The sequence below is a fragment of the Silurus meridionalis genome, chromosome 11, assembly GCF_014805685.1.
Source record: "Silurus meridionalis isolate SWU-2019-XX chromosome 11, ASM1480568v1, whole genome shotgun sequence".
NCBI classification, from domain to species: domain Eukaryota; kingdom Metazoa; phylum Chordata; class Actinopteri; order Siluriformes; family Siluridae; genus Silurus; species Silurus meridionalis.
This window is the reverse complement of record NC_060894.1, coordinates 22,620,164-22,692,252: the sequence shown is the minus strand read 5'-3', so window position 1 is coordinate 22,692,252 and position 72,089 is coordinate 22,620,164. Positions and strand designations below refer to the sequence as shown.

The 72,089-nt window shown below is 41.8% G+C and overlaps 2 protein-coding genes and 1 long non-coding RNA gene across 4 annotated transcripts in view; 1 reads left to right on the top strand and 2 right to left on the bottom strand.

Annotated features, from left to right (window-relative positions):
- The first annotated feature begins 12,127 nt into the window (after positions 1–12,127).
- On the top strand, positions 12,128–12,830 carry LOC124393924. The gene is made up of 2 exons (XR_006927407.1): positions 12,128–12,296; positions 12,433–12,830. It is a non-coding gene; the product is annotated as an uncharacterized LOC124393924 (long non-coding RNA).
- A 21,773-nt stretch (positions 12,831–34,603) lies between these two features.
- On the bottom strand, positions 34,604–49,135 carry wnt11 (wingless-type MMTV integration site family, member 11). 2 transcript variants are annotated; one of them, XM_046860376.1, is made up of 6 exons: positions 48,662–49,135; positions 43,609–43,809; positions 41,451–41,677; positions 39,414–39,694; positions 38,457–38,749; positions 34,604–34,971 (listed from the first exon to the last, which is right to left on the bottom strand). In XM_046860376.1, exons 2-6 carry the CDS (start codon positions 43,695–43,697, stop codon positions 34,797–34,799), a joined length of 1,065 nt encoding a protein of 354 aa, XP_046716332.1. In that variant the 5' UTR covers positions 43,698–43,809; positions 48,662–49,135; the 3' UTR covers positions 34,604–34,796. The 2 variants fall into 2 exon arrangements, with proteins under 2 accessions (XP_046716332.1, XP_046716333.1); XM_046860377.1 differs by having other exon boundaries at positions 43,609–43,806.
- Positions 49,136–69,546: 20,411 nt separating this feature from the next.
- si:dkey-250d21.1 overlaps positions 69,547–72,089 on the bottom strand; it is a 9,714-nt gene continuing 7,171 nt past the window's right edge. The window contains exons 7-10 of the mRNA XM_046861322.1: positions 71,559–72,089; positions 71,435–71,480; positions 71,261–71,344; positions 69,547–70,419 (exon numbers count right to left, since the gene is read on the bottom strand). The exon at positions 71,559–72,089 is cut by the window's right edge and continues 1,238 nt beyond it. Coding sequence (XP_046717278.1) covers positions 69,770–70,419; positions 71,261–71,344; positions 71,435–71,480; positions 71,559–72,089 — 1,311 coding nt within the window. The 3' untranslated portion in view covers positions 69,547–69,769. The remainder of the gene's footprint in view (positions 70,420–71,260; positions 71,345–71,434; positions 71,481–71,558) is intronic.

Sequence of the window (72,089 nt, the reverse complement as noted above, 5' to 3'; positions counted from 1 at the left end):
AGGGACGTGTGGGACATATGGGACGTGTGGGACGTGTGGGACGTGTGAGTGCTGACGTGGTGAAGGAGTCTTCAGTGTCTGTGCGTCATAACAGTCGTAGGTAAAGCTGTAACAGAGACACGTTTTAGTTTCACTCGCTGTTTTGGGAATCTTTGGGAACAAAATCAGACATTTCACTGCACAGTAAATTGAACTTTTTTTAAAAACAAGCCAATCAGATGTCACTAAAACCCCTCCCTGATATAAGTGACGTAGCGACATTGTTTTTATTCCGGGTTAATCACTGTGGGTATCTCATGACATATTTGAACCTTTTATTTGTAAGTATGAGTTGGAGAACATGCAGAAGGATCCGGAATAACAGTTTGAATATTGTTTTTTGTCTTTCTGCTTCACGCTGGATCTGAGCGCTGTTATCAGGAGAGAAGGCGTCAGGCGGCCCAGACAGGAAGTGCACTTGATGAGGGTTTTAGCCATTAGCTCACAGTTACTAAGTAACCCACACACTCGAGTGTGACACAGCCAGAAAAGCCCCAGGGGTCTGTCTTAATCCCAACTCTCATCTATATAGTGAACAGAGTGTGTGGTTTGGGACACGCCCACTGTGAACTAATGATGTGCACTATATAGTAAATATCGTGTTTGGTTTGGACACACCCCCAGAATACGGTTTTAAATTTCTATCCCTAATGATGAAGGATATGAAGTTAAAAAAAACTAAAACAAATCCATTTTTTTAAAGTGTATTAAATCTGATATCCGTCACAAAATGCTTCGGAATTGCTGTTTTGGAAACCCGATGCTCTGCTTTTCCCCCTCATCAAAGAGCTCCATGGTTCAGTCCACATTCCTACTTGGCTCATTTCTTTCTGCATTTTTTAGTAAATGATTAACAGGATGTGGACGTGGATATGAACGTGAAGGTGGACATGCACAGATCTGTGAGGAATAAACCTCTTTATGTCTCTAATTGTCCCCGAGTTCTCTCCTGCCCTCATCTTCCTGTCCCCTTGTCTCTACATCTCCTCATCCCTTCATCTCCTCATCCCAATGCCCTTCATCTCCTCATCCTCACCTTCGTTCGTTTTTTAGTTCCCTTACCCCATTGTCCTTTTCTTCCTTTGCCCTATTGTCTTCTTGTCCCCTTCTGTCAAGCTCCACTTGAGTCCTTAAATATTCATCATCTTGTCCTCTCATCACTTTCTCTCCATGTCCTCTCCTTGTCTTCATGCTGCTTCATTCTGCAGCAAATTAGGTTTAGACTTAAAAAGGATTGAAAAATAAAAGCAGCTCTTGTTCTCCAGTGAAATGTGGAGCGCTGTAGCATTCTCTCTCTCTCTCTCTCTCTCTCTCTCTCTCTCTCTCTCTCTCTCTTTCTCTCTCTCTCTCTCTCTCTCACTCTCTCTCTCTCTCTCTCTCTCTCTCTCTCTCTCGCTCTCTTTCTCTCTCTCTCTCACTCTCTCTCTCTCTCTCTCTCTCTCTCTCTCTCTCTCTCTCTCTCTCTCTCCTCTCTCTCTCTCGCTCTCTCTCTCTCTCTCTCTCTCTCTCTCCTCTCTCTCTCTCTCTCTCTCTCTCTCTCTCTCTCTCTCTCTCTCTCTCTCTCTCTCTCTCTCTCTCTCTCTCCTCTCTCTCTCTCTCTCTCTCTCTCTCTCTCTCTCTCTCTCTCTCTCTCTCTCTCTCTCTCTCTCTCTCTCTCTCTCTCTCTCTCTCTCTCTCTCTCTCTCTCTCTCTCTCTCTCTCTCTCTCTCTCTCTCTCTCTCTCTCTCTCTCTCTCTCTCTCTCTCTCTCTCTCTCTCTCTCTCTCTCTCTCTCCTCTCTCTCTCTCTCTCTCTCGTGTTTTTGCCAGTGATAGCTGACTTCAGGACATGTTTAAGGGTTTGATGTCGTCAGAATCTTCGCCAAAAAGAATTCTTAATTCTTAATTTTTTTGACGTGAAATAAAATAGAGAGCGATTTGCCCATGTGAGGAATGATAGCTAAAGAAATCAACCTTGTGTGCAAAATCTGTGACTAAACGTAACAATGTCAGAACCGCTCGAATGGATGGAGGAGGAATGTGCACCAATTCTGGGAAGGAGCTTATAAATGTCATTAGAGGCCGGACCACTCAGACATGAGACAGATATATACAGTACCAGTCAAACATCTAGACATCTAGTCTCTTCTGAACAGTGGATGCTAAATTATGTCTGCTACTTGAACTCAGAAGTATATATATGGTATATATACTATATACTGGTAAATATATAGTATATAAATGGGCAATTTTTGAGGCTGGTAATTCTAATAAACATATCCTTTGCAGCAGAGGTAGCTCTTGGTCTTCCTTTCCTGGGACAGTCCTCATGAGAGCCTTCATCATAGCATTTGATGGTTTTTGGAGACTTTACACATTTAAAGTTCTTTAGATTGATTCACACTGACCTCATTTTCTTGAAGTATTGATGGATCTTTTCTCTCTCCTTAACTGAGTGCTATAATTATGGATCTGTACAGTAGTTGTAGAAGCACTAAGAGGATTATAGACTCTGTACTCACACTTTCCTCTGCACAACCACCTGATGCTGTAAAGCACATTAAGAAGGTGAGAAATGTCACAAATGAACTCTTGATAAGACACAAGTGTGACCTGAAACCCATTCCAGGTGACACCTCGTATATCTGATGAGAGAACGCTGTGAGTTTGTGAGATGGAGTCAAAGCTTCATGGAGATACTACAATCTAAAACATAAACCAGATTCTGGGTTCTTTAACACATTTTTTTTTTTACTACAGAATTTTATACATGCTGTTTCTTTGTTTGTATGTTTTTTAAGGAAATCAGCAGGTAGGTTGTTCCAAACGTCTTGGAGAACTAACGAAAGATCCTTTTTGGATGAGTTTGGTTACTTCTCACCCAGTTTGAAGCTCCTGCACAGCTGTTTCTGTTTCAGGTAATGACTGTGTTTCACCCTACAGATGAAATTGATGATCATTAGGACCTGCTTTGTAGAATTATTTAATCATACACATGATTCTGATGCTACAAAATCTCTGACTTTGTGCACAATGTGAGCAAACGTAAGAAATGAAAGACAAATATTTGGTCACACCTAATATAGATCTGGCTATGATTTCTCTTCTCTACTTTCCATTTTGTTAATAAAAATTACAACCACTTAAAACTTATCTACTAATCCAGAACTCGAAATGCTAAAATATATCAAAAAACGACAGGCAGCCACTCGAGTTCTCCTCTGCATATGTTACATTTCTTTTGAGGAGTTTATTAAATACTGATGGAAGAAGCCTCCACTGTCAGCACTTTGTACCAGAGGTAAAGCTGTAACTTCTGTAAATGAGGGATCAGGAGTTTATAGCTGCTGTAACGTAAGTCAGAACAGGAAGTGACTGTAATGTAACTATAAACTGATAAAAAGTAAGTGTGTGGTTCTTCACTGTGGTGTTTCAGGACAATAATAACAGTTACTCTATAATGTAGTATTTGGTATTTTACAGTCTAATCAAATCTCCCTAAAGAACCTCAGTCTCCAGGAGAGAGATCTTCTAGCTGGACGAGTCTGTAGGAACCAAATCAGACATTTTCCTGTTCTCCACAGAATACCTCTTTTATCCTTTCATCATTTCTTTTAAGATGGAGTGATCCTGCGTGTGTGTTCAGTGCTCTGTATCAGTAAGATCTCTGCTCACTCAGACCCTGAGGTCTCAGCACGACTCGAGTCATCACAGCTGATTTAATGCTCCTGGATCTACAGGAGTCTGCTGCAGATTAGCTTTGAGAAGATAACCCTGATGTTCAGACCTCCACAGGCCTTTAACCCTCACGCTGACCTGCACTAAACACCAGAGCTCAACCACTAAGGCCTCCAGAGATCCACTGTTCTGCCCCAGGGTGCTGCAGGTCAACCAGGAGTCCCACTGAGCTGTACATTCTGAGAGGAACAAACCAGGGTTCCTGTGGATCGGAAATGGGTCTCGATTCCTAAATGGGTTTTGTTGGGAAAAGAAAGAGCTTCTGGGATAAACTAAAGAACCAAAGAACAGTTCTAGAGTGCAGGGTTCTTCTCTCTCTGCTGCTGATGAATTCATGATTAATTAAATATTTGAATTATATTTGTTGGTCACTTTGGAAAGTTGGTTCCACTGCATATTTTTAGAAAATAGATTTAAATCTGTTCCCTCTGGTGGAAAAGACCGCTCCAAGCAGGAGTTCTGTAGGAGTTCTGAAGGCGTTCCTGCTAGGTATGTTCTCCAAGGGTTTACATGTAGGTTCTAGATTACTATTGGCTCTCTAGAACCTCTCAGTTATATATAGACTTTCTCAAGGTTCTGTGTAAAACCCAATAACAGAGGAGTTCATCATGAAGATCAGAAAGATTTCAAGCTAAGAATAGGGCAGTAAACGATCTTCAGAAGATCTGCAGTAGAAGCTGAATGCATTTCTCCTCACAGTGGGAACGATACATTGGTGTTCCCTCTCGTCCCGGGTGCCAACACACAGGGGTTATAGGGGTCACCTTGATGTCTGTGACCTCTGACCCCAGGCTCTGATGGTGGGCGGGTTCTCTTTCTGCTCCTGGGAGTTTTCTCTGACCTGAAGGTGAAGGTGAAAAGTGCAGATCAACCCAAAATCAAAGTATTTTTTTTTCCTTATTAGCTGGAATGTCTACGAGTTTGAAGGTTATTCTTGTTCAAGAACTGCACGTGTTCCTGCGGAGCAGGAAACTGCTGAAGAACCGCTGAAGAACCCGCTGAGAAACCACACAGGAGCGAAGAACATCAGACTTAAAACACAGAGCCTGGTCTCTGTTACAATACATTACAGTTTTTCTCAACTGCTTTGAAGCATTTCTCGAATCATCCTTAATATTTGCACATCAGTAAAGTACATTTCTCAAAACTACGCGTACAAACAGCACAACACACTGGATTACTTGCAAAAGCCTGAACTTTTCCCCAAATCCTCAGTTCATCTCTCAAAAGTAAGTGTTTGTGTTAATAAACATCTCATCAGAATGAAAAGTCCTTTTGTCATTGTACACAAACACGATCATCACAATGTTTAGTCGTGTTCTCAGTGTGATTCTGCACAGTTTCAGGATTTCTTGATATAAACTATGGTTTTGGTTACAATGACTGAAAATTTGACTTCCTTCTGTTTGGCATCTATAAACTTCAGCAGCACAAATTCTTTTATTTGGCTGCATATTTGAGACGAACAGGATCCACACTTTTACTGTACTGTACAAGTGTTGATTTGTGTCTTGGTTGTTCATCCATTTTCAGACATTGTAATTCTGTGTTTTTTCTGAATTCACTCTCCAATTAAAGTTTTATGAGATTCACCTTTGACCTGTTTTAGAGAACTGGTTGATGATTGGTTGATCTGATGTCGTTCACTCGCCTTCATCAATGACATTCAACATTCATCTGCACAATTCATCAATTTAACACATTTACAAAAAAAGTTTAATAGAAATTTTAGATGACGGATTCTGACGACTGGTTTAATCATTTTGCATTCAATGACGTACACAGTGAACTGATGCTGAGATGTTTTGGGGGTTAAAACTATTCAGGTGAAATCAGTAGAATATATTCTGATCAACATGAACATAAACAACTGATACTGTAGGAAACAGCAGACACTTGAACACAATCTATTACATTAATTACAAAAGCGTTCGCAATTTGATCAAAGCGACGAGAAAATGTTCTTCTGATGAGCACAAGTGATTAAAATGCTGCAAAGCAACTGAGAAAAACTGTAATAACCTGCAGCTAATGAACAGATCTTTAGTTTAATTTGTAAATAACTTAAATAATTTCTGCTGATTTCTTTTTTAAATCGTCCTCATTAATTAAATAAATGAGTTTAAAGGAGAATTTATTTGAAATTGAAATCGAACGTTTTCTGTATTAGAGATTTTCTGTTTGTGAATTTATGTTTATACTTAATACGCTTGCATGTGTGTGTGTGTGTGTGTGTGTGTGCACGTGTGTGTGTGTGGGGGGGTGGATTACATTACACAGCCATGTTCTGTGTTTGGCAACAACAGTCAGATAGACAGATAAAAAGACAGATAGATAGATGGACAGACAAACAGATAAAAGGGCAGACAGTAGACAGATTGTCAGACAGGGCAGACATACAGACAGATAAGAGAACAGAGAGATAGACAGACAGATAAAAGGACAGAGTGACAGATAAAAAAAACACAGACAGACAGCACTAGATAGATAGATAGATAGATAGATAGATAGATAGATAGATAGATAGATAGATAGATAGATAGATAGATAGATAGATAGATAGATAGATAGACTGGATACACACACACACACACACACACACACACACACACACACACACACAGATGAACAGATTGACATGTAAAATGAATAGATCTACAGTTAGACAGAGTTTATTTTTGAGAGTAAAGTTAGACTTTATGATTGGACTTTATGATTGGACTTTATGATTAGACTTTATAACAGTGCTGGTGATTTATTAGGGTGTAATGAGACGCGGCTCGTGTCCGTGAGCGGTTACACTCATGAGGAAAACAGAAGTGGTGTTTCAGGGGATTTATGTAGGATCAGAGCTCGCATTATTCCTTTATTCCTTTGGAAAGTCTTTTATAAATCTCTCTCTCTGTGTTTTTTTCATGTGAGCGCTCGCAGGTTCTCAGGAACAGAACACACAGAGAGCATGTGACACTAATCCTGCTCCTGAAAGTGTTTATTCACATTCCAGCACCATTTTACATTTCTGTACATTAATAAACAACTTTCTGTGTCCACGTCCTGTTATTTTAAACAGGAGAGGGAGGAGTACTGACGTCTTCACAACATGCTGCAAGTACAACATGATTTGTGTGTGTGTGTGTGTGTGTGTGTGTGTGTGTGTGTGTGTGTATGTCAAATTATATATTAGATAAGTGTTTAGGGGTGTGGTACCTCACGACTGATTGCTGATTTACCTAATGACCAATCACTGATCTCTGTTGCATCTAACAACCAATTAGCAGAATAGACTTTATTTGTCTCATATACATTACAGCATAGTGACATTATAAATCCCCTGCGTGCTCGTAAGTTGGGGTCAGAGCACAGCTGTGATATGGCGCCCCTGGAGCACAGAGGTTTAAGGGCCTTGCCCTAGGGCCCAAGAGTGGTAGCTTGGCGATTCCAGAGCTTAAACCCCTGATCTTCCGATCAGCAACCCACCACCTTAACCACTGAGCTCCTACTACTCCATCACTGACCTCCATTATACCTGATGACCAATCACTGATCTCCAACTGCACCAATAATTAAACTAAATTCCCCCAGATTTGAAAGAAGAGCCTTTGGCGTGAACATTTCCTCCCTTTCCTTTGTCTTCAACAACACACACACACACACACACACACACACACACACACACACACACACACTGAAAAGGATTTAGAGTGTGTGTGTGTGTGTGTGTGTGTGTCAGCTGTGTTTCAGTGCGGTGTTGTGTTTAGGAGCAACGTTAACACAGGAGGACTGATGGAGAGCAGAACGTCTCTGTAAGCTCCAGGTCTCTTTAAGAAGGACTGAACACGCTTAAATCCTCCATCTCGCAAAAATACTTCAGCATCAGTTCTAACATCTGTTTCTCAAACCTCTCCTCAGCTCTAAGTGCTCTCAGGAGACCTGCACGTACAGACGACGGATATTTACCTGACTTTTATATTATCGTATTTCCCTTTTATTTTCTCTTCCTGATATTTCCTGTGACAGCAGCAGAAGTACGAGCGGGAAAAAAAACTGCATGCTGTAGTGCACCATGATGATGAATTTTTTATCCAGATGTGCGGCGGACATGTGTTACACGCCTGTATGTGATTCAGTGTAAAGTCGTATATTGTGCAAATCGAGAAGGAGGTGCAACAGGCTGACACTACATACTTCACACACACACACACACACACACACACACACACACACACACACACACACACACACACACTGTATTTTGTCTCTCTCAGGACGCTGAAGAATGTCAGACTCGGATTTTTAAAAGAACAGCCATGCATAAATGCTTTTCTTGTCTCTGTTGTGAGAGAGACACAGAAAGAAAGAGAGAGACAGGGAGAGAGGGAGTGAGACAGACAGAGATAATCAGGGAGAAAGAAACAGAGAGAGAGAGAGATAGAGAGAGAGAGAGAGAGAGAGAGAGAGAGAGAGATAGAGAGATTATTTGAAGGATCTAACCTTCTCTTTCTCGTCAGAATAACAGATTGCTCACTTTGTCTTAAACACTGTTATATTCCAGATTAAAGACGTCCAAATTCCAAAGCCAATCCACACAGAACGCTGCTTCCTCAGTGTGTGGAATGTACCACTGTAAAATAGAAATAAATATTATGGGTTTAATTTCAGTATAATTTCAGTATAATTTCAGTTTAATTTGCTGTGGAAATGCTGAGAATCTACAGCAGTCTGTGTTCAGTCTCGCTCTATTCCACATCACTTTCTTTTCCTTCAAAGTGCTGACACTGGAGACTCCTTCCTTCACCTCATTTTTATCTCCTCTGTTGATTATCAGTGGTACACGTTCCTATGAATGAGGAGTTACTATGAAAACGATAAGGTATCAGAACGTAAACATTTATTTCAACCTGTATTTTTCTGCCGTAGCTGCTTTTATAGAGACCAATCACAGTTCAGAATTTATCAAAGCTATAGAGGAAAAACGTTAGACGTTAAACTGGAGTTCAGTCAGTTAATGTTCATTCAAAACTATCTCGGGGACAGTAATAACAGTGGGAGAGCCCAGGATTGGCCCCTGAAGTTTAACCCTGATGAGGTCCTCTAATGCTGTAAGCCACTGGAGCAAAACCTTTCGTTCACTCTGGGTGGGAGGGGCATATTTTCTCTCCCCTGTCAATCACAGTAACACTAACCAATCACACCTGTCTGAATGTTTGTATTTGTGGAAGAGTACAGATAGCATGTTTATCTTAGCATGTTACGCCACTATAAGCTTGACATGTCTCAGAGGATAGGAGCATGTCATGCTGTTTTCATGAACTCCTCTGCTTTTTGACTAATATCGTTGGCTGATATTCGAGGGTGAGCGTATCGGCCGTCTGGACGTCTCACAGCAGGCATGTGCAATCTAATCTGCAGAAACACTGCTGAGACATGAGTATGAGTTGTTTGAAGACCATGAAGGATTAATTATGCAAGTGGAATCAGGTGCTTGGTGGAATGAAATCCTCCAACCCCAGAGTTCGGAATTCACATATGGTTAATAAGTAGAGCGGGAAGATTTTTTTAGTAGTAATGATGTCACAAAAAAGTTATTTCCAGATGCGTGCTGTCGCCTGTAATCTGCTACACCAGTTTCAAAACCTTTTGTGTAAATCTGTGGTGCTCCTGCACTCTGTCCTCCTGATCCCTCTGTCCGTATCTATTTCTGTCCCTCTGTCCTTTTGTTTGTCTCCGTTCTTTAGATCCCTCTGTCCTTCTGGTTACACTGTCATTCTTATCCTTTTGTCCCTCTATTCTTCTGTACTGTGAAATGCATTATGGGTAGTGGGCGGGGTCAGTGTATGATGTAATTGCCCCAGACTGTTGTGCAGCTTCAGAGTCATAATATCCCACAGAGACAAAGTGTCAATCGAGCTCTTCACCTCCATACTGAAACATCTACAGCCTTAAAACACCATATATATATATATATATATATATATATATATATATATATATATATATATATATATATATATATACATGTGTGTGTGTGTGTGTGTGTGTGTGTGTGTGTAGAAGCTTTTCTCAGGACTCACCATTGCTGAAACAACTACAAATATTTGCTTTATAAGAATAACAGCAGTGCAGTGGAGCCAAGATAGTGTGGAACACACAGGCATTTGGAAGAGCGAGAGAGAGAGAGAGAGAGAGAGAGAGAATGAGTGAGAGAGAGAGAGAGAGAGAGAGAGAGAGAGAGAGAGAGAGAGAGAGAGAGAGAAACAATGAAGTGGTGTAAATATTTGTGAAGTCTTTGTTCACCATCATTCTTTCAGATTTCTATGTAGTGCACATGACTTGATAGTTGCCTGTGTTTCTGCTGGAACCTTTGAGGACCTTTCTTCTGGATGAGTTCCTTCACCCAGGGCTCCAGCACACGCTCCAGGAACCATGAGAGTTACGGAACATGGGAGAAAGATGTGGAGCAGATGATGTGAGTGTGGATGGAGGTGGAGATTGAAGCTTTGGTCTTCTGTATTGTTGTAGTTTCTTGCTGAGATATGTGTGTGTGTGTGTGTGTGTGTGTGTGTGTGTGTGTGTGTGTGTGTGTGTGATTGACTAATTTCAGGAGCTAACTCTATGTTAACTCACAGTGACAAAGAGAGTGGAGGAAGCACTGAAAACCTCTTTCAAAACTGTTAGTGATTGAAAGTCGGCGTGTCCAGAAATGCCACAATGTTAAGAAATGTTTAAGTGAAATTCCTGGTCCTGGTGCAGAGGTGAGCAACGCGAGTGAAGATAAAGTTGAAGATGTGAGATTGTGTGATGCTACTCCTGATTCCTGATGGAAACCTACATAAAATTAACTCAACTCATCTCAGAAACATAAAATGTAACTATAAAAAACAACAACATTTCATCTCACCAGGAACACACACACTGGAGTAACACAGTAACGTTGTAACAGAGTAATGGAGTAACAGTGTAATAAAGTTATGGGCCTGATGGACACCAGGTGATGAAGGTCTGAGCACTACATTATTGAGATGTTGATTTAGATGTAAAGTCGTGTAGAGTATCAGGGTTAATAACTGCAGTGAGCAGACAGACAGTGAGCCGCCTGTGTCTGTGTCTATCTCACACACACACACACACACACACACACACACACATCTAAATCATCCTAAACCTTCCATAAGTGCCACATCGGTTCTTCTTTTAAACTCGTTTGTAGATTCACGCTGTTCCAGGATACACCGTCATCCTTTCTGTCATAAATACAGTGTGTGTGTATGTGTGTGTGTGTGTGTGTGTGTGTGTGTGTGTGTGTGTGTGTGAGAGAGCTCCAAACTTATCTAGGCTTCAGCTGCAGGGGTCGTGACCTCAGTGTTCAAATAAATAGAGCAAAACTGTGAGGGAGGAAACCATCAGTCAGAACAACGTGGAGTGGAGGTGAGACAGCACAGTGTGTGAGGCAGACTTACTGTAGGTGTGTGTGTGTGTGTGTGTGTGTGTGTGTGTGTGTGTGTGTGTATACACATCCTCCTCTTGGCCCCATGATGAGTGCTGCTCCACATTAGAGGACAGATAAATCTGTGCTACACTCCTCCTTTTCTCTCTCACTTTCTCTCTCTCTCGTTTAGACACACACACACACACACACACACACACACACACACACACACACACACACACACACACACACACACACACACACACATACATATATTTATATATTCGGACATATGTATCAGAGTGTATTTATATAAACCTGTGAGGTGCAGCTGCATGTCTATGTGAGATGCTGTTATAGAGAATTAATCAACACCTTCTGACCAATCAGAATCCAGAAATCAGCAGTGCAGACTACTGAGTGGAGTAAAGTCTGAGGAGGAAATCAAACCTGCAGGAAATGATGAATATCTCTTGATTTGGAAGAGTTTGTTTTGGTGTGGAGTTGTGAGATGTGAGATGCTATGAAGAGTGGGGAGATGTTTGTAAGAAGATGTGAGAAGCTGTGAGATGTGAGATGCTGTGATGAGGTATTCAGTATAATAATGAGTTATAAGATGTGAGATGCTATGAAGATTGGGGAGATGTTTGTAAGAAGATGTGAGAAGCTGTGAGATGTGAGATGCTGTGATGAGGTATTCAGTATAATAATGAGTTATAAGATGTGAGATGCTATGAAGATTGGGGAGATGTTTGTAAGAAGATGTGAGAAGCTGTGAGATGTGAGATGCTATGAAGAGTGGGGAGATGTTTGTAAGAAGATGTGAGAAGCTGTGAGATGTGAGATGCTATGAAGATTGGGGAGATGTTTGTAAGAAGATGTGAGAAGCTGTGAGATGTGAGATGCTATGAAGTGGTGTAAATATTTGTGAAGTCTTTGTTCACCATCATTCTTTCAGATTTCTATGTAGTGCACATGACTTGATAGTTGCCTGTGTTTCTGCTGGAACCTTTGAGGACCTTTCTTCTGGATGAGTTCCTTCACCCAGGGCTCCAGCACACGCTCCAGGAACCATGAGAGTTACGGAACATGGGAGAAAGATGTGGAGCAGATGATGTGAGTGTGGATGGAGGTGGAGATTGAAGCTTTGGTCTTCTGTATTGTTGTAGTTTCTTGCTGAGATATGTGTGTGTGTGTGTGTGTGTGTGTGTGTGTGTGTGTGTGTGTGTGTGTGTTGATTGACTAATTTCAGGAGCTAACTCTATGTTAACTCACAGTGACAAAGAGAGTGGAGGAAGCACTGAAAACCTCTTTCAAAACTGTTAGTGATTGAAAGTCGGCGTGTCCAGAAATGCCACAATGTTAAGAAATGTTTAAGTGAAATTCCTGGTCCTGGTGCAGAGGTGAGCAACGTGAGTGAAGATAAAGTTGAAGATGTGAGATTGTGTGATGCTACTCCTGATTCCTGATGGAAACCTACATAAAATTAACTCAACTCATCTCAGAAACATAAAATGTAACTATAAATCGAAAAAAACAACAACATTTCATCTCACCAGGAACACACACACTGGAGTAACACAGTAACGTTGTAACAGAATAATGGAGTAACAGTGTAATAAAGTTATGGGCCTGATGGACACCAGGTGATGAAGGTCTGAGCACTACATTATTGAGATGTTGATTTAGATGTAAAGTCGTGTAGAGTATCAGGGTTAATAACTGCAGTGAGCAGACAGACAGTGAGCCGTCTGTGTCTGTGTCTATCTCACACACACACACACACACACACACACACACACACACATCTAAATCATCCTAAACCTTCCATAAGTGCCACATCGGTTCTTCTTTTAAACTCGTTTGTAGATTCACGCTGTTCCAGGATACACCGTCATCCTTTCTGTCATAAATACAGTGTGTGTGTGTGTGTGTGTGTGTGTGTGTGTGTGTGTGTGTGTGTGTGTGTGTGTGTGTGTGTGTGTGTGTGAGAGCTCCAAACTTATCTAGGCTTCAGCTGCAGGGGTCGTGACCTCAGTGTTCAAATAAATAGAGCAAAACTGTGAGGAGGAAACCATCAGTCAGAACAACGTGGAGTGGAGGTGAGACAGCACAGTGTGTGAGGCAGCCTTCTGTAGGTGTGTGTGTGTGTGTGTGTGTGTGTGTGTGTGTGTGTGTGTGTGTGTATACACATCCTCCTCTTGGCCCCATGATGAGTGCTGCTCCACATTAGAGGACAGATAAATCTGTGCTACACTCCTCCTTTTCTCTCTCACTTTCTCTCTCTCGTTTGACACACACACACACACACATACATATATTTATATATTCGGACATATGTATCAGAGTGTATTTATATAAACCTGTGAGGTGCAGCTGCATGTCTATGTGAGATGCTGTTATAGAGAATTAATCAACACCTTCTGACCAATCAGAATCCAGAAATCAGCAGTGCAGACTACTGAGTGGAGTAAAGTCTGAGGAGGAAATCAAACCTGCAGGAAATGATGAATATCTCTTGATTTGGAAGAGTTTGTTTTGGTGTGGAGTTGTGAGATGATGTGAGATGTTGTGAATAGTTGTGAAATATTGTAAGAAGTTGTGAGAAGTGAAAAATTCTAATATGTGAGATGCTATGAAGATTGGGGAGATGTTTGTAAGAAGATGTGAGAAGCTGTGAGATGTGAGATGCTGTGATGAGGTATTCAGTATAATAATGAGTTATAAGATGTGAGATGCTATGAAGAGTGGGGAGATGTTTGTAAGAAGATGTGAGAAGCTGTGAGATGTGAGATGCTGTGATGAGGTATTCAGTATAATAATGAGTTATAAGATGTGAGATGCTATGAAGAGTGGGGAGATGTTTGTAAGAAGATGTGAGAAGCTGTGAGATGTGAGATGCTGTGATGAGGTATTCAGTATAATAAGGAGTTATGAGATGTGAAAGGTTATAAGATGCTGTGAGGAGTTGGGAGATGTTGTGAGAAGTTTTGAAATCTTTTGAGGAGTTGTGAGATGTGAGAAGTTCTAAGATGTTGTGAGAAGTTTTGAAATCTTTTGAGGAGTTGTGAGATGTGAGATGCTATGAAGATTGGGGAGATGTTTGTAAGAAGATGTGAGAAGCTGTGAGATGTGAGATGCTATGAAGATTGGGGAGATGTTTGTAAGAAGATGTGAGAAGCTGTGAGATGTGAGATGCTGTGATGAGGTATTCAGTATAATAAGGAGTTATGAGATGTGAAAGGTTATAAGATGCTGTGAGGAGTTGGGAGATGTTGTGAGAAGTTTTGAAATCTTTTGAGGAGTTGTGAGATGTGAGATGCTATGAAGAGTGGGGAGATGTTTGTAAGAAGATGTGAGAAGCTGTGAGATGTGAGATGCTGTGATGAGGTATTCAGTATAATAAGGAGTTATGAGATGTGAAAAGTTATAAGATGCTGTGAGGAGTTGGGAGATGTTGTGAGAAGTTTTGAAATCTTTTGAGGAGTTGTGAGATGTGAGAAGTTCTAAGATGTTGTGAGATGATGTGAGATGTTGTGAATAGTTGTGAAATATTGTAAGAAGTTGTGAGAAGTGAAAATTCTAATATGTGAGATGCTGTTATAGAGAATTAATCAACACCTTCTGACCAATCAGAATCCAGAACTCAGCAGTGCAGACTACTGAGTGGAGTAAAGTCTGAGGAGGAAATCAAACCTGCAGGAAATGATGAATATCTCTTGATTTGGAAGAGTTTGTTTTGGTGTGGAGTTGTGAGATGTGAGATGCTATGAAGAGTGGGGAGATGTTTGTAAGAAGATGTGAGAAGCTGTGAGATGTGAGAAGTTCTAAGATGTTGTGAGAAGTTTTGAAATCTTTTGAGGAGTTGTGAGATGTGAGAAGTTCTAAGATGTTGTGAGAAGTTTTGAAATCTTTTGAGGAGTTGTGAGATGTGAGAAGTTCTAAGATGTTGTGAGATGATGTGAGATGTTGTGAATAGTTGTGAAATATTGTAAGAAGTTGTGAGAAGTGAAAATTCTAATATGTGAGATGCTGTGATGAGGTATTCAGTATAATAAGGAGTTATGAGATGTGAAAAGTTATAAGATGCTGTGAGGAGTTGGGAGATGTTGTGAGAAGTTTTGAAATCTTTTGAGGAGTTGTGAGATGTGAGATGCTGTTATAGAGAATTAATCAACACCTTCTGACCAATCAGAATCCAGAACTCAGCAGTGCAGACTACTGAGTGGAGTAAAGTCTGAGGAGGAAATCAAACCTGCAGGAAATGATGAATATCTCTTGATTTGGAAGAGTTTGTTTTGGTGTGGAGTTGTGAGATGTGAGAAGTTCTAAGATGTTGTGAGAAGTTTTGAAATCTTTTGAGGAGTTGTGAGATGTGAGATGCTGTTATAGAGAATTAATCAACACCTTCTGACCAATCAGAATCCAGAAATCAGCAGTGCAGACTACTGAGTGGAGTAAAGTCTGAGGAGGAAATCAAACCTGCAGGAAATGATGAATATCTCTTGATTTGGAAGAGTTTGTTTTGGTGTGGAGTTGTGAGATGTGAGAAGTTCTAAGATGTTGTGAGAAGTTTTGAAATCTTTTGAGGAGTTGTGAGATGTGAGATGCTGTTATAGAGAATTAATCAACACCTTCTGACCAATCAGAATCCAGAACTCAGCAGTGCAGACTACTGAGTGGAGTAAAGTCTGAGGAGGAAATCAAACCTGCAGGAAATGATGAATATCTCTTGATTTGGAAGAGTTTGTTTTGGTGTGGAGTTGTGAGATGTGAGATGCTGTGATGAGGTATTCAGTATAATAATGAGTTATAAGATGTGAGATGCTGTGATGAGGTATTCAGTATAATAATGAGTTATAAGATGTGAGATGCTGTTATAGAGAATTAATCAACACCTTCTGACCAATCAGAATCCAGAACTCAGCAGTGCAGACTACTGAGTGGAGTAAAGTCTGAGGAGGAAATCAAACCTGCAGGAAATGATGAATATCTCTTGATTTGGAAGAGTTTGTTTTGGTGTGGAGTTGTGAGATGTGAGATGCTGTTATAGAGAATTAATCAACACCTTCTGACCTCTGACAGAACATGTGGGCTACATGAAGTGCGCAGTTGTGGGACAACAAACGTCTAAAAGACTCGTGCAGCTGAACACCATGTTTCACATTGAAATCTCAATTCACGTTTTACACGTTTTACACGTTAGACATGTAATGGGGTCCTTCATTTATGGTTGTACATGGCTGAAAAAATACAAATTGTGAAAAATCTGAAATATGATCTTGGTTAAATCAATCATAGTTCATGTTTATAATCTGTCTCAGTCTCTCTCCATCTGTCTCACTTTGTCTCTTCATATGTCTCACTTCTGTCTTTATCTGTCCCACTCACTCTCTCCATCTCTCTCACTCTCTCTCTCTATCTGCTTTACTCTTTCTCTCCATCTGCCTCACTCTTTCTCTCTATCTTGTCTCACTCTCTCTTCATTTTTACTCTCTCTTCTGTCTTACTGTCAGAATTGGTCTTACTCCCTCTCTATCTGTATCATGCTGTTTCTCCTTTGCTTCACTCTCTATCCACCTGTCTCACTCTCTCCCCATCTGCCCCCTTTCCCTCTCCATCTGTATTACTCTTTTTCTGTCTTTTCTTCTGTCTCACTGTCTTGCCATTGGTCACACTCCTCTCTATCCCTCCCTCACTCTCTTTTCTCCTGTCTCACTCTGTCTCCATCTGTCTCACTCTCTATCATCGGTCTCACTCTGTATATGTCTCAATCCTCTCTATATGTCTCATTCTCTTTTTATCTGTCTCACTCTGTCTCTCAATATGTCTCTCGCTCCATCTGGCTCACTCTCAATCTGTCTCACTCTCTCTCCATCTGTCTCACTCTCTCTGCATCTTTCTCACTTTGTCTCTCACTGTCTCTCCATCTTTCTCACTGTCTCTCTATCTGTCTCACTGTCTCTCTATCTGTCTCATTCACTCTTTGTCTGTCTCTGTTTATTCTTCTGTCTCCCTTTGTCTCTCCTTCTGTCTTCTGTTCCAAAGCTTTAATAACTTCAGTGTTTACTGCATGACACTGAACTGGAAGAAAGAAAAAGTAGCTTGAGAGAGAGAGAGCGAGAGAGAGAGAGAGAGAGAGAGAGAGAGAGAGAGAGAGAGAGAGAGAGACCAGGTTGCTCAATGTAAACCATGTCTCCGTCTCATACTGTATCCCGAGGCCGCAGAATTCTGTCTCTTTGGAATTTGTGTGTGCACGCTTTGCTTTGATTGATTGTTTGTTTGCTTTTGTGATTGTGTTTTTGATAGCGTGTGTAAGCGACCACTTCCCCTCACCCCTCACTCCCCCCAAACCGCACACAAACGGCAGCTTTGTGAGGACAAGTTTTCCTACAGCTGGGGTTCAGAGACATCCGAGCCCAAGAGCATCTCTCATAAACACAGCGGCGAGCGATCAGAGTCTCTGTACCGCCTTTGTTGTGCTTTAATTAAAATCTGCATGGAGACAGAGACGCCGTTTCAGGGCCTGACCGCAAGAAAAAAACCCATAATACCCTGTAATGACCTTCAAAACCGCATCCAGATATCATCAGGGCTTCTGTCATCATCATCATCATCATCATCAGAGCAGTTCAGTAAACCATTGCTGTATAAGCATCAAATTATTTACACACTCTATACAGGGATTCAGGGATTCTGGTGACCTTCTTTTGCACCCCTCAAGGTCATAGTGAGTTCCACGTCTTGTCTGACGCTAACTCAAAACATCCACACACCGAGACTGTTATATAAACACTCAAAAACACTGGAACATTATTTACAATTTACACTGTTAGTTATCTTCAACAATGCTCTGTAACCTCCACCCCAGCTTCTAGATCCCAACCATATGACCACACCCCATTTGGGCGTGGTTTTGTAAAAAAAGCCTTTGTTGTATCTCATTAAACACTGTGCAGTTAAGCTCCGCCCATTTACATTTGAACATGCTGGAATGGAATCACAGTAAATGATGCGGATAGATAGATAGATAGATAGATAGATAGATAGATAGATAGATAGATAGATAGATAGATAGATAGATAGATAGATAGATAGATAGATAGATAGATAGATAGATAGACCTTAAACGCTCTTAAATGCCTACTCTGTGTGTGTGTGTGTGTGTGTGTGTGTGTGTGTGTGTGTGTGTGAGTGTGTGAGTGAGAGAGAGAGAGAGAGAGAGAGAGAGAGAGAAAGCACTCACTCCTAACTGATTTTTCCGACACATGCTTGGCTCAGGGTTTTGTAAAGTACACCAGGTTTATGCGACAGAGGTGAGGATTGATCGTGTCAACTCGATCACCTGATCTCCATCAGCATGTTTAGAGGACGTGGAAAAAGAAGTGCAGCAAATCAGGAAATCCCTCGGATGAATCGAAGGCCTGAGACAGACGTTGGCGCGGCTCATTTCTGTAACCCTCACACACCCCTACATGTGAGTCGGAATGGAACGGTCCATCCAGGGGTGAAGTGAGGTGGCTGGTTTCACCCGCAGCGCTAATCGTCCCTTGGCAGGCTGCTCTGAAAGAAAATAAGGCAATATATACGGCTAATTATGTATTACACCACAATCCCGTGAAACCCGATGCTAACATTTTCATTGTTAGTGTCCGGAGTGATGAGTTATAACACCACACAACCCAGATAGGGAAGAAAAAAAAGTGCAGCGTGCCATTGTTCTCTGCATTCTTTTATTCATTCTTATTCTTATTCATCGTATCCATTTATTCCAGGCTAGCTTTCTATTTTAATGACACACCGCGAGTGTAGTGCTAATCACATTGCTTCATTTCTGTAATGCACACCATGTGTGTGAGAGAGAGAGTGTTAGAGTTACATAGAGTTTGTGAAACATGTTAGTTTCTGTTGTCACGTACGTTATAGCAGCTATAAACGCTCAGTCTCTCACCAGTCTCTCTTTATTCTCTCTTTCATAAACCCTCTGTCCCAAAGTTACAGCTTTACCTCTGACACTGGAGACTCCTTCCATGAATTTTAAATAACTGACAGAAAACATTGCATGTGCACTTTAGCTGCTGTAGAGTATTAATGATCACCTGACTTCTGACCAATCACAGTCCAGAACTCAGCGGTGATGTTTATAAGCAGTTGTGTAGCTGTGTTAGCCAGCTAGCTTTGTGTGTCGGCAAATTGAGCAGTAAGTTAAACTTTTAAAAATTATTTTTGGCAAATATTTGTTCATTTATAGCTCGGGAAGCGAGTGTTGTTAGCGAGCGAACTAATTTCCCCCACAGGGTTTTTGCACGAGTAATTATCGAGGCTTGGATTCTCAATCATACAAGACAGCTCATACACAAACTCTCTCTCTCTCTCTCTCTCTCTTACTCCTCTTGAGACTAAATTAACTAGAGAATTGCTTTTATGCTAAACGTTAGCATATGCGCCTGGAAAAACATTGCAGCAAGGTGAGAGAAGCGCTCGGCCACGCAGACACATTGAGACAGAGCCGAGAGTTGACAGTTTAATTGCTACCAACTACAGTAGCTGGGATTCCTGATTAGCAAAAAACACCCTTAAGCTAGCTAACGTTGCTTATCTTAGCATTTGGCTAGCTTATGCTTTTCAGGCAAATCCATAACATTCAGATGAAAATTCACTTAAAATAAAGCAAGTTATTTTATTAACGCATATTTAATAAATGCTAGCTAGCAGAAATATTCAAGATAGAAGAATGTTAGCTAGCTATAATATAATGCAAGATTCCCAAAAAAGTAGCGAGGGTTAGCTAGCTGTATAACAGCACTTACTTGTGATTACCTGAGCTAGTTTTGGGTGTTCTGGGTGTTATATTGGATACATCCGACACTTTGGCAGAAATAAATTTAATAGCTATTATTAATAATATTATTATGAGAGCTAGCAATCAAAAACCTTCTGAAGTGAACAAATGTTAGACTGCCAACTGAGAAGACAGCGTTTAGCATTATGTGGGCTAGTTATGCACAAATCTGTCACAGACAAAATATTTATAAAATGTTTAATTATTATTCTGTGGTAATGTAGCTAGTTATAGAAAACTGTTAAAAGTTAGCAATAGGAAGCTAGCAAAATGGAAATGAAACAAGCTGTTAACTAGCATGTGCTAAACTCTGCATAGCTCGTGCTTGGCATTGTGTAGGATAGTTTGTTGAAAAGTCTGTTTCCGCTCGCTAGCAGTGACACAGTTAGCAAAAACTCGGCACTTAGCGGCAGGTAGGATAATTTTGTATCCGGAAATGTTTTATGCGTAAAGTATGAATTATTTATTTGTTATTGCTGTTTATAAAGTGATTTATTTGAGGCTAGTCAGAGTTGATGGTAATGATGAAGAAGGGTCTGCATATGGTTTTGTGTGTGTGTGTGTGTGTGTGTGTGTGTGTGTGTGTGTGTGTGTGTGTGAGTGTGTGTGAGTGTGAGAGAGTGAGAGAGGAAAAATAAACGCTAGCCAGCTGAGTTATCCCAAGGGATCGTAGAATCTAAATGGTTTCTTGAGATGATTGTGAGGTTCTGTAAGCTGGATGTGGAGAACACGAGGAAGGAAATATGCAGTGCTAATGATGAGATGCTGATGAGAAATGACTTCCATGAAGAGCTTTTCTGGTCTGACTCTAATCATGCAGCGAAACATCAGATTCATCTCCATCATCCTGCTGTGGAGCTCTTCCATATGAACATTCCTTCTCTCTCCGTCACTTTTTTCTCCTCCTCCTCCTTTTCCTTGTTCCTTACTCTTCTTTTTCTCCTCAGTCTGTTTTTTAAGCTTGAACGGCTGGATACAGATGTGTTAGACTCGGTTCAGCGTCTCACATGTGCCTTTTATGACGCGAATCGATTTGAAAGCCTGAGCTTTTTGTCCCTCTGTTGCGTCCTCGTCCTCTTTTACAGGATTTATTTCAAACGACTCTTTTAAACGACTCGGATTAATTGAATCGATTCATGCGTGCAGAAAAGCTTTGTTGGGTTTTATTTCCCTTCTGTTCTTTTCACCGTCCAAAGTGTCCTGAAGAAGTGTGACTGGAGACGGAGTGTTCTGATTGGCTGTTTAGTGGTGAATCAGTAATGCAGGAGGAGCAAGAGGTGAACTTTGACTCTTGACATCTGCTGTGAGTTTATTAATTTCTCACTAAGATGAAAGAAAACATTGCTAACACAGTTTCCTCTAAATATCCAACACAGTTGCTTCAGCGCTCCAAAAGTAACGTTTCAGCAACATTACATCTTTTTATTGATAATGTGTCTCTCATGAATGCGTAGCTTCGGTTAAGGATGTTGGATGTAGTCCACATCTCACAATCCTTCATTGTGAGAAGAAAGGCGAGGTTACTCCCTGACCTGCATCATGTGAGGAGAACCCACCCACAGCTCGGTTCTAGACAGAAAGTTCTCTTAACTATCAATCACACAAACACATACACACACACACACACACACACACACACACACACACATGCAGTTTACAGAGTTTAGTGTTTCACACGACATTAGCGAGATGTGTCCTGGTGGTTCTCCAGCTGCTCGGCTTCCTGTCCAAACCCTCAATCCACTGATCACGATGAGGAAGTGAACGTTTTATAGTCTAGTGAACTCCTGACCGAGGCTTCAGCACCATTCCAACTCCGATAATAAGCACCAAGCGTCCAGAACGCAGAGAGCTGAAGCGTGAACAAGGGGAGAAATAACAAGGAGGAACACAGGAACTCTGGAGGAACGCTGGAGGAACGTTGAGGCATAGTAGGGTTTAGGAGAAATGTTTATCTATGAGAAAAGCCAAAGCTCTGTTTTTCTCTCAGATTCTCCTTATGTTTCTCAAAAATCACAGATTATTTTTCAGTTTGTACAAAATATCTGAGCACAACGTTCCTTCTAAATTTTTGCTATTCTGAAGCTCCTCTGTCTCTCTAGAGGTTGTGTACGAATTTTTGTTTTGCTTTTTTGATTTTTGATGTTCGCATTAAAAACATTTCACAATCCTCAGATGATTTGAAAAATTTGGAGGAAAGTTTTATTTCTGTTTTGCAGGAAAAGTTTAAATAATTAAAATCTTTTATTTATTTATTTTTATTATTTGTTTACCTTTTTGGAGATGTTCCTGATAAAATGTCTTAAAGAAATTAAGATTAAGATTAGATTAAGGTCTCTCAGGTTGTTCAGGAAATTTTGTATGCTAAAAATGTTTTTAAATATTTGTATATAGATGTAATAGAATGTGCTCGGGGACACTGTGAGCTCTGGAGCTCGGGATCCAGACGGATGTGTCCCGGTGGGGCGCTGACTCGGAGGTGTAGCGCCTGTCGGAGCAGGAATATAAATGTGTGTGGTAATGTGTGTGTGTGTGTGTGTGTGGTAATGTGTGTGTGTGTGTGTGTGTGTGTGTGTGTGTGTGTGTGTGTGTGTGTGTGTGTGTGTGTGTGTGTGTGTGTGTGTGTGTGTATATATCAGGCGAGGGGTGGGGAGTGGGTTTGGGGTTTGATGTATGTGGCCCATGAACAGGGTCAAAGCTGCGTAAAGACTGATGGACTTCTCTTAACTGTCAAAACTCCACTCTGAGCTGAGAATGAGCCGAGGAGCGCTCGCACCACCGACCAATAAATCACCGCCGCAGCAAACTCCCATCATCCATCAGCTCCAACACTGCACACGATTCCTTTCGCAGAGAAATGAAACAACGAGGGTTTGGAGCGGATCGAGAAACTTTTAGCTGAATATCAACACACACACACACACACACACACACACACACACACACACACACACATATAAAGCACTATATAACAGGCCGTTATTTGGCTCTAAATACGTTACATTACCTCATCTAGTAAAAATAATTTGATGGAAGCAGTTAAGCGTGAAGAGCGGCTCTCCGTCTCACACGCGCGCTCGCACACACACACACACACACACACACACACACACATGCATGCCTGCAGACTGAAAACTAATCGATTAGTATGTGTGTGTTTGTGTTTTCTTTTCCAAAAATGAAAACATGAAGTTGTTAAAACATCTGAGGCAGCATTGATTAGCGTGATTAGCACAATTAGCGTGATTAGCATGATTAGTGTGATTAGCACAACTCTGTGCCACACCCTAATCCAACACACACCCTTTTATATCGACTGTAAAATGTAATGTATATCTGTGTGTCATATTACTAAATTATTAACTATTAACTATTTCTGAATTTCAAACCTTAAAACAACAACAACCATTGCAACTGTTATGACACACATTTCGGACTCTTGCTACAGAGAGAAATCTGTTTCTGTGGAAGACTAATGCAGTGCTCCGGGTTTCATGGTTAGGTGTTAGTGTCCTAGGATCCAGAAGATTGTGAGTTCAAATCTCATGAACCCTGAACCCCCTCAGCTGCTCGGCCGTGCACTTGGTTTGAAGTCTCTCTCGCTCAGTTGATCTGCCAAACCAATAAAACCTCAATCTGTATAACAATAGACTCGTTTTCCCTAAAATTACGAAGGAGCATTTTTATATCTCGGTTTTACAGTAAACGACAGTGAGAACTGCGTTGCAGCTTCGCCTCATTACTGATCCTACCTCATATTTACACTTTGTAATCCGCTCCAAATCACAGTGCCGTGAGAGCCTTAAGCCTCGTCTGTCTCTGGGAGATGATGTGGAAATAAAAAATAAAAAAAAAACCTTGACACGGTTTATGAAACAATCAGAATTTTATACGGCCGATTTATAAGAGGGCTGAAACATCATCATATAGATCTTCCTGATCCGCTCTTCTCTCACAGACTATATATATATATATATGTATGTGTGTATTTACACACACACACACACACACACACACACACACCGATCAGGCATAACATTATGACCACATGCCTAATATTGTGTTAGTCCCACTTTCCCTGACCTGTCGATCATCAACATCATGAACTTCTTCAGCAGTTTGAGCTACAGGATCTCGTCTGTTGGATCGGACCACACGTCCAGCCTTCATTCCTCATGTGCATCAATGATCCTCGTCCCCCACGACCCTGTCGCCAGTTCACTACTGTTCCTTCCTTGGAGTACTTCTGATAGATTCTGACCACTGCAGACCAGAACATCCCACAAGAGCTGCAGTTTTGGAGACGTTAAAATCCTTACGCCCATTTTCCTGCTTCTAACATCAACTTTAAGGACAAAATGTTCACCTGCTGCCTAATAAATAAATCCACTCACTAACAGGAGCCATGATGAAGATCATCAGAGTTCATCACTTCACCGCTCAGAACGTTATAATGTTATAATGTTATAGCTGATCTGTGTTAAAATATTGTGGACACCTGAGCATAAGGTTGCTAGGTATCTTTTTTTTGCGTCTTTTTAAACATCTCATTCCACATTGAGTCTCCATCTACTGACACAATAAACTTTACTCTACTGGAATGATGTTCTAAGAGATTTTATGGAGATTTGTACTCATTCAGCTACAAGGGTGTTAGTAAAGTCAGGTACTGATGCGGTTGGTCAGCGTTCACATAGAGAATTAATCACCGCCTGACTTCTAACCAATCACAATCCAGAACTCAGCAGTGCTGCTCTTTATGAAGAATTTGGTAAAAACTAAGGAAGGAAAGAAGATCAGATTAAGCATTTCTCTCTCTCTCTCTCTCTCTCTCTCTCTCTTCTCTCTCTCTCTCTCCCTCTCTCTCTCTCTCCCTCTCTCTCTCTCTCTCTCTCCCTCTCTCTCTCTCTCTCTCTCTCTCTCTCTCTCTCTCTCTCTCTCTCTCTCTCTCTCTCTCTCTCTCTCTCTCTCTCTCTCTCTCTCTCTCTCTCTCTCTCTCTCTCTCTCTCTCCTCTCTCTCTCTCTCTCTCTCTCTCTCTCTCTCTCTCTCTCTCCTCTCTCTCTCTCTCTCTCTCTCCCTCTCTCTCTCTCTCTCTCTCTCTCTCTCTCTCTCTCTCTCTCTCTCTCTCTCTCTCTCCCTCTCTCTCTCTACTCCCAGTTCTGAATTCGAGATGTCTGTAGCTCTGCAGTGTCTCTGGTCCCGTCCCAAACCATGGTTCACTTATAACTCCTGTTATCGAACCTCTGATGTTGTTTTATTGACGTCAGGAAGTTTTGATCTCGTCTGTAATCAGGTTTTTGTAGCTGAACATGCGCTTTAGGATTCTGCAGTCGAGAGTGAGCCGTGGGCCATGAGCTCCGTCGTCCAACAGCATGAGTTTTTATTTTTATTTTTATTATTATAATTATTTTAAAAGCCTGTGTAATGAGAACAGAGGTAGACGATGGTGATGAAATCAGCGAGGTTGTGCTGAGCACCGGGCCAAAGCAATTACTCGCAGCAATCAACCGAACGCAAGCGCAAGCCAAAGGTGATTAAATTCAATCCCAGTGTAATGGAGGCTGGTGGTGGTGTGTGTGTGTGTGTGTGTGTGTGTGTGTGTGTGTGTGTGTGTATGGGGTAAGGTGGTGGGGGTGGGGGAGAGTCACAGAGAAGACGTTTAAAACCGCTGTAAGACTCAGTAGCTTGCGACGGTCACCATGTTTGTTGACTTTTGATCACTGCGTGTCTTCGGGGACGTGATCACGTTTACTGGTATTACAGGAAAGGTTTTTCCAGGTTCAGCTCCCTCCTCTGAGCTGCCATCACCACGCGCTTCATTCGCACATACTTTCAGACGTTTTTTCCATTTGGAAGGCCAGGAGAACTCACTGCCAGCACTTCATTAGCTGAAATTTCTTCGCTTGTTTTCGTTTCACTCATTCCATTAGATTTTTCACATCAGTGGGACCATGATTAATCTAACCATCGTCCTAATAGCGCTCCGGGATTAGTGTTTTTACACCTGTCTCTCTTCACGTGCGGGCCTGTCACATGGTCTGTACAGTGATCTTAATTAAAGTTAGAGATATATTTTAAACGTGATTGAGCGTGAATTTTTGTTTTTCCTTCTTAAACACGTGGCTGAGTTCGCAACGCTAAAACCTGTGTGGTTTTAACCCGCCATGACACACGAACATTCCTCGCTGTAATGAATTAACGTGGACTCGGTTTGAGAGGAAAGTCCCACTTGTGTGTAAGTGTGTGTGTGTGTGTGTGTGTGCCCTAAACTCTATTTTAAACTTAGTTCTGAACAACCAAAAATTTCAGAAGATTTATTTTAATTGAAAACATTATGGATGAGCTCCTCCTTCACACTGCGTGTTGTGATGATGTTTTGCTAGCTAGCTATACTATCAGAACACAAAAAGTAGCTGCAGTTACAGCATCCCAGTGCAATGCAGTGTGAAAATATAATATGGTTTCATATAATATATAGTATTTTATAGGAATATAATGAATATCATTATTATATACAATATATAATGTTAATAAATGTGACGCTTATGAAAGAAACCTCACGGATTGGCTGGTTTGAGACACTTCACATACACCAGAGTGCCAAATGTGCTAAAGAACTTTTATCTGCAACTCAAACCATTCTCCATTCTGACATAAACCACTAAAGGGCGGGGCTTAATGTCACTTTTATCTCACTGGCTAGTGTGAAATACTGAATAAACAGCTCCAGAAAGTAGCCTTGTCAGTGCTGTGAACTGGGGAAAATGTTCTGGATGTGGTTACTTCAGTAATTAATGAGATGTTTAAGACCCATCCAGAGAGAAGTGCATAATAGTCGAGGAGCTGTCCATCCAAACATTTCACATAAACTTGCAGAGCATAAATGAAACTCAAGCAGTGCTTCATTAACCATGATTAGTGATATTCCTCTGGGTTATGATCTGGATTATATACAGTAGACTGCAGTTGTAGTCTGAGAAACAACTGCTGATTGGCTGATAATCTAATAAGCTCCAGAGCAGAGCTCCAGAGCAGATCTCCAGAGCAGAGCTCCAGAGCAGGTCTCCAGAGCAGGTCTCCAGAGCAGGGCTCCGGGGCAGGGCTCCAGAGCAGGGCTCCAGAGCAGGGCTCCAGAGCAGGGCTGAGCAGGGCTCCAGAGCAGGGCTGAGCAGGGCTCCAGAGCAGGGCTCCAAAACAGGGCTGTGATCAGGTAGGTTTATGTTCTTGTTTTGCAAGTTATTTACTGTAATCCCACAATCCTGAATCACACACTTTGACATCAGAAAATATTTAAAAGGAGGTGGTATCAAAAAGTTTAGAGACTAGTTTTGTAACACGCCAACAGATGTGCCAAAAGACATGGTCCAGTGTACATCGGGAGCCGTGCAACTGGTGCTGTTTTGGCACGCTTCGAAAAGAAGACTTTCAGGACACGTTCCAGAAGAGCACTGGGAGCACTGGGAGCACTGTATTACTGTACTATTTTGAAGGTGATACTTTCTTGTAAACAGAGCGAGTCAAAACTTTATGATACCATCTTGTGTTAGCATTTAAACTCTGAGTTAAATGTTATGGTTTAAAACGTAACTTCCAGAGAAAGATAACAGTCAGCAGCAGTCATCCCGGGTAACGTAACCTTCAGGGATGCGGCATGATTTGCGCAGAGCGTCATAGCAACATGCAAGAAAATTCCCCACAGGGCCGTGCTGATGATGGTCGTTTCACTCAACACACACCGGAGAGACGTACGGGTGAAAAGTGCGTTCACTGTGTGGCTCACTACATCACAATAGCTTTATACCTCTGCAGTCAGGCTGCTTTGTCTCCAGATACAATGAGCAGCGAACCCACATCGAGCACAAAACAAACCCTGGTGAAGTTTATGGTCTTCTGTGTGCTTCTCTTCTCTTCTCTTCTCTTCTCTTCTCTTCTCTTCTCTTCTCTTCTTACATCAACAGATAAAAAAAGATGATAGAGCCATGTTTATGGAAGGAGTCTCCAGTGTCTGAGGTGAAGCTGTAAGTTGCTGTAAGAAAAGAATCTTCTTCGTGGTGGCACTGAATTAGCGTGGATTAATTTTAGACATGTTGCCATGGCTGCTCATCAGGGATTAATGCACACATTCACCTTAACTGTTAAAATTCTGTAAAGCTGCTTTGAGACAATGTCTGTTGTGAAAAGCGCAATAGAAATAAACTTGACTTGACTTTAGATATCAGCCTGAAATGTGTTCTATATTATAATTCTGAGGAAACACATGACTGGGTGTCACATTAATGTTTGATATGTTTGGAATTGTAAAGTATTTCTTTTCTATAAAAATATTTGCTGATGTTTAATATAACCTTTCAGACTTTTACGTGGGTCACGTGATAAGAGATTGACGTCTGAGCTGATGTCTCGGTCACGCCCACCAAGGTAATTAGTGCCTCTATAAGGACGGGAACGATCCCACGTCCTTTCTCTAACGTCTCTCCTTCAGAAAGCGTGTTGGTGTGCATAACAAAAGCCGACCCCCGGGTTTTCGAGTTGTCCGGCCCCCATTATCTGACTGCTGGGCTTCCGTTTCAGTGCCTTTGAGGCTTTTGGGGCAGGAGGCAGAGGCAGGGGCCGAGTTCACACTGAGTTTCAGGAATGCTCATTCTCTTCCTTTTTTAAAAAAAGGTCAAAACAAGGTCGATCCGATCAGGTCGATGAGACTGAGGGTGCTTTGGATCAGAAATTTGACCTGTTTGATTTTTAGCACAGAACTTCATGACGTTGTAAAGTTCTCAGCTCTTCAGCGCATCCGGTAGCTTTTTTTAAGCTTTTAACAAACTGTCCATGTGCAGAGACTCTAATTACACAGAGTTACATTCACCAATTCCATAAACACGCAATTCGCTGATCAAAAAGACCCAAAACCCACGAAGCAACAAACAGAACGAGTTCAAAAGTGCTTCAGCTCAAAGAAAAAAAGGAGTGATGAATCTAATGTGTAAGCACACGAGAAACCAGAAATTTGAGATTTCAAACTAAAATTGTGCTTGACTTTGCCTTTATACTCCGACATCAAAGAAAACCACTGTTCATACACACACCAGAAAATAAATACACAATACTGTACTCATTACCTACTCTGTTACTGCAACGAGCTGCATTTCAACACCAGACCTTCTGGTTTTATTTTCCTTAATGGAAATGTTGAAAACTGACTCGATTTCTAACATTTAACAATTAAACCAAAGAAAGTGTTTTCAGGTAAAGCCATCAGTGACAGGATTCATTTCTGTTCTCTAACTCCAGAGAGAAAAGCGAGAGAAAAGGAAAAAAAAAAGCTACGATTTGACCCAAAGTGCCAAACATGGCAGCCTTTGGAAAACGTATAAATCAGAACGACAGATGAGGCGAGGATATGAGACACACAGCGGGGCCTCTGTGAGAACGAGAGAAAGCAAGAATGAGGAGGACAGAGGAACTTATTCTCATTAAAGTCTCAAATTATCTCATGTTTAATCCAACAAATTAGCAAGAACGCCTGCGAGCTAAACTCCGGAAAACTCATAAATCGATGGAGAGTATTTAACAGAAGAGAGCAGCTTTTGGAGGAAAGACAAGAAAGACAAAGAGACAGAAAGAGAGAGAAAGTGAGAGAGAGTTCACAGCCCTCAGTAATGCTCTAATCCTGTGCTCTGTTAATAGACACAGTCATGCGTCCTCTCAGTTAGAACCATGGAGCTGTTGAAAGCAAATGATGGAAGGACAACGAGGACAACTGCCCCTCCTCTAACCACCCCATAAACATTTAGAAAACCCTGTCTGAACCCTGAAACAATCCTCAACAACTACCCCCGACTTCACCAAACAACCTTAAAGCCCCCAAAGTAATAAAAAAAATAAAGCTCCCCTGAAGTTCTCCAAACACCTCTAAAATGTATTAATCTCCTCCAAACTCCGCCCCAAAATCTCTGAAAAAATACCAACATCTGTATACGTCACCCCATACTGGCAAAAAACTATACCCCTTTCTATAATCTCTGCTTTATATACAAAAAACTGACACCATTCTTTCCAAACATCTCCATAAGGCCAGAACCATCTCTCAAGCTCCACCCCATCTCCAAAGAAATTATAGCAACCTCCCAATCTTTTCTTTATTTCTTTTTTCAAATGTCTTTAAATGTTTAAAAATAATTTCTCCTTTACGCAAATACGAACCACAGTAAAAAAAACACACCATCCCTTTCCAAATGTGTGATATTTACCCCCAAATCCCTACATACCTTCTTCAACCTCATCAAAAATCCCAGACACCACCTGTGACTCAACATACCTACAACATTAATCCAAAATATTTCAAAACTTCCAAACTGAAACTACCTCAAAACCCCAATTTTATCTTCCATCTGAACACACAGTGCTGTATTTCAGCTCCAGCCCCGACCAAGAATCTCTCAAAACCCAAACCCCACCCAAACAACCCTGGAAAGAAATCACTCTGATGCTCTTCAACCAAACAAAAACTTTGAAACCCCTCAAGAACATCCTTATGCTTAATAACCCCATACACACTCACACACACACACACACACACACACACACACACACACACACACTCACACACACACACACACCTCTATCTGCCCTCGCTGTAACACCACCTTGAGTGTGTCGACAGGCTGAGCTCTGAGTGCTGAGGTTCTTTATTCATCATTGTACCTGCTGCAGACATGAAAACACACACACACACACACACACACACACACACACACACACACACACACACACACACACACACACATATTTTCAGTCGACATACCTCACCATCCTGCCCCTCGACACTTTCCATTCTTAGCACGGTGACTTTGACAGCATGACAGAAAGGTCACTTGTTTTATTACTCACCAAACGTGAACATGTTTCCAACTAACCTAAGAAAAGATTCAACCTGCTACAACTCCAGGTGTAAATGTTCTTGCTAGGTTTTGAAGGTTAGAAATTTCTAGCTGGAACTAAATGTTGCTTGTTTATTATCTACTACAAGTTCGCTTTCAAACATCTGAAACAATCCTCTCAGACCTCCTGCAGGTTCAAAAAGCTCCACCAAACATCTTTTAAATCTTAACATGATCAAGGTGTTGGGATCAAGCCTCTGGTTTCATCATCTCTAGTTCAGCTGGTGTGAACTTTCTGAAGTCTTTAGATGCTCAGTTTTGAAGATATATCTGAACTGGGTTCTGGCAACTTGATGTGGCTTGTTATCTGCCAGAAGAACTTTTCCAAACTGGACCCAAAAACTGTCCTTTAAATCCTTCAATGTCTCCTATTAATACAGAGTCTCCCCACCTTACGAACGAGTTACGATCCAAACGACTGTTCGTACCATGAATTTGTTCATAATTTGTTACTGTGTTCGTTATTGATGACGCATATCTCCTAATGATGTAAGAGCTATAAATACCCAAATAAACAATAAAATATACGAAAACAAATCTAAATATTCTATACAATATTTTGTATTAAGTAATAAAAAATAAATAAAAATAAATAATACAAAGTTTTCACTTACAAAATTCATTTTTTCATTCAGTCTGTAGACTCAAAACCATACAAAAACTCTGAAAACCAGACCAGATCAAAGGTTCCCAAACTACCCCAAATCTCCTTCAAAGCTCTGCTTGGTTCAGTCTGGATGAAAGCTGTATTGCTAAAGAAATGTTTTCGGAGAGTAAATGATTTGATGTTGCCTCCAGTCTTTGTCTGAATGACTGTACAAATTCTCCTTCAAAACCCTGCTTGGTCTCAATTTCATTCTCTACAGTTTGACATTTCTAACTTCTACTATTTCTGGATATATATTTGGACTGTAACTGATTTGAAGTGTTTGACATTTCTTCCTTCTCATTTGCCTCACAGACTTTCCCCGTCTACCCCTAACAACTGTCATTTTTAACCATCAAAGCCCTTCCAAACTTCACCAGTATCCTCAAGTCATCCTCAAGCTATCCTCAACCCTGTCTGAGTTCACCCAAAACCCTCCAAACTTCTCAAACCTGCAACAAAACTCTATCAAACCATCTTTCATCATCTACACTTCAGCTTGGTTTGATGTTTCTAGTTTCGACTTCTTGCAGTTATATTTAGGTTGTTACTGATTTACTTATCCGCTGCCAAAACAAACCCCACCAAACTTCTAAAGCCTCAAGGCTCCCTCAAACCTCCTTTATAATGTTGTTTGCATTTTATCCAAGTGTAAATTTCCTTTTCCAGGTGGAGTACATAACCCTCTGTGGAATGATATTCAGGTGGAGTTTCTGTGGTGGTCTTCTGAACATCTCCTCATGTCTGTGTACTGTGGTAAACTTTGATCGTTAAAAGCCCATGCTAATCATGCTAGGTTATAAAATAAACCCATGCCGTAAAAACATCCTAATTGCTAATGAGATTCTAATTGCGCCAGGGTTAGAGGGGCTCATGGGGCCTTTCGGGTGTCCTCTGATTGTTCTCTTGGCAGCAGGTTTTGATGGGACATACATCCGTGACTCATTCGCTTCGTTCGCTCATTTAACACGTAACACTGAAAACGTGTTCAGGAAGGACCATTGACTTGGATCTTTTACAGCGTTGTTTCTACCATTTTTTTTCCCCCTTAAACTCACCGACCCGCTTCAGCTGTGCGTGTGTAGAGTCATGTGGTTTGACCTCTTCGTGCTGATTGGTCAGAGTGATTATGGGGAAACAGCAAAGCTCAGCAGAATCGAAGCGAATCAAATCGCAAAATGGTGCAAATTAAAATCGAAATGATTTGAAGACGGAATGAAACGCGATTCCGTGTTCCCCTCTGTTCCGCAGCATTTTATTTCTTCAGCCTTTATTTATAATACGTTTTTTAATCAATGCTAGATTAAAAAAAAAAAAGAATCAATTTCACGCTCGTTTTTCTGGCCTGCCTTCCCCAAACCCCCTCAAGGTGTACTGAGGATTTTCACCGCACCCCAAAAACCAAAGTACCCTAGAACGCAGAAATCCAGGACACAGCACACAGTGGTGGAGCTTTTCTTCGTTCTCGTCCCCACTGCGTTCCAGAGCACTTTCCCAGGGTTGTTAACGTGTCGAGTGGCTGCTCCGTGCCCTCGTAGCGAGCTCAGGCTGATTTATACTAGCATCAGGCCAAATTGTGATGAATTGTATTTGTTCAAGGGAGGCGACTCGAACTGATTACCGCAATGCCGAGCATTTAAACCTGCAACCCTCCACAACGTCCTCCATCACTCCTGAGCTAGACACAACACAAAACACACAGCCACGTCTAGGTAACATTCAGGAAAAAAATCTTTAATTACTCTATAAATATTTATTTTTTTAATTCAGCATACAAAAAGGACAGTATGTACATCCACAGATAAGTGGTTCATGATGTGCGGTTGGTTGGTTGGTTGGTTGGTTTGTTATTTTTGTTGAAAACTTCAGCAACAGTGGATAAAAAAAAAATCCGAGGGTCCTGCATGCACGGGATAAATATATAAACACGGATATTTTCTCCCATCAAAATCATAATTGTGGATTATTCAGACCGAGACGCACAAACCGTTCCACAAGTTCACGTCTGGTTCAGTCTCTTTCACTCGTCCATGAAAAATGAAGAAAAAAAAAACTAAACACCACCTCCTGAAGCGTGATGGTTTATTTCCCCAGGAATGAAGTGAGCGTGTCCGTTTCCACGGGACAGACCCAGGGCTGAGTGAGAGCAGAGAGCAGAGCATCCAACAGCAAAATAAACTCTCCATATCCAGGTATTACACACGATTTTACAATTTTAAAAAAAATGACATGTCCCAGTTCTCTTTATACCAGCGGAACATGATGGAAATAAACAAGAAGATCTCTGCAAAAAAGTCCAATTTTTGATTTTTTTTCCCTCCTGATATTTATAAGGACATTTCTTTTCCAGTATTGTACAAGAAAATAAAACTTTAATATCCAGATATATAAAATATGCTTAAACAATGAGTAAATTCTCTTTAATAACGGCAGGTCATTGAAAAAAAAATAAAACATTTCTCTGTGAGTATCATACAGTAAAATAAAATAAAACTCTGAATATAATCTGCACTTTAAAAAATTACAGAGTTCTTTTTAGGATGGTTTTGTTTTATAAAAAAATTTAATGCAATTCATGGAAAGTGAAAAATGATCCTCTGGGCTGTTTTTTTTTTCCTGTAAAACAATATTTATAGTACAAATAAAATATTTTTTTAGCATATCGTATATGAAAATAAACTCTTGAAATCCTGATACAAGGGATTAATACCAAAAAAGACATTTGTCTTCAGGACAGATGTGGAAAAAAAAAAAATCCAGTCTCTGAAATGTATCATTTTTGCAATAATAATAATAATAATAAAAAAATCCTCTTGTAAACTGCATAAGAATGAAACCTCTGAAATGATCTGCCTTTAAAAAAAATACATACAAATTAAACAAATAAAACAATAAAAACACATTTTTTAAGTCAGTTGTTAAAAAAATAAAAAATTAAAATGAAAAAAGTTTGGAGAAGAATTTTTATGATCTACTATCAAAAACAAAAAATGTAAAAAAAAAAAAAAATTATTGGGTGAAATAAAATATAAAAAGATATTTCAAAAAAAAAAAAAAGCGTAGTGCTTTTGGTTACAGATCGTCAGCGTTCCTGAATGCAGGATACGTGTTATAAATGCGTTAGAATTCCAGCTCGGATCGTCACTCTGTGAGTGTGTGTGTGTGTGTGTGTGTGTGTGTGTGTGTGAGAGATTTATTTACACACGTATCTCTCCACAGTCCTCTCGCACTTCTTGCAGGTGACGTAGCAGCACCAGTGGTACTTGCAGTGACAACGCTCCACCACCTTCTCGGAGTACGGGTTGTATCCTCGTCCACAGCACATCAGGTCGCAGCTGTCGCTTCCGCTCGAAGTCTTGTTGCACTGCCTGCATGACGGACCAGAACTGTGGTTAGATATCGCCGGAACAAAGCCCCTTCAAGGCCTGGTTTCTGTCCGAACCTTTAAACCGTTAAAACCTGACCTGACGCGTTTGAGCAGACGGAAACAACGCCAGACCTCAGGTTACCATGGTTACTTAGTAGTTCAGAACGCTGGATTTTTTATAATCTAACAGCAGCTAGCATTCGTGTAAATTTAGATTCAGCTGGGCCTCGATGGTCAAAGAAGTTCAGCACGTCGGATAAGCTAACACGTAATTCTCATAACGTTAGCAGAAAAAAATAGCTTGCAGTTTCAACTATCAGCTTTCAACTCAGCTATCCAAACATTTAGCTAGCTGCTAGCATCATGCTCGTTCTGTATCTCAGACTTACACAATGGTTTTCACAGTATTTTATATACATTTTATTAAAATGGATAAAATCTAATGAAATAAACAAAAAGAAGGAAAAATGATAATGGAACTAACTGTAATTGCTAACTTAGAAGGTTGAGAAGGAAATCTAGCCACATAAAAGGCGAACAATCAGTAGCTAATCAGTAACTAGCGAGCTAATCATTAGCCGTGTATTTCAGGTGAGTTCGTATGAATCGTTAGCTAGCATCCTCTTCCTCAGTGTTTAAAATCGTCGTCACTGAAACTCCACACACTCCAGCGGGACTGCGTCATGAACTCGGCCTTTTCATTTACGCTAAACCCCTGAGGGGGCTAAAGTGAGCAGAGAATAGCGATGTCATAAATCACTCTCTCGAGCCCCTTCGCCATGACCACATTGTTTTATAACTGTGCTCTGTTAATGGCCTGTGTGCTGAAAGAGGGATGAAGAGAGGGATGGAGAGAGGGAAAGAGAGAGGGAAAGAGAGAGAAGTTGAGGAATGTTGTTATATAAAACTAGGACGGCTATTACTGAAGCTGAAAGCTCTGTCATGTAGCTAGTTACTGTCCCAACTGGAACAAAAGCCAGACTGTATTAGCATACGCTAGGCACTTTTTCTTAGCTATATATTAATTCTCACACATAAAATACCATGTTTGCTTGCTAGCGCTAACCCTGATAAATTGTAACAAGCAGCAGACTGTAAATAAAGCTAAAGACGTAGCTGACTATCCTGTTAGCTATGCTGCATTTTTCATAGAACAGGACCTAGCATGATTTGAGGGGAATTTTGAAACATGAAAGTCAACCATTAACATTGCTGTGAAACAAGCTTCTGTCACGAAGAAATGCTAAAACAAGCTATGGTTTAAAGCTAAACACCATCGTAGCTAGCCATCTTTTATGGTTTGTCATTTCATTTTCTTTGTATAATGTTAGCATGAAATAGCTAGCATTAAGGGCTGAATAATAAGGGCTAGTGCTAGCACGCCGTGAGCAGCTCCTATGCTAGCTCTCCTTTCATTGCCTGTTTGTTTTCTTGGAGATACGGATCTTATGGCTGAGCCTCAGGATGTTTTCGGCTGAAGACGGGACAAGAACGAGTGAGCGCGTTCTCCAGTCAGGAAGAAGAGGAGATAAGTGCGCACTTCAGCTCGTCACTCGATCTCCCGAGCTACAACAACACCGGCGCTAAGTTTATCCGAAGTCGGCGAGATAAGGAGCTCTGAGACCTGTTTTTGGAGAACGAGTCGTGGAAACACAACACAGAGAGGAAAGTAGAGGATGGAGGAGAGGAGAAGAGGAGGAGAAGAGGAGCAGAAGAGGAGGGAAGTGGTGTGTTTCAGGATGTAATCATGGGCTTAATGGCTTTTAAATGTCTGCTAAGGCTACCATCACATATCTCACCATCACAGGGAAAACACTGAGGGACATGAAGATTGCTAAGGGACATCAAGAACACTGAAGATCTTAGAGGAACTTAGGGAACACAGAAGGCACAAAGAACACTAAAGACACAGAGATCACTGAGGGACGTGGACAACTTTTGAAGGACCTGGTGGAACATGAAGAACACTAAGGGACACAGACAACACTGAAGGATGTGAAGAACACTGAGAGACCAGGAGAACACTGAGGGATAATGTGGAACATGGAGAACACTGAGGGAGATTGAAAACACTGAGGGATAAAGAACACTGAGGCAGATGGAGAACAATGGGGGATGTGGTGGAACACATAGAACACAGGGATGTGGGCAACACTGAAGGAAATGGTAGAACACTGAGTCATCTGGCATAAAAAAGAGAAAACACTGGGGAACACGGAAAAAACAGAGGGATGTCGAGAACATGATGAACACTGAGGAACACTGAGGAACATGGAGAACTGAGAATTGGTATTATTGAAGTAAATATAAAAAATAATAAATACATGAATGGATTGAGGACCGACTGCTCAGGCTAACGTTCTAACGTTCTAGCGTTCTTCAAAAAGCTCCTCCCTTTTCTCTGTGTTTTTTTTTGTGGCTCAGACGTGCCGTGTTGACATTTTGACTTCCACAAGACCTTCTTCACAACATTGCTTAGTTCTCCACCATGAGTCTCTATAGGTCAGGCTCGGGTTTATTATAGAGATAGAGAGAGAGAGAGAGAGAGAGAGAGAGAGAGAGAGAGAGAGATGATGTTCAGGGTGAAGGTGAGAGAAGAGGATCGTGTCTCAGCTCTTGACTGACTGGTGAGGGAGAAGTTCTAAGGAAGCCTGTATGGAAGAATAAATGAGTGAAAGGGGTCTGCATCTGATTGGTCGGCATCTCAAGGGCTCCGGGGACAATTTGGCTGCATGCGCTGTGTGTGTTAGTGCCGTAATCTCAGCCAGCCGTTTCCTCCCAGGACCATATCAGCAGAAAAGCTTCTGCCTCTGAATAGCTGCATTACTCACACACACACACACACACACACACACACACACACACACACACACACACACACAGAGATAACACACTGAGAGGCCACATTTGCTGCAGCCATGTCAGAGGCACGTGTACAACGAGCGCTAATTATAATACCTGCAACCTGACAGCTGGACAGGCAGGAGATTACAGGAGATCTAAAAAAGCTCCAGAAAAGGGAATTTTTGCACTGCATAGAGAACTCTGAGGACCAAGGAGAACACTGAGGAACATGGAGAACACTGAGGAACATAAAGAACACTGAGGACCATGGAGAACACTGAGGACCATGGAGAACACTGAGGAACATTGAGAACACTGAGGAACATGGAGAACAATGACACATATTGAGAACTCTGAGGGACATGGAGAACAATGACACATATTGAGAACTCTGAGGGACATGGAGAACAGTGAGGAACATGGAGAACAATTAGACATATAGAAAACTCTGAGTAACATGGAGAACACTGAATGGCATAACACAGAGGAACACGGACAATAGTGAGGGACACAGGAAACTCTGAGGGACATGAAAAATGATGAGAAAAATGGAGAACACCAAGAGACATGGAAAACACTAAAGAACATTCAGCTGTAAGGTAATGTTTTCCCTGATCCAGTCATTCACTCTGGGCGTCTCACCTGTCCTGAGTGCCGATGGATCCCATCTTCTCATTCTTGGTGCAGAAGTCAGGCGAGCTCTGCAGATACACCAGCTCGTTCTCTCGCACCGGTCGCACGTCGATGTCCTTGGGGACAAGTTGTTTGCGTGTCCCGGTAGGCTGGTGCTTTACTCTGGTGGCTGACAGGTACTTCGTCTTCAGGTCCTGAGCGATATCTTTCAGATCCTGTAGCCCTCGCCAACAGGTGCGGATGGAGCAGGAACCTGAGACGCCATGACACTTACATTTCATCACCAGAGCATCCTTCAGGGCCTGAGGAAAGCCACAGAGGTGAGTGGTGTAACAGGTTAGAGTGGTGTAACAGGTGAGTTTAGTGTTACAGGTGAGTTTGTTGTTAGAGGTTAGAGTGGTGTAACAGGTGAGTTTGTTGTTACAGGTTAGAGTGGTGTAACAGGTGAGTTTGTTGTTACAGGTTAGAGTGGTGTAACAGGTGAGTTTGTTGTTACAGGTTAGAGTGGTGTAACAGGTGAGTTTGTTGTTACAGGTTAGAGTGGTGTAACAGGTGAGTTTGTTGTTACAGGTTAGAGTGGTGTAACAGGTGAGTTTGTTGTTACAGGTTAGAGTGGTGTAACAGGTGAGTTTGTTGTTACAGGTTAGAGTGGTGTAACAGGTGAGTTTGTTGTTACAGGTTAGAGTTGTGTAACAGGTGAGTTTAGTGTTACAGGTGAGTTTGTTGTTACAGGTTAGAGTGGTGTAACAGGTGAGTTTGTTGTTACAGGTGAGAGTGGTGTAACAGGTGAGTTTGTTGTTACAGGTGAGAGTGGTGTAACAGGTGAGTTTGGTGTTACAGGTAGGGTTTAGTGTTACAGGTGAGTTTGGTGTAACAGGTGAGAGTGGTGTAACAGGTGAGAGTGGTGTAACAGGTGAGTTTGTTGTTACAGGTGAGGATTAGTGTTACAGGTAAGTTTGGTGTTACCTGTCGTCCCACTTCACTGTTGTGCAGGTGCATCAGTTTGTTTGGGTGTAAGCCCGTTTTCTTCTTTATCTTCATGGGAGCATCTGAGAACTTTGATCCCATGATGAGTCCATAGTGGAGGTTGTCAGCGCAGCCGCCCCACCTGTGCCCGGGTTCGAGGGCATCACCTGGGATGGGGCCGCAGGTACACATTCTCAGGTCTCCACTGGTGCACGCTCGGGCGATGGTATGGCTGATAGCGGCGGCGGACAGAGCATACACGAACGCCGCCTCCCTCGTTCCTGAAAGACACAAAGAGCAGCTGTGAATTTTATTCCATTTCACAAACAAAGAAATTGAAATGTTATCCAAACCATTTTAGAAAACACACATATTTAGGATACATTCTCTTGCTTTTTACTTTTAGTATCATTTTAATTATTTTATTGTTTATAATTATTATACCAACACTACTATCAATATACATGAACAACACAATACAGACCTCAAACACACACACACACACACACACACACACACACACACTAGGATAAATCAATTCTGTAAAGTGGGCACGAAAAACGATTCGGCGTGGGATCTGAGCAACGTTAGAGCAGATCAGCCGAGGAGAAAGGAGGCTATTGTTCACCATCATAAGAAACAAGAATGCTTCATGGAAAGACGGCTTCATCAAACAGAGCTCAGAGCTCCTTAACTCTCTCCTTCAGAGAAAGAGGAGAAGGGTTTAATCGTGTAGTGAAGGCTGAGAGAAATTCTCACTCTGAGTAAAAGCAGGTCGAAATCCTCAGAGGATGGTGTTGAAAACAGCACTAAACCAGTTCCACACTAGCATTAAACACACAATAAACCAGTACTAAACTAGCATTAAACACACAATAAACCAGTACTAAACTAGCATTAAACACACAATAAACCAGTACTAAACTAGCATTAAACACACAATAAACCAGTACTAAACTAGCATTAAACACACAATAAACCAGTACTAAACTAGCATTAAACACACAATAAACCAGTACTAAACTAGCATTAAACAAGTTCTTAGCTAGCAATAAACTAGCAGTAAATCACTACTAAATCAGTACTAATCCAGTACTAAACTACTACTAAACTTGCATTAAACCACTAATAAACCAGCAATAAACCAGTTCTAGATTAGCAAACTAAACCAGCATTAAACTAGAACTAAAACGATAGTGAACCAGCACTAATTCAGTTCAAAAGTAGCGTTAAATTAGTACACCAGCATTAAACTTACATTAAACTAGCATTAAACCAACACTAAACCAGTACTAAACTAGCATAAAACATATAATAAAGCAGCACTTAAACAGTTCACGATTAGCAAACAAACCCTGCACTAAACCAGCACTAAACTAGCATTAAACCAGAACTAAACATGCAATACTCCAGTACTAAACTAGCATTAAACCAGAACTAAACCAGCAAAAAACAAGCATTACACCAGAAGTAAACCAACACTTCTCCAGTATTAAACAAGCATTAAACCAGTAATAAAAGAGCAATAAACCAGGTCTAAACTCACATTAATTCATTACTAAACCAGTACTAAGCTAAAACAGTTTAAACTAGCATTAAACCAGTACTAAAAATTTGCATTACACTAGCATAAAAACTGTTAAACCAGTACTTAGTGATCAGTACTAAACTAGCTATAAACTAAAATTAAACCAAGACTAAATTTGTATTAATCCAGTACTACTAAACCAGCATTCAATCAGTAATTACAAACTACTGCACTGCTGAGTTCTGGATTGTAATTGGTCAGAAGTCAGGCGGTAATTAATTCTCTAGAACAGCAGCGCAGACAGTAGCGCAGGGTTACATGAATACACTCGCTCTGATACATTATGGTTTCCATAGAAACAGCTCGTTCACAGGGACGTGTCTATCACACACGTAAGGAGATGTTTATGTGATGTTTGTAGAAGAAGTCTTCAGTGTCACTGCTCAGATGAGTGATATATATATAGAGAGAAAATATATGAAGTATGGGGTTGAGTGTGTAACTCTGACCTCTCTCCAGGTCCGGGAGGTATTTGGGAGTGTTGATGGATGAGCAGTTCCAGCGCATGTCAGAGAACGTCTTCTGGCACGTCTTTTTGACCTCGCGTGCAGCCTGGACGATCACCTGCATGAGCTCCAGGTTAGTGCGGCAGAGCTGAGCCTGAGAGGAGACCAGGCCGGGGAGCGTCTTACACTGCTGAGTCTTATTAATGTGCTCCGGCGTCTGGGATAAAGCCCTGAAAACAACCACACACACACACACACACACACACACACACACACACACACACACACACAGAGTTAATGTATAAACATATATATAATTTATATACTACCAACAATAATAATAATAATAATAATAATAATAATAATAATTATAATAATTATAATAATAATATAATTATAATAAATGTTATAAAAAAGTAAAAAAAAAAATTATATTTCAGAAAATTTAAATACATAAAATTTATTTCAACCAAATAAAAAAGCCTAAGACTGAAACACAATATGCAATAAAATATTATAAACAATAATTACAAATGATTACAAATGATATTATAAATATTATTTGATATTTAATCATAATCAATTTGCAGTGAATAAATGAAATTTAGAGGAATAAATGATTGTAATCATCATTTTTAATTATATTTTCAGTCCCTGCTCAAACACAACTTGCATGTGATTATTAAAAAAATGTTGCTTTAAAAAAAGAAAAGAAAAATGCAAAGATTTCGCCAGACTGCTGATTGGTCATTAAAATCTGTTTTATTTTCCTTTATGTTTTTTTTTACAGTAATTATATTTTCATACTTTGGCTGCTGGAAATCTGTCGTTGCAGCTCCCACGTGATTACACGTGTGCTATATTAATCGGAGATTACTAGTTTGGCAATTAGGGTGTGACATCATGGTTAAACTTTTACGTGATTTCCACACGGTCTTTATCGAACATTGTCTCTGAATTGGTAAAAAACGCTCTGTGGCTCGATAGTTTGCTGTTTTTTGGTTCTTGTTCATGCTTGTGTTGCGTCTCCTGACGTGCTCCAGACGTGATTTAATCCCGACACGAGTGCGCGAGTGTGACACTGAGCTTTTGCTCGTGTTTTTGTGCGTCTCTGGGTCACATGTGAGAGAAGAGATATGATCGAGTGCAGGAAGGAGGAGGACGTGGCGTCACCGGCACGCGGGATAATGCGGGGAATGTTTCTGCCGAGGTTAGCAGATCTGGCAGGAGGAGGCCGGGGTTGAGATCGCCAGTGGAAAGCAGAGCTTTTTCCCAGCGGATCTGAACCCCACGGCTGTGAGATGATGCCAGAGCTTTAAATTCAGCCACGAGAATCTCTTCCAAAGCTTTAACCCTCCACAGTACTTTTATTGTTCTTCACATGATGACGGTAAAACATCTGGAATGTGGAAAGCTAATTATGAACTTGTGAACAATTACAGCATCGATTATCGATTTCATAGGAAAGAAACTGTTTGAAAAATGAGGATACCATGAAGACACACACACACACACACACACACACACACACACACACACACACAGCGACTCGCTGCCCTTAAGACTGGTAAAAATTACATTATCTATGGTTGCTGTATGGTCTGACACACACACACACACACACACACACACACACACACACACACATAAAGCAGTGTTCGTGAGAACGCGTATGCTCCATGCGCACCTTTTGCCTGTTTCGGATTAGGACCGAGGGGCCGCTACTTTCTGCCCCATGATAAGCCGTGACCCACGGACACCCCCTCGTACCCCCTCCCCGCACACACACACACACACACACACACACACGGGTAAATATACTCGCAGGTGTTTCTGCCAGCATGTGGTTTGTATTGTGCTCAGTGCTTTAGCATTTTACATTCCACTGTACATTCCACTTCACAGATTTTCACGTCGTTTCGCTGTTTATAAAGCGTTATAAATGATTTGTGCACGTGTGAAACGGTTACTGCTAAAGGTACCGGAGAAGCACCATGTTAGTATCGTCAAGGCGACTAGGATTAGTAGCTTTATTTTTAAGCGTGAAGGTTATTTAGTCCTCTGTGGTGTCTCAGCTCTCATGTAGGCTCCGTCCTGCTGAGTAGAACCTGACAGGGTTGTGTGATGAGGGTGTGTTAGAGAGAAGATCGGAGACACTCACAGCCATCGTATGGCGGCGCAGTGCTGAGACAGTGCCAACGTGAGCAGCGTGACGGCGCACAGCGGAAACGACACAAACTCGCTCTTCATCCTGAACACTTGGGTGCGTCTCGGGGTGGAAGCTCACGGAGATGATCACAGACCAGATGCCATGACGCGGACGCTTTCAGTCTTTCTCGTCTTCCTCGCTCTGTCTCTCCTGCTGGAGGAAAATGTTTCTCTTGTTAGAGTTCTGAGACAGTTATAATGTTTTTAGTTCACACGACGCCGTCTCAAGCACTCAGTTTATCTCGTCTCCACATCAGGAAATATTCTGAAGCATCCACCATCACTTAACTCCATCTGATCATCCAGATGTTTTATTTTAACTGATTAACAACCTGCAATCAAATACTTTCTCCAATAGAATCTACTGTGACAGATATTACCTCTGACTGAGGTCTCAAACGCTGAGCTAAAGAAAAAAAGCTACAAAATAGGAGACATTTATTTTCATTAAATATATATAAATATATCTATATCTTAAATAAGAAATATACACACATATTAAACCAAGTCAAGAAAATTCCACTAATTCCACATATCAATATATAAATCCATATTTAACCTTTATTCCACATTAATGTACAAAAGCTGCATTGTTCACGGTTTGATTTTATATTTCTGGCATTTTTGTTTCATTTACTTTCGTCTTTACTCCAGACAGAACTTCATCCACATCTGTATTTAATCATCGCTTTATTACATTTATTCCCCAATAATAATCATTATATAATCTCACATCTGCACTGATACTCAAATTTACAGATCAGAATTAGGATAGAGATTTTAGATGTATAGTTGATGATCCTGTGTGGAAACTGACCTGCGTTCTTTCACCATGGATTTGCTTTTAAAGTTCTGCAAATTGCACAACGTTCTGTACCTTCAGCGTTCTGAGCTTCAGAGTTTAGTGTATAATGTGCTTTAAGGCTAATCACTGAACAATAATCTGGACCATACACACTCCCTACATGCTCCATACACACTCCATACACACTCCCTACACGCTCCCTACGCGCTTCATACACACTCCATACATACTCCATACGCGCTCCCTACGCGATCCATAAACACTCCCTACGCGCTCCCTACATGCTCCCTACGCACTCCCTACACGCTTCCTACATGCTCCCTACGCGTTCCCTACATGCTCCCTACGCGCTCCCTACATGCTCCCTACGCGCTCCCTACATGCTCCCTACGCACTCCCTACGCACTCCCTACGCGCTCCCTACATGCTCCCTACGCGCTCCCTACGCACTCCCTAAGCGCTCCATACGAACTCCGTACGCACTCCATATGCACTCTGTACGCACTCCCTACGCACACCCTTCGCACTCCCTACACACCATTGAGCAGGTGAGGGTTAAGGGCCTTGCTCAGGGGCCCAGCAGTGGGAGCGCAGTGGTGGTGGCATTTAAACCTGTGATCCTCCAATCCAATGCCTTAACCACTGAGCTACAACTCCTATATATTACACACTATACACACAAAACACTACACACTACACACTATACACACAAAACACTACACACTATATATATACACACTATACACACACTATACACACTACACACTATATTACACACTATATACACACTATATTACACACTATATATTATACACTATACACTATACACTATATATTATACACTATACACACTATACACACAAAACACTACACACTATATATTACACACTATACACACTACACACTATATATTACACACTATACACACTACACACTACACACTACATACTATATATTACACACTATACACACTACACTATACACACTATATACTATATATTACACACTATACACACTACACACTATATATTACACACTATACACACTACACACTATATATTATACACTATACACACTATATTACACACTATATATTATACACTATACACTACACTATACACACTATATATTACACACTATACACACTATATATTACACACACTACACACTATACACTATACACTACACACTATACATACACACTATACACACAACACACTACACACTATATATTACACACTATACACACTACACACTATACACACACACTACACACTATATATCACACACTATACACACAACACACTATACACACAACACACTACACTACACTATATATTACACACTATACACACCACACTACACACTATATATTACACACTACACACTACACACTATAGACACAACACACTACACACTATATATTACACTATACACTACACACTATAGACACAGCACACTACACACTGTACACTATACACAATGCACACAACACACTGCACACTATATATTACACACTATACACATTACACCTCTACACAACACACTACACTATTTATTACACACTATACACTACACACTAAATGCTTAATACTGTACAATACAAGCTTTAATATTCACACACTACATACTCACCATCATACACAATACACCACACACCACACTATAGATTACACACTACACACTACACACTGTACACTATACACACTACACACCATACAGTACACACTACACTATTTATTACACACTATTACACACTACACACTTTTTACACACTACACTATTACACAACCCACCATACATTACACACACACACTACACACATTACACACTACACATCATACATTACACACTACACTCTACACCCATTACACACTACACATCATACATTACACACTACACAACACACTACACACTATACACTGTACTTTACACACTATACACTACACAACACACTACACACCATACAGTACACACCTCTTTATACATATTACACACTACACACTATATACTTTACACAACCCACCATACATTACACACTACACCATACATTACACACTACACACTATATTACACACTACACTATACACACTACACACTATATATATACACACACTATACACTATACATTACACACACACTACACACTATACATTACACTATACACACTACACACTATACACACTATATACACTATACACTACACAACACACTACACACTATACATTACACACAACACACTATATACTTTACACAACCCACCATACATTACACATTACACTACACACATTACACACACACCATACATTACACACAAAGTGTATTATACTATAAACAACCCACCACACATTACACACTACACACTACTTTACACACATTACACACTATATACACACACTATATACTATACAACTCATTACACATTACACACTACTTTACACCTCACACACTAAACACTAAACTACACCATACATTACACAATATACACACTTACACACTGTACACTACCCAACACACTATACACTACACACACACTACACACTACACACCATACATTACACACTACAAACTTTATACTACACACACACACCATACATTACACACTAATTTAAACACATTGCACACTACACACCATAAGTTACACACTACACTAAACATTACACATTACCACAGTACACAACACACTTAACATTACACAATACACACCATACACTACACAACATTATACATTACACACCACACACCATTGAGTACACAATACCCACTACACACTACACAACACACTAAACTTAACACACTACACACTGTAGATTATACACTATACACTACACAACACACTATCCACTGAACATTACACACTACACACTACACACTAAACCTATCACACCACACACCGTACATTACACACTATCCATTACACACTACACACTACACAACACACTAAACTTAACACACTACACACTACACAACACATTAAATTTAACACACTACACACTGTAGATTACACACTACACACCACACAACACACTATACATTACACACTATACATTAGGCACTGCACACTACACACACACTATATATATATATATGTGTGGTTTGGGATGTAGCAGGTAAAAGAAAAAAGCTGTTAAATGTTAAATCACCGGCTGCTTCTCGAACCACATGTGCGCTGCTTCCACACCTACTAACATGACTGGAGTCCAAATAGAATTCCTATAAACATTATTAAATGCCTTTCTAAGTGGATTGAATTCGTAGCTGTACGGTTTGGGATGCAGCCACCCACAGTTCACTGTCAACCCCAGAATTTAGCAGCTTTTATTCCCCAAACCACAACCTAAAGCAGACAGGAGTATAAATAGCTCTAAGAGTAATAGTTTAATTGTAATGCCATATAAATGAGTATTTAGTAGCCTGTGGCAGGATGTGGTTTGGGACACAGCCATGCGTTGTTCACTTTCATCCTCACCTTTCTACACAGTGAACCGCACGAATATATATATATAGAGATATTAATATTTTGCAAGGTCAGAAATAAACTGGGTAGTGTGAAGTTCTGTAGGTAAGACTGTGGTTTGGGATGCAGACTTGTAGAGTTCAGGATTTAACATTTACATAGAACAAGCTGAGTTTTATATATATATATATATATATATATATATATATATATATATATATATATATATATATATATAGTGCATAACGTAGTGTTTAATAAAGTGTCATGATGATTTGGGACATGGCCATGCATAGTTTATTTCCATGCTCAATATGATTAAAGATGTAATACACTCAGAGATTTTTGCTTCTATGTGTAAAGCAATGTAGTGCAGTAATAAGCAGTAACGACACACTGCAGAGTGAAATGAGGTGGAATAGGACACAGCCGTGCACATTTCTCTAACACAATAATCTATCTATTAATATAAAATATACAGAGTATATTATTGATATATACAGAGTAGGTTGAAGGTGCAATAATAAGCAGTAGTAAGAGTCTGTGTAAAGAGTAATGAGGTGGATTGGGACACAGCCGTGCACAATTCCCTCGCATGCTCTCCTGTTAGTTTGGATGAAACACAACTCATATGACTGCTGTGTACAGCGCAGTAATAATCAGTAATAAAGCCCCTGTGTAGTGTGTAATAAAGGAGCGTGTGGATTTGGAACACAGCCAAGCCCAGGTCGGATCTGTCCTCACCTTATAGAGAGCAGAAGCAGCGCGCGAGACGGAGCTTAAATCCGTGCAGGGGCAAAAAATCCGGGAGAGAAAATTTTGTTTAAAAAAAAAGCAAAGAAGGAAAAAGTTAAGTCCTTTATAATCCAATCCCAGGTTCGTGCGCGCGCGTTAATCCGGTTTAACACATCCGGGACCCGAACAGCACCGAGCGGTGTAATTCTTCACACACGGTCCCGAAGCAGAACAGCGCGCGCTCGTGCACTAACGTTCTCAGTGTGTCGCTCTCGCGCGCTGTACCGAACGCCTCCTCTGAGCAGACCGACGGCGCGCGCGCCTACTTATATATGTATGTATATGCACACACGCGCGAACGCGCGCGCTCTCCGGCGCGGCTTTTTCTCGGGCCCCCGGCTTTGATCTCCGCTCTGACGTCACGTGGAATTTGCATAAGTAAATCGTGTCCGCGGCGGCGGAACGCGGCGCGCGAGTCCGACAGGTCCGTGCATTTCCTTTCGCGCGCACTTTTTTTTATTTCGGTTTTTTTATCGCGCATGTCGTCGCTGTTTTCACATTATATCTCACACACACACACACACACACACACACGCACACATCTACATTCTTCTTTTAGTGTTTAAAACGTACAATAAATAGAAATATAATTAACAATAAACAGTAATAACAATATAAAATAAATAACTTTATTTATAAAATGGGTAATAATTTATAATAAAATGTTTTAACCCGAAGGATGAAACTTACATTTAAACCTCGACTTTGTGTGTATGGACAATAACTTCAATTATAAAACAACAATAATAATAACTAAATAAATAAAATTAAAATAATTATACAATTATTTTGCTTCAGAAGGAATGTTAGATAACTATAAAATACATAAATATTTAAAGGAAGAAATGAATGAAGAAAAATCATCACAAAACCTTTTTGTTTGCTTCCAAAAAGGAATATTAGATAACAAACAAAATCAATAAATAAACAAACATTTTGGTTTATTAACGAATTTACAATAATAATGATGCACTAATAATTGTATTCAAATTCTGCAGTAATGGAATAAATGAACACACTGTAGAATTGAACATCATTTTGAATAAAATATTTTGAGTCTAAAAATGATGGTCCATGTTGTGAAGGTGAACATGATTAATACTGAAATTAAACACGTCTCTGCAGTGTGTCCTGAGTGGAAACACGGAGTAGAGAGTGTGAGCTCTGTAGGTCCTACTGTCTCCAGGTCTTCTCCTAAATGTTACTGTCTTTCCTCTTACAAACCCACGACGCATTCTTTTCCTTCTCATACCATCTCACGTGCAGCCCTGCAGGTCCATTACCAGGTCAGGGTTCTGCATTTCAGCCTGCTGTGCTGCTCACCACAGAGAAGTTCTCTCCTCGTTCTCAAAACCTGCTTCATGAGCACCGGTTAGTAAGATCATAGAAAGCCAGAGAGAGATCAGCGAGTGCTGAGAAACCCAGCATGGTTTTATAGCGTGCAGAAATGAGCGTCTATAATGTGTGCTCATGCGTTACGCCGTTAACTCCACCGAGCGATTCACATCTTTACCGTGGAATCTAACGATCGGTTTAACAGCATCGGCTCTGCTGTAAATGTCTCCAGGATCCCCAACTGAGAGATTTTCCCCTAATTTACTGTCTCACAAACTATAAAGTTCATTTTACCAAAATAAGCTCAAAAAAGTCTCCTCTCGTTAAGAAATACAGATTTACATCATCGCCACAGGAACCCAATATCAGATCCTTTTCTTTCCTTTATACGAGAACAGATCCATTTTCTGCAGCAGACACTTCAGAAGGTGGAGTAACAGTTACAGCATGTCCTCAGGTGTTTTATTCCTCTTCCTCCACAGCGGTCCTCCTCCAACCATCTACTAACAGTTAAACACACATTGTATTTTCGGCGAGTTTATAGCTACAGTTCATGTTCACGTTATAGCAGCTATAAACAGTCTTTCCCTTATCCAACTTATGAACACCACAAAACTCCTCAGCGTGTCTGTTACTGCTCTGTACTGAAGAGATCCCAGCTTTACCTCGTCAACACACTGGAGACTCCTTTCATACCAAACATGATGGAGTGTCTGTGTGAACGAGTCGTTGCTATAGAAACGAGTGCATTGATATAAACCTGTGCTGTTATAGAGAATAGTCACCTGGTAAGCAGACCGGATCTTTCTGTTTGTGAGCGTGTAGCTCTTATTACCGCGTTTAAAACAGATCAGACGCCATCTGTCCGAATCAGCACGTCTTTGATCAGACGTTCGCCACATGCCGAGGCCTCACTGCTCGCTCGTGTGTTCACGCTAATCGAATCAACTCTAACTGCATTTTCCAATGAGTGACACAGTGTGACCTTGCATGACCTTCAATTTGAAGCAAAATAACACACTCATGTGTCGCACCTTTAAATTATTATCATGTCTGGGAACTTCAGGTTTATAAAGGCACATAAGAGGCACTTCTCAGATTTCTATTTAGACATGTTTATTCTGATACGTGCAGAAGATCTCTTTCACACACACACACACACACACACACACACACACACACACACACAGGCCATGTCTCCTGACCTCTGCTCTCTTGATAACTTTTGCAATCAGTGGTTAATCTCGTTGGATGTCAGAAACAAGACCGAGTTCAACTTTCCACCCAAACAGCGATGGGAAAGTAAACAAAGTGTATTGTCTTTCTGTAAGCCCCGCCCACAACGTCATGTTTACACACCGTGCAGATGTGGACGCAAACTCAATCACGTCTACAGAAGGGGACTCTTTATAGGAGACAGTCACTTATCAGTACAGGCTTTTCAGCACATGGGGCAGCAGAGAGCAGTGAAGTGACTCTTCTAGATTCTATCCTGAGATGAAGGAGTCTCCAGTGTCAGTGGTCAGAGGAGTTTACGCTTCTTTACAGTTTCTCAGTAACACAAGGTAACAAGCTGTGTTCATTTTTTGAAAGAAAAATAATTGATAGAAAAGAGAAGAAGAGTTTACAGATGCTCTAATGTAAGCGAAAACAGGAACTCATTTATTATTTGTAAATATAAATGATGCAAATGTATACAGTTAATGGATAAATAATTAATATGAATTATGGTGTAAGAAGAATTAAACCCAGTTGTGAGGAGATGCAGGGAAGTGATTTACTTTTTATTTCCCTCTGTGACTGTGGATCTTCTTCATGTTGGTTGGAATCGTGTAAAGATTTCTGGGTGTTTATAAAATAAAATCGTATTATTACAGATCTAAAAACAGAAGAGCTTTATAGTCGTCACATGTTCTTTACAGCACTGTGAAATTATTTTTTGCATATCCTAATGATGTTAGGAAGCTCAGCTCAGAGTGCAGGGTTAAGGGCCTTGTTCAAGAACCCCAAAAATCAGCAGTTTGGCAATACCAGGGCTTTAACCACTAACCTTCCCATCAATAAGCTCTGAGCTTCCACTTCCCCAGGAGATGTGATATGATCCCCAGTCCCCGTGTTTAAATGATATCTGCTCCTGTGGAGGTCCAGTGAACTTGGACAGAGGCGAGAATCTAACACACACACACACACACACACACACACACACACACACACACACACACACACACACACATCCCCACGTGGAAACGCCACAAACATCCAGTGACGGCGAGCTGCAAAGGGCTGAGGCCTGTTTACCAGCTCACGAGGAGCTGAAGATGAACCCAGAGCGCGATCAAGCGTCTGCTCTGCCAATTTAACACACAGGCTCGCAATTCCTGTCCGCTTTGAACCACTGGCCAAGCACACACACACACACACACACACACACACACGCACACACACACACCTCAGGCCAGTTCACAGGGGGCAAAGCAAGCCTAAATGACTCACGGAAAGAAAACACACGTCAGCCAAACGTGCTGGAAAACTTCTGCCTCCATTCAGTAAATCAGTTTAGTAATTGTTGGTCATTTTGTAATGGCGGTCTGTGTGTGCATGTGTGTGTGCATGTGTGTGTGCGCGTGTGTGCATGTGTGTATGCGCGTGTGTGAGCGTGTGTGTGCCTGTGTGCGTGTGTGTGTGCGTGTGTGAGCATGTGTGCATGTGTGTGTGCCTGTGTGCGTGTGTGTGTGTGTGCGTGTGTGTGTTTCTGTGCGTGTGTGTGTTTCTGTGTGTGTGTGTGTGTGTGTTTCTGTGCGTGTGTGTGTGTGTTTCTGTGCGTGTATGTGTGCGTGCGTGTTTCTCTGTGCTTGTGTGTGTGTGTGCGTGTTTCTGTGTCTGTGTGTTTCTGTGTGTGCACGTGTGTGTGTGTGTGTGTGCACATGTGTGTCTCTGTCTGTGTGTGTCTCTGTGCGTGTTTCTGTGTGTGCGTGTTACTGTATGTGTGTGTGTGTGTGCGTGTGTTTCTCTGTGCTTGTGTGTGTGTGTGTGTGCGTGTTTCTGTGACTGTGTTTCTGTGTGTGTCCACGTGTGTGTGTGTGTGTGTGTGTCTCTGTCTGTGTGTGTCTCTGTGTGTGTTTCTGTGTTTGTGTGTTACTGTATGCGTGTTTCTGTGTGTGCGTGTTACTGTATGTGTGTGTGTGTGTGCGTGTTACTGTATGTGTGTGTGTGCACGTGTGTGTGTGTGTGTTTCTGTGTGTGTGTGCGTTTAATGCCGTTTTATAAACAAATTACCTGCACGGTTTATATTTAACTGTGGTCTTTTCTCCTTTTATCTGATGCATCATCAGACCCCCAGATGCTCTATTTCCTCTGCCACGTGTCCCAAAGCCACACACACACACACACACACACACACTGTTTACTCAGAGCACTGTGGAGGTTTAAAGTGAACACACACTCACTCTCGATGTTCTGTGGATTTTTTTCCCTCCTGCCTTAGAATTCAGTAAAAATTTATTTTATCAGGTTAAAGTTCATCAGTGACCTGAAGTAACCCCAAGTCACTTCACTGTTTCTGAGCATTCCATCAGAGCAGGAACATTTACAGAACATCTGAGATCTTTGTAAAGCTTGTGAAGCTCCAGATGTTGCACATTACTGCTCAATCCACATCTCCTGATGTTATGTGTTGAATGAAGAAGCCACACCTTCCTGTTGCATTGTTTATTAAAAGGGAGACACACATTGAACTTGAGCACTTGCTTTCAGGGTGAAGAAGGAGAAGCTGGAGTTTGTCCAGGAGATGACCTATGACCTCAGGTGAGAATCATACCTGGAAACATGTAAATGGGAGCTGAAGAGATGATTTCCTTCACCACAATGCAGAGCTTCATGAAACTTCAGCATCACACGACAGACCAAAGAAGCTGTTACACTGCTCTCAGGAGGAACCTCATTAGGAAACAGGTAATATCTGATAAATGGCCTAAAAAGACCGACTGCTGGATTGAGGTGCTGGTGATGCAGTGGTACATCTACAGGATGTAGATATAAACACTAGACACTTCTTTATTAGATATTAGCTACCAATTTCCTAACATTTTAACTATATGACATTATAACAAAATACTTTACTTAGTTATATATTAATAAAAGCTCAGCTTTTTGGATGGTCAAAGATCTGCCATCTTCCTCACCAGGGACTCAAACTCAGACCTTCAGTATGTCAGTCTTCATCATCCTCACCAACTGCTGTTCCACTGACGCTGAATGAAAGCTTGTTTTCTGGTAGCGAATTTATCTTGTAGAATATCTTCTGCTGGCTGGGAACAGATGACTGAAGCTGGATTTAAACTGGAGACCTCAGGAACGAAAGAGAAGCACTTTACCACAGAGCAACTGAAGAACCTGAAGAACAACCTGCGTAAAAAAAGGTTAACCTGAAAATGTAGCCTGGACTGACACTGTACACACTCCTGGTCTTTCAGCTACATGAGCACTGCATGTGCTGGTGGCAGAGTGCAATGAGAAGGTAAGTCTGTGTTTCAGTGAGTTTCATGATCCTGCTTCCAGGCTCTGATGTGTAAAAGGTAAAGTTCTCATGAGTCATGTGACTGTATGATGACCTGGTAAGACCCTGATCAGTGCTCAGCTTGGGACCTCCTAATTAATAACTGCTCATAACTGTGTGTGTGTGTGTGAATGATTTAAAACCCCTGAAAGCAGTGATGGAACACAATGTAGAGGAACATCTCAGAAAGTTTTCCAGATTTGTGATTAGTCAAAAGATGTCGTTTGATTGAACACATAATTGAGCTCATGAAGTTCTCCGTAACTGGAACAGAAGGCAGTGTGTTGTGGAACAAGCAGAATAAAACACTTACACACATTTCTTCCTAAACACTCTTAACTTTTGACCCTGAAGATTCCATATCATCACAGAAGGATCACAGAAGGTTCACGTGTAAATTACACGTCCTGTTTTAATCAAAACGAGGAATTTTTTGTTATTTATTAGGAAAACCGCAGGGTTTGACATGGAAACAGTGTGTGTTCCTCAACAGTGGACCGTTTATGATTAAGCCACTTTCATGTCGGTTAAAAAACACAGACACACACACACACACACACACACACACACACACACACACACACACACACACACACAGAGCTCAAGTGAGTTTTATGTTTTTCATTTTTCAATTGTCATAGCAATATTATAATCGTTTGTCAGAATCATACTCAGTGTTTATTAATGAATGTAGAAATGAATAAAGAAAGGAAGGAATATTAAACCCAGTGTGTCCATCACTCCCCATTTATGACTTCGGTTCTTCAAAGGTCTCTGTTATTGCAGAACAAACAGAACAGAAATGAGTGTGTGTCATCAAAAGCCCAACAGAGTGTGTGTGTGTGTGTGTGTGTGTGTGAGAGAGAGACTGTTTGAAGTGTGTATACATCATTACAGCTGCAGTAAATACACTCCCTCTGCGTTTACTCGAGCCGTGACTTCGCTTTCCACCGCCGTTCACTCGCTCGTTTCAAATGTGTCGAATTTGATAAATCAAATAAACAGCTCGGAAATAAAAACGCAAACAGATTGTGTAACTTTCAAACCTCCGAAACATAAACGTTTAATATTTCCCGAGGAAGTTGAGGATGATTATTTTGTTTAGAAGCGTGAAGTGAAAGCGATCGGCTCTGACATTTCCATTAGCGGCTCTGATTGCGCTGTTTGCACGACGCTTCACTCTGAGCGCTCATTACTCTCGTGTTTTGTTATGGAGAAAAAAAAAGTTGGCAGGACCAACGTGTGTGTGTGTGTGTGTGTGTGTGTGTGTGTTGTGAAAACACATGCGAGGAGGATCCGTGTCAGCAGGAGCGGTCAGTTCTAAGGCCACCGAGCTGCTGCTCTTCAGAGGGTGCCATTTGTTTCGGAGCATTTCTTCATCTCTCAGGTCTCTGCTTTCTTTGATGTAGCAGATGGGCGGAGTCTGTGCAAACATTTCCTGGCGACTTCAATGGCTTTGGGGACGGCGGCTACTCGCGCCGGGGAACAGAGGACACACTCCTGTGCAGCTCGGTCACTCTGAGGTCATGGCTGTAACTTCACGAACACACAAATAACTTCAGCAGAGTGTGTGTGTGTGTGTGTGTGTGTGTATGTGTGTTGCTCATCTGTTATGTCTGCCATTACATCTTCTGGTTTTAGTAACCATGCAGCATCTGCACTTAAGCTTCCAGACCAGAAGAAATGTTTTATTTGTATTTTTTTTCTGCCAGACGCTACGGAAACACTCAGAGTGCAACATGGGTTCTACATCCTCTCTCTCTCTCTCTCTCTCTCTCTCTCACACACACACACACACACACACACACACGCACGCGCTTAATGGTTCTACCTCATTCAGACAAAGAAACAAACGGGTTTGGGTTCCACAAGAATTATAATAATGCATGTTTGTCTGAGTCGCTGCAGAGCTCCAGGGGATTTGAGAACATCACAGTTCTAAGCATTAAAACTTGAACTTTGTGTAGAAACATTTCTTTTATTCGTTGAATGTCATTTACTCCAAATCTCTCTCTCTCTCAATCACTCACTCTCTCTCACACACACACACACACACACACACACACACACACACACACACACACACACACACACACACACACACACCCGTTTACTGGTTTTAGTGGTATAGAAGGACTTTGATAGCCAAACCAGTAGGGGTGTTGTTTAGGAGGACACATTTCTCAATACTCTACAGTGATGATAAAACTATCAAACATATTGTTTATCTGCAGATGTCAAATGGCTTTAAATTTTCTTTACACATAAGAGAATGTCATCTCATTTACTCTGAAAAATTCTTTCTCTCTCTTACACACACACACACACACACACACACACACACACACACACACACACAATGCAGCGTTTCTCTAAGGTCGTGTTTGATCTCTCCACTTGTGAATGATAAAGTAGGTGGGAGAAACAAGGAAGTGAACAACGTGAAACAATGAAGGCTTGTTCCTGAATCAGCGTGAACCATGGGTGAAAAATTTAACTGCAGTCCAGCAGGAGGTCCAAATTCTGTCCTGTGTGTGTGTGTGTAAGCTCTTGAAACATTTTTGATTGCTTCCTGAATAACAACATGAAAGTAGTGTTCATCTGGAGAGGAGGTGTTGGAGATGAGATGTTGGAGAGGGTGGGGACGGGACGGATGAGACTCGTTGAATTCGTTGTTCTGGGAAACATCCCTCAGTGTAAGATGAAGCTCTTTCAGAGTAAGCATCTCCACACCTCCACAGTGAAAATAGCACTAAAGCCACACTGGACCTGTTTCATCGAAGACTCTTGGGTGTGCATGAGAATCAGAACATCTTGATGTGTGTGAGAAAGTTAGAAGAGCAGTGTGGAGACGTCAGGAACACAACACCGTGTGAGGTGGAGGATCAGGTCTGGTAGAGAACAAGCTAACGGCGTGTAGAGTGAAGGGGCACAGAGGGGCCACGAGATCGAACAATAGATAAATTGTGCCACTGCATGTGTTTTTGATCGATACGACCGGGACGGGATTAGAGAAGAGAAATCAGAACCGGGTTTTGAGGAGCTGTAAGGCAATACATACTGAGAAGAGAGAGAGAGAGAGGGGGAGTAAGAGAGAGAAAGAGAGAAAGGGAGATCTGCTAGAGCACATGTGTCAAACTCAAGGCCCGTGGGTCACATCTGGCCTGATGTACAATTATATCAGGCCCCCGAGATCATTTTATAGCGATCTATTATTATTATTAATGTCCCGGCGATATGAATACACACACTACAGATCCCATAATGCAGCGCTTCAGCTCCCTTACCGGACACTAGACTACCTGAGAACATTCCACTGACACTGGCTGTAAACACGTGTGTGTTATTAGTGAAGCGAATGTGACTGTAATTAAGGAATTGAATCTGAGACTGAACTACGAGACAAAACATCAGAAAAAGCTGAAGAACCTGAATGCAGAGCAGAAGATCCAGAAAGGAGAAGAGTTAAAGAAGAATCTGACATTTCAGCAGATGTTTTTCACCAGAGCAAAATCCCAAAGTGAAGCTGGTGTGAAAACAGAGGAGAAATCAGAGCACATCAGCAGGTTATTTACTGAGGGAGAGTTTCTGAAGAGCTGCATGATGAAGCTGTGAGACGTCTGGTGTTCCACAGGAGATATTTTTAAGGAGAGCAAAATATTTTAAGTTATTTGAAGTTTAAGTTGATTTATTCTGGAACAATATTCATGTCTGTTTTTATTCATATTCATGTTTTAGTATGTTCATTAAATGTTTTTAGGCCTGCGTTTTAAAGTGTGCCAGAGGGAGAGATGAGAAAGAGAGAGCTGAGAAAGAGAGAGCTGAGAAAGAGCTGAAGGAGCCACATGAGAAAAAGAGCTGAGAGAGTAACCGGTTAGAGAGGAGATGTTGAGGTGGTTTTACTCACCATAACTGGAAACTGGAGAGTCTCTGGTGAGACAGTGGAGATGAGGGAGAAGATGGGAGAAAGTGTTGAGGAGACAGATGGTGGGAAGGAGAGAAGGTGCAGAGATGAGTGACAGTGAAGTTCTCCGCGTTGCCCTGCTGTGCTGCGTGTGGATTACACTGAAGTTCAGCTCTTACAGTCAGCAGCTCCAGGAGACAAGTCGAGTCGTTACTCATGAGTTTTGGAGATGAATGAAAAGTGGAGATGACTTTGAGCTTTGATTTCTCAGCTTTGTGATTCAGTGAGGAAAAACAACAGCAGCTGGTGAAGAAAACAGTTTTCTACCTCACTGTGGAAAAGAAAAGCATCTCGTCCTCAGATCCGCTCTCAAGTTTTATTTGCGGTGAAACAGTATTTTTCCACTCGGGCTGCTAGCGCTGCTCTCGCTGTATCTCGTTAGCGAAGTTGTCACCTCCGTGGTTACTAGACTTTAAAAATAATTACAGCCCTTGATGGGGTTGTTCGGTTGTTCCTCAGAAGTTGTGTGAAGCAGCCAAACTAATAAAGGAAACATTCTGCTCGTTTCTACAGCGAAAAATAAACACCAGAAAAACATTAGAGGAACGTTCACAGCTGCTCAGACAGTTCCTTTCTGGTTCTTCTGGTTCCAAGTTCTGGAAGCCAAGAAGAACCTTCATAAGAATTTGTGTGTTAACTAAGTGTGATTCGTGCTCCAAATAATTTCACCAAGAACCAGGCAGGAGATTCATTTCTCATCACAAAAGGGGGTTCATTTTGTTGTGTGTGTGTGTGTGTGTGTGTGTGTGTGTGTGTGTGTGTAGGAGATTCAACAGTTGCTCTAAGCACAGAATCTATGAGGAATGAAACATTAGCTTTTGATGGGAAAAGGTGGTTAGATTTAGTTTCCTGTTTGTACTGAATCTCCAGCGATGTCTCTATACACAGCTGAGCTGTTCCTTGAAGCCCAGAGCTGAACCCGAGCTGCTCATCTTCTCGGCTTTCATAACTCCTGATAAAGCAGAAGAGGGTTTAGGACTTGGTGAGATGCAGCTGATAAATCTCACATTAAAATTCCTCGACTGCAGCAAAGAGAAGCTCAGAATAATCCTGTGTGTAAACGGGCCGAGGCCGAGGGGGAGATGGAGACGTTTGCTGATGGGATGAATCTCTCTCTCTCACACACACTTTGCCTTCACACCAACAGGAACATCAACAATCGGGCCCTTGTTCGGGGGGAGGGGAGGAGAAACAGACAGCGGAGAAGTTGTCGGGCTGAGATCAGAGAGCAAGGAACAGTCTGAGGAACAGCTGAAAAAAGGAACATGTTTCAGACAGACTGAAGGATGAAGAACAGGAAGGACCTAATCCCAGGATCAGGAGCACAAGCCTCAGACAGCAGCTATAGCATTTTCAGCTAAAGATTTACAGCACTGAAATGTAGCTAATTAGAGATCAACAAGATCTGGGAGCTTTAGAAGGTGATCAGTCTGCGTGGAGGAGGAGGTCATGGTGCAGAACAGAGTGAAGAACTGAAGCAAACCTGGAGCAACATGGATACACAGAGCAACACACACACACACACACACACACACACACACAAAATAGTAATAAATTCACTTATTAAACCCATCTCACACACACACTGATGAGGCGTAACGTTTTTAAACGCAGTATAAACACGTTTTCAGGCTGCAGTTTATAAACAGAGGTTAAAAAAAACGACGTAATTCCGAGTTCTCGCTGAACACGAATTCTGTGCATTTTAATTCAAACGTTTTGTTCACTTTGAGAAAGACAGAAGGATCTTCTCTTCCTAAATTCATTAGTCACGCCGTTCAAACGTGTTGAACACGTTGCACCGCCTGGACCGCCCGAGTGTTGAGATTGTAAGAAATAATGAAGACGAAACACGAGTTCCAGCTCACACAAATAAAAATAATTGATTGCACCGGAAAGAGAAAAAAAAAAGAAAAAAGGAAAGAAAAAAAAGAGCCAGATTCTGCAGTCGGATGGAAAACACATTTGAGCGGGACGAGAATCCGGAGCGTCTGGGAATGTGGGAATTGTTTTTTTGGGTCGCTTATTTTTATTTATTTATCCTTTAAATTGAAAAGGTCCCCAGAGAACACATGCATCATCCTGCTGTGTGTAACAATAGAGATGTAATCAACATTTCACAGACGTTTACAGCAGACCAACTGATTTGTGTGGAACTGTTTAGTTGTTCAGATGAAACGCCTGGAAAACTGTAAACCGTTTACCTCGAGAAAATCGGAGAAACACGCACACGGGAAAAGAAAAAAAAACACTCCCGGGTTTCTCTCTGCATTGTCGAGGCACAAAGGCGTTCCTGCACAATTAAGTTAATAAACTGTTTACTGATTGATTTGCGGCTGTAATTGCCACCGCTCAGCCTCCTTACTGCTCTGTAACCCAGCTGCCTTTCTCTCAAACAACAATCCTGAAAAAGGTCAAAGGTCACCGCCCCCTGAAGCCCATCCCGGGTCCAAGGCTGTAGGAAAAAATGGAGACTGATTGCTTCTCAGCGACATCTCAAAGATCTTCCCCTGAACACAAGATTCCCCGTGATGGATCTATTCTCTCGTTCTTTTCTCAGGGCCGTGCCGCAAATCACGAAGGCGCTCCGGCGAGAGTCGGGCCGCCGTCTGAAAAGCGATGCAACAAAAAACCTGAACCAAAAAGCATTAATGATTAACTCTGTTGAAACCCGGCGCAGGAGCAGGCAGGACGTGTGGTAGGAGGCGGTGGACGAAAGCAGGATCGATGCCAGTTTTTTTTTATAACAACTCGACCAAATAAAACTTTCAGGATGTAAAAAAACCCATTGAAACGAAGCGGACGAGTCTCGGCGCTCCGTATAGAACGTTTAAACTATTTCACTTCGTATCCCTGTGAGAAGATTCTGGATCTCAGGCTTTAACGACGTCTTCATACCAAAGTTCACAAACTAAACCAGTCAAATACTTATTGTATTTTTATTTATTTATTTTCACATTTACAGCGTATCCAGAGCCTCCATTTATCAGAGCAGGTGAGGGTTAAGGGCCTTGATCACACGCCCAGCTGTAGCAGCTCAGTGGTATTAGGATTTGAACTCACAAACTTCTGATCAGAAGTCCAACATCTCAGCTGAGCTACAACTTCCCTCTTTACAGCGACCACACACACACACACACAAAATAGTAATAAATTCACTTATTAAACCCATCTCACACACACACTGATGAGGCGTAACGTTTTTAAACGCAGTATAAACACGTTTTCAGGCTGCAGTTTATAAACAGAGGTTAAAAAAGCACGTAATTCGAGTTCTCGCTGAACACGAATTCTGTGCATTTTAATTCAAACGTTTTGTTCACTTTGAGAAAGACAGAAGGATCTTCTCTTCCTAAATTCATTAGTCACGCCGTTCAAACGTGTTGAACACGTTGCACCGCCTGGACCGCCCAGTGTTGAGATTGTAAGAAATAATGAAGACGAAACACGAGTTCCAGCTCACACAAATAAAAATAATTGATTGCACCGGAAAGAGAAAAAAAAAAGAAAAAAGGAAAGAAAAAAAAGAGCCAGATTCTGCAGTCGGATGGAAAACACATTTGAGCGGGACGAGAATCCGGAGCGTCTGGGAATGTGGGAATTGTTTTTTTGGGTCGCTTATTTTTATTTATTTATCCTTTAAATTGAAAAGGTCCCCAGAGAACACATGCATCATCCTGCTGTGTGTAACAATAGAGATGTAATCAACATTTCACAGACGTTTACAGCAGACCAACTGATTTGTGTGGAACTGTTTAGTTGTTCAGATGAAACGCCTGGAAAACTGTAAACCGTTTACCTCGAGAAAATCGGAGAAACACGCACACGGGAAAAGAAAAAAAAACACTCCCGGGTTTCTCTCTGCATTGTCGAGGCACAAAGGCGTTCCTGCACAATTAAGTTAATAAACTGTTTACTGATTGATTTGCGGCTGTAATTGCCGCTGCTCAGCCTCCTTACTGCTCTGTAACCCAGCTGCCTTTCTCTCAAACAACAATCCTGAAAAAGGTCAAAGGTCACCGCCCCCTGAAGCCCATCCCGGGTCCAAGGCTGTAGGAAAAAAAATGGGAGACTGATTGCTTCTCAGCGACATCTCAAAGATCTTCCCCTGAACACAAGATTCCCCGTGATGGATCTATTCTCTCGTTCTTTTCTCAGGGCCGTGCCGCAAATCATGAAGGCGCTCCGGCGAGAGTCGGGCCGCCGTCTGAAAAGCGACGCAACAAAAAACCTGAACCAAAAAGCATTAATGATTAACTCTGTTGAAACCCGGCGCAGGAGCAGGCAGGACGTGTGGTAGGAGGCGGTGGACGAAAGCAGGATCGATGGCAGTTTTTTTTATAACAACTCGACCAAATAAAACTTTCAGGATGTAAAAAAAACCCATTGAAACGAAGCGGACGAGTCTCGGCGCTCCGTATAGAACGTTTAAACTATTTCACTTCGTATCCCTGTGAGAAGATTCTGGATCTCAGGCTTTAACGACGTCTTCATACCAAAGTTCACAAACTAAACCAGTCAAATACTTATTGTATTTTTATTTATTTATTTTTCACATTTACAGCGTATCCAGAGCCTCCATTTATCAGAGCAGGTGAGGGTTAAGGGCCTTGATCACACGCCCAGCTGTAGCAGCTCAGTGGTATTAGGATTTGAACTCACAAACTTCTGATCAGAAGTCCAACATCTCAGCTGAGCTACAACTTCCCTCTTTACAGCGACCACACACACACACACACACACACACAATGCGGGTACGAGAAAATAATCCACGCGGCAGTGATGGGATGCGAACAGACACAAAACCCTATTACCCCCCCATCGGTGCGCCCCAAAGTGTTTATTCTACTGCACCACAGGAATTTACCAGCGATTATAAATATTCATAAAATGCTGCCTGACTTTCAGACACGTCCTCCAACTGTTAATTTCCTGCGAGTTTGTGAAACTACGGGATCTCAGAAGATCCATTTGAGACTGAAACAGTACAGCGCAAGTTGATGAAAATGGACTGGGCCGCGTTCGACAACGTAACACACCGAGTTCGCAAAATGAGAAACACCAAAAAACCAGAACGGACCTCAGGTTCCTCCACAACGTATAAATATTTAGTTTGGTAACTTTATCCACCAAAATAAAGCACAAACTGACAGTTATGATAATTATTACAGACTAATTCTAAAGTAGCACGAGGAGACGCTCGAGATGGGACACTTCCTGCGCAACTCAGAGGCGAGTCTGCCCTCTTATGGAGATTTTGTGACACTGCAGTCAAGATCTTTAAATCAGAATCAAGTTAAGAGAAGAAAAAAAAAGAGGTTTAGTTTAAATCATTTTTATTTATTTTAGTCAAATATATATATTTGAATCCTTTTCCGTGAGAAGGATTTTTGGGAGAAAATGTTTACAGAAACCAATGCATCCAAGTCAAACTGCAAACAAACCAAACTTGTTTTTGACACGTCATGGAACGAAGCATTTCAGCGTTTTGTGCCGTGGGGATGAGCGTGGTCACATGATTCAGGTGATCTGAAACCCACAGGTTATTTGACTAAATGACAGTAACAGGATTTAACATGTCTGGATTTTTTTTTATAGGATTTACATGATTTAAAAAAAAAAAATCTTAAAAGTTCCTGAAGATGCTGGGAAGCTTCCAAAAAGCTTGGCTTGAAAGCGTTCTTGCAGACAAACGTAGTCCTTGTGTTCCAAAGAGTCAGGGTAAGGGTTTTGCATAAAGGCACAAAAGCATTAGAGCCCTGTCTAGGGCGTTTTTCTTCTTCTTCTTCTTCTTCCTTTTTCCACTTTTTTTTTTTTTTTTGGCAAGACATTGGTCCCTGTAGGCAGTCCTCTTTCTTAGTCCACATCACACACAAGATAAAAATAAGACAACAAAACAAAATAATAAAACAATTAGATTATACTTAAAGTGTACAGTTCTAATTAGATCTCTAATTAAAAAAGAAAAAAAAAAAAAAGAGAAAAAACAAGAAGAACCCTACTGAAACCTATGCTCCGATTTGATCAGCTGTAACCAGGGATACAGTGAGGAACACACCGAGGACTTCAGCAGTTTACGACACCCTAATTAATGGAAAGCTAATTTTCGGGGGGCAGTCGAGGGGGTGACGGGTTTCTGCTCTATAGAGGATACAGCTCGAGTAAAGATCTCTGTTGGTTAAACTCAACGAGACTCTTCTTGCCCTGTCTGATCAAGTCCTCTTTTCTGAAACACGGCAAGACCATGAGGAGCCTGAGGAGCGCCTCGATGTTGGGGAACGACTCGGCGTCTGTAGCATTGAGCGTGTCCAGAAGGCCAGCGTGAAGAAGTTGCTGAGAAGGATCGACGTCTAACCACTTCTCGCGCCACTTCAGAAGCTCCTCCTGCAAAGAGCTGGAGTCTGGGAGATCGTCCTGGTACAGCTTGAACAGCTCAGGGTCCGTGCAGCATCCCTCCGTCTTGGATATGACATAAGGCACAACCTGCATGCAGCGCACGGCCGACAGAGCGCCGTCGGAGAACAGCTCGTTGATCTCGCAGACCGAGTGCTCGAGCGCTCCTTTGCTGATGATGTCTCGACAGTAAATGATCAAACACTCCTGTGAGGTGTGGTCGACGCTGACCTGTAGTTTGGAAGCTAAGACCACTGCTTCTTGATACCAGCTTTGAAGATGAGCGTCGATGTTGATCTTCATATCCCTCAGTGAACTAAGCACTGCAGACAAACTGTTCACAGCTTCATACACATCTAGAGGTTGGCCCTGGAGACTCTGGCTTAGACTTTTCGTCGGACTCAGGACGTTTTTCATGATCACGAGCGTCAGGATGAACTCGAAGTTCTGCAGGATGATCATGAAGTCACCAGCCTGGGTTCTTTCAGCCTGGATGTCATGCTTTTCCTTTATATCGTTCAAACTGAGCATGATGGCTTCCAGGATTTCAATGGTAAGATCCAGAGTGTCATGGCTCCTCTCCCATTGGTTTCTGCTCAGACGGTCAGTCAGATCGCTGTGCTTAGCAGCGTCGCTTTGAAACAGGGACGCGACCGTTTTATACAACACCGCCCGCTTCTCTTCATCCTCAGTGACCCACTGGAGCATCCTCTCCACCCATGTGAAGCTGTCCGCTACCTCAGAGATGATGCACGACTTAGCCAGCCATGTGTTCAGGGACATGGAGGAGCTGAACGTGCGTACAGAACGTGGGTATCTCTGAGAGATCATCGATCCTGCTGCTCTGACTTGAGCACCTGCAGCACCTACAGTCATCAGACTTTGACCCCGACAGAAGGCCAAGTTCAAACCCCACTTCTCAGACAGAGCCACAGTCAAAGAGTCCACAAAAACTGCAATGTCTTGGTCGAGAGGGACGTAGGCTAACACGTCCTCGCACGGCGTCTTGCAGTTCTCCAGGTAGCAGATCCCCACAGGGACGTACGTATGTCCTTCAATTTCTATTTGCTGTTCACATGTAATAGAAAAGAACTTTGTGTTTTGCATCTCTCTGAAAAACGACTCTTGAACAGGGGTGCTGTAGAACGACAGCACCCCCTTGTGGGGTTCAGCGGAATCTTCACCAGACGCTTTGGAGGGATCCGTGCTATCTTGCTCTATTGCATAGGATTCATCGAGATCATCTTGAACAGTTGTTGGCTTTACTTCAGCTGCCGTGGAACTGTTTGGATCACTTGAGGTATCCGGTGTTGTTGATGTAACTGCCTTATGATCTCCGTCTGAAGTAAGTGGTCTGGACTCACATGTTCCATTCTGAGCAGGTGCCACAATCTCTTGGTTATCAGCCTTTAGGACAGTATCTTGAGTTTCTACTTTGAGGTCTTCACTGGGATCCATGGGAACATCCCTGATTTCTGCAGAAGGCTCCATGGATTTGGATTCATCTTGGCTCTCCATCACCACATCCTGAACTTTATCTGCAGGCTCTGCAGACATTTTTTCTGATGCCACATCAAGCTCCATTGGGAGGTTCTCGGTTGTTGGGTCTGTAGGAACGATACCCTCGGGTGCTACTGTGGGCTGTAAGACAACACTCTCCTTTGCTTCAGAAGTATCCATGGCTACATCTTCAGCTGCTTGCTCAATCTTTGTGGTGGCTTCTCGCTCAGGTGTAACACACGGCACTGCTGCTGTTGGTTCTTCGGAGACACACTGGTTGTTCAAGGTAACATCACTACCTGTTGCTACTTCTGCTTTGGAAACATCTTGTGCTTCTACTACAGTCATGGAGGTGCCACCATGAGCAGTGTTGGGCTCAATGGTCATATCCTGAGGTAACGTTCCAGGTTTCACAGTCGCTTCCATGACTGTTACAAGTTTATCAGTGGGGAGGACACTATGAGTTTTTTCTGGTTCCTTTGGTGACGATGTTTCATGATCTGGGGATTCATTCTGGGTGGTCACTGAGGGTTCGGGGGTATGCTCAGGTGCTCCACCTGACTTCATGGTCATGCTTGGGGCTGATGTTCCAGGCTTTGAGGTTACAGCCTGTGATGCGGTCTCATTCTGTTCTCCCAAATCAGATTCTGTTTTGATTTCCTGGGTGTCTTCTCCAGATGCAGGAAGCTCTTCAGTGATCTCCTGGGGCAATAGAACTGGGTTTGTACTAATATGGCTCGCTGGTGATGGCGCCTCGGCAGTGAGACCCTGAGTGACATCTTCAGGGTCGACAACTGGCTCTTTGATCCCACCATCTGCTGCAATTTCAGACATAATCAGGGCACCTTGTTCTGCTGCTTCGTCTTTTCTAACAAGCTCTGCCGTGACATCCTCTGCCACCATCATGGACTCTTTGGGGACGTCCTTCAAAGCTGTGATGGGCTCTGTGCTTGGAATCCTAGCTGCCTCGTCAGGTTCTTTAAGCTCCACGGAGACATCCATAGCCGCTGTAGCTGGTTCTGGAATGACATCCTGTGATGCTTCAACATCTAAAATATCTCTAGGAGCTGATAATTCTGGCTTTGTGGTGGCATCCTGTGCCTCCGCGTTTACCTCCATGGTGCCACCCTGGTCTTCTGTGCTGGGCTCTGTGGTGACTGACTTGTCTGCCACTTCCGATTCTGTGAGGACGTCCTCCGATGTGACCTTTGTAACTGGTTCTTCAGGCTCAACGGTGACATCCTTAACGCCAAAACAGGCTCAGTGGTGATACTTTGGGCTGCTGCTTCACTGAGAATCTCGACATTTCCATTCTGAAGCTCTGCAGATACACCTCGGGCCACCTTAGGAACATCTGGTGCGTTGTCAGGAGCACTCACTGTCGGTGCACTAATTTCATTTGGATGTGCAACTGTTGAAGGAACAGAAGGTTCTTGTATCTCAGGTTGTCCATTGGAAGGAATTATTTCCATGGCACTATCGGTTGGAGTTGCAGTGGTACCACTAAGTGCAGAAGTGCTTATTTCTGGAAAAAAGAAGAAACGTATAATAGTGACCAGAAAAAGATCAAAACATTTTAATTCAGAACTCATGGTTACGTCATTACACACCTCCAGTGTCACAATAAGTCGTAGTTGTGGGCTGGTCTTGTGCGATGATTGGAACGGTGCCATTTATTATCTCTGAAATCCCGTGGCTGGAGGTATTAACCCTTTCCTCTGAAGGAACCTCTGGCAGATCTAGAGAGAGGAAAATAAAAAAAAAAAAAAGATTATCCTCCTTACACTTTTCACACTAATGTGTCCAAAAATAAAAACTACTCACCGCGATCCATTTTCATAACAGAGAGACTCTCCTTCACCTGAAAAATCAAGAACATCTTCAGTACATAAACCATACAAAACCCCTGTTATATTTAAAAACGTGCTTCACTGCGCTATGGAAGTTCAAAGAGGCCATGCATTATAGTGATCACCACTAAATCTTCTCCACATGTGGATAGCGATCCATGTTGCTGCATCCAGAACATTCCTCGTGGTCAGTACTTAATTTTTCTGTGCATGTTCTAGAAGCAGCATCATGTACAACAAGAAAGAGAAATATATCCATGCATGGCCTTTTAGGACTTCCCTACTGAGTATAAATACACACCGGAGAGAGAAAGACGTGGCTCCTTGCATCAAGTTCCATGCATTTGTCGACCACTTGCTCCAAAGTCCGCAGCATGCGAGGGTGCATCAGAAGCATCATCATGTCGGTCTTGCTGGCGCTGCCGTAATCGTTCCCAATCAAGCTCCTCAACGAGTTCAGAGTGGTCTTCATCAGATCACACTCCATGCTAATGCTAGGCAGCACAGCAACAAGTCTCAGAAGAGTAGTCACGTTCGGGTGTCCCCTGGCTTCAGGGTGGTGCAGAGTCTCAGAAATCGAGGTGGGCAGCGAGCTGTCTTGATACTTCTCTTGCCAAACAGTGGCCCAGGTATTTATCTCATCCTCTGCTGCGTCTGGTTCAGGCAGGTCACTCTGGTAAATAGTGTAGAGCTTATCTGGGGCATCTGGTAGAATGGGCAGAGGATTGCATGTGGGAAGCAGAGAAAGAACCCTGAGCGCTTTCAAGTGACACTCTGAAAAGTTCAACTTCATTTCCTCAATTAGTCCGGTCAAGACGGGAATGCTGACCGTCTCTCTGTAGCCCACCTCTGGAGAGTCGTAACTGCTGACCGTGTCTGGATACGAGAGACCACCGGTGACTTTGGTAGCAAGCTGGGTTGCCTCGTCGAACCAGGTATTGTGCACGACTGCGATGTTCTCCAACATCTTCCCGAGGGTTTCTATTATAACTGGAATCTTCTCCAGCTCGCAGATGATATCAGCTGGATTGCCGCAGCGGAACACGGTGCTGCAGTTCCGCAGGGGAGCGCAGGCGTTCTTCAGGATTACGAGGGAAATGACAAAATCGGATTCTCTAATGGTTGTGGAGAGCATCAGAGCATGAATCGACATGCTGTTACTCCAAGACCCATCGCCGTTGTTGCTAACAGAGTCCAGGCAGCACAGGACTCCCTCCAACATGTCCACTAAAATGTCAAAGAAATCTTCTGTCTTTTTCCACTTCGACAAGCATGTTTCTGGGACCTCTGCGAGGGCTTCTCGGGGAGTGTTCAAGAGACCTTCCCTTGTCTGAGAAAGCTCAACATGCAGTCTTGGGGACTGATCGAAGAACAGTAGCAGGTCCTCGACAACGCCGAGCACTTTTGTGATCGGGTCGTTATGAAGGCTAACCGCCAGCCAATAAGCGAGTCCACAGGACTCACTGGGTGTGTTCACAGCAAGGGAAAGCTCTCCAAAATCCTAAAGATAGCTTTCTTAGACCTTGACCCCCAACACCTGTGCACATAAACGACTGACCACGACAGCATCCCATCTGGAGACCCCATTCCTCTGAGAGGATGCTGGAGAGCGTCTTAGCCTGGGTATCTGCATCAGAACTTGTGTCCATGGGCAGAAATCCTAAAAGCTCCACTTTTGGTGTGAAATTGTCCACAAAGCGGATGAAGACAGGAACATACTTCATGTCATCCACAGACACGGCCTTGTCGATGATAATGGAAAAAAATGGAGATTCTTGTATTTCAGAGAGGATCGATTCCCTCACCGACTTCACAATTCCTTTCAACACATCCACATCTGAGAAATCTTTTGTGTTCTCCTCACCCCACTGACACATAGCAAGCTCTTGCATTACGAGCTCTTGCTCTTCCTTGGGGAGGTCCAAAAACAGACGCTTTTCCCGGGCCAGTTTACCCGCCAGCATGAAGACCCTCTGAAGATTCTCCACAGGCTGGTCTGAGTGACCATTCTCATCCAAAGGCTTCACCTGTGGTCCCTCTGTAACTACAGCAGGTGTAACTTCAGGAACTTGCTGGGTCTCAACTTTGATGTATACAGTAGTGCAGTTATCTAAGAAGAAAATAAACAAAACAAAAAAAACATCATTAACTAGCGGTGTAACGACACATGCATTCGTAGAGATCCGTTTCAGGACCAGGGTTTTGGTTCGGTGCACATGGGTACCAAATGCGATCCTTTTTTTTTACGTCCGGAACGTAGTTATAATTTGAGTTACCTTACAAACAGATTAAAAAGGAGACAAGGTTTGTTTAGTCTCTAACTCGCAGTTTGAGCCCAGTGTCAAGGATTTATTAATATTAATATTAAACTGAAAATACCAGGGGTATAAAAAGAAACGAGTTATCGCAGTGTCACTTTGACTCCATACTGGAAATGTGATTTGTAGTGCGTCATATAACCTTTTTTTTTGTTTTGCTTTGCACAAGTGCAAAAATCACAGACACTTCCTGCATTTTACAAAGGTTTCACAACACACACACCCCCACCAAATGGGGTCTAACTAAAAGATTTTCCATTTATTTAATTTAATTTTATCAATTAATTTCGTGCCAATTTAATCAAGTACCCAATTTAATTATAATAAAAAAAGTGTACTCTTAATTAGATTATTTTCTGTTTTATTTGTATATATGTATTTTTTTATAATATTATTTAACCAAACGTGTTATCTTTATAGATTTTAAAATAAAAACAGTCCACAAATGTTAATAATAATAAGTTAATAATAAAAAAAAAAAAAAAAAAAAAAAAAAAAGCTATTTTTAGGTTTTGCATTTCTTCCTCTAACTGTACCAAAGTATGTGCTGAACCGTGAAGATTGTGTACGTTTCACCCCATCATTAGGAGAAAATAATAATATCAATGATGTCTTGGGGAAAGAAAAACACACCCTCTGCCTTTAACTGGTTGAAGTCCGGGAGTTTTTGAGGGGCTCGGTCTTGTTGAACCTCCATCTCCTCGTCCTTGTGGTTGTCTGGAGTAAAAACAGGAGAAAATAATGGTCAAGTGAAGAAAACTAGTGTGAATAAAGATGAGAGTAAGGAACTGAGAAACACCAACACACCTTCTGCTTTTGACTCGGAATTGCGCAGAGTTTTTGCCTCCTTGTCCTGGATGAAATAATTAAGTGGTGATTAGTACATTAATGTTACATAAATATATGACCTCAAACTAAAAGGAACTCTTACCAGGCAGATTCCTTCCAGTGTTTTTGGAGTGAGTTTCAGACACTGCGTCACCATCCTGTCCAGATCTCTGTTGAAGTTTGTGGCCACCTGGAGCACGGCCAAACACGGCGTCCTGTCCTTGGCATACGTGCTGCTCAGGTAGTCTTGAAACATTTTATAGCGCTTCACCTCTCCACAGTGTTCCAGCGTGGTGCTCGGCAACACCGACATGATCTTCAACAACGTGTTGATGTTGGCGAAATACTGCATGAGTGGCAGGCGGAGAGTCTGAAATATAGTGTCCGGTATCGTCGGGGAAACCACTTTAGTTTTCCATTTCACCTTCCAGCAGGAAAGTTCTGTGAAGAAGTTCTCAGGATCAGGAAGGTCTCCGACGTACAACGGAGGTTTCGATTTCAGGCTTTCGAATGTGTAGCTCATCGTTACAGAACATGGGACCAGAGATAAGAAGTTGAGCGCCTCTTTGTGGTCATCGGAGAAATGGTCTTTGACAGAGTTGATGATATGGTCGACTAAAGGGACGCTGATGGC

Coding starts and splice junctions, on each gene's coding strand:
- wnt11 (XM_046860376.1), bottom strand. CDS start 43,697: ATGAAGAGCGAGTTTGTGTCGTTTCCGCTGTGCGCCGTCACGCTGCTC. Junction 41,678..43,608: donor TGCGCCGCCATACGATGGCT/GTGAGTGTCTCC, acceptor GGTTGTTTTCAG/GGCTTTATCCCAGACGCCGG. Junction 38,750..39,413: donor ACAGTGAAGTGGGACGACAG/GTAACACCAAAC, acceptor GGCTTTCCTCAG/GCCCTGAAGGATGCTCTGGT.